This window comes from Lutra lutra, chromosome 12, assembly GCF_902655055.1.
Source record: "Lutra lutra chromosome 12, mLutLut1.2, whole genome shotgun sequence".
Classification (NCBI taxonomy): domain Eukaryota; kingdom Metazoa; phylum Chordata; class Mammalia; order Carnivora; family Mustelidae; genus Lutra; species Lutra lutra.
In genome coordinates this window covers 27,927,176-27,986,125 of record NC_062289.1, presented here as the reverse complement: position 1 = coordinate 27,986,125, position 58,950 = coordinate 27,927,176, and the positions used below count along the sequence as shown (strand labels likewise).

Genomic DNA, 58,950 nt, shown 5'->3' with positions numbered 1-58,950 from the left:
TAAGTATCTTCTAAAGTCATTAAATGCACTTTTCCTAACAAAAACTTTGATAGCACCCAGTGTTGGCTAAATGGACACTCTTGCATGTAGAACTTGAAAATCTCTAGGAAGAGAAATTTGGTCATGTCACCAAAATTTAAAATGCGCTTATATTTTGACCCAACAATTCCATGTCAAAGACATAATTCCAAATATATTCTCACATGGGCAAAGTGAAGTATGTATAGTTATTCATAGCAGCATGGTTATTCCAGCAAAAGATATGAAACAGCTAAATGTCTATCAATGGAGAATCAGCTCAATAAATTGTGATATATCTTCATAATGAAATAATAGTCAAGCATTAAAAAATGAAGAAGTTCTTTGTGTATTGATATTGGATAATCATCAGATATATTAAGTGGGAAAAAAAAGGATGTAAAACAAGCTACTATTTGAGTAAGGCCAGAAAAATTCACACAGGTGCGTGCACAGACACACACACATACACACACACATATTTTATTTTTATTTTAGTTTTTTAAAGATTTTATTTATTTATTTGACAGACAGAGATCACAAGTAGGCAGAGAGGCAGGCAGAGTGGGGGAAGCAGGCTCCCTGCTGAGCAGATAGCCCTATTCGGGGCTCAATCCCAGGACCCTGAGATCATGACCTGAGCTGAAGGCAGAGGCTTAACCCACTGAGCCACCCAGGTGCCCCTTATTTTTATTTTTTTAAAGATTGTTTATTTATTCATTTGAGAGAGAGCACAAGCAGGGAGAGAGACAGAAGGAGAGGGAGAAGCAGACTCCCGAAGGAGCTGGGAGCCCAAGGTGGGGCTGGATTCCAGGACCTGGAGATCATGACCTGAGCCAAACGTAGACGCTTAACCCACTGAGCCACCCAGACACCTGCCTCCACACACGTTTTAAAATGGTTCCCTCTAAGGAGGAGATGGGGCTGAGGGAACATAGGAGGGGGGGGAGAACTACTTTTCATTTCATGCCCTTTGGACTTCTGAATTTGTGAGTTTATTACAAATGCCCCCAAAATTAAAAAAAAAAAAAAAACCCTCTTCAATATTATTTTTAACTTTTGCAAAATTTCCCATTGAGTGGATATACCAATACTTCCTTACCATTTCCCTAATGCATTTAGAAACATTACTGTGACAAATAGCTTTTTACATGAATCTTTGTTAAAATTCCTCATAGTCAAATTACAGTTCAAAAAATATAAACATTTTTAAGGTTCTTGGAATATAGTGCCAAATGCTTTTCCAGAAAAGTTGTATCGTCTGTACTCTTAGCAGTGGAGGAAGGGGAAGCTTTCCCCAGAGGCTTCAGTGGAAAGATTCCTCCAGGGAAATGGGTGGGATAAATGATGATGAGTTGCCAAAATAACAAATACCCACTGTCATCACCAATTCTCCTTCACACTCTCACGCAGTCTGATGTCTACATCCCTCTTCCTCCTTTTCCTCCCACCAACCCTTTCTAATCATTCTTCCTTAAAACTTAACTGCTTTCTTTGCATGTCTCCCCTCCTCACAAAGCTACCAAGTTCCCTGTTGTCCACTGGAGTGAAGTCCCAAACATTTCTGCCTGACTTTCAAGACTTTCCTGGGTTTGGCTCTCCCCTGACCTTTCTGATCTCATTGCCCAGGTTCCTGCCCTCCCCCAATCCGAGCCAGTCAGGTTCCCTGTTCTGCCTCCCCATCTTTGCCCACGCTTGGCGGGCTACCTGGGTCACTCTTCCTCCTGCTCAAGTTCCACCCGTCACCACTTCCTCAACTTCTCCAGCCCTGGGTGTCTTCTCACTTCTCAAATCTCTGGAACTTGTCATCTATATCACACAAACTAGCCCTTAATAATGTATTATTTATATCCTAATGTTCTCTCATCTCTTACCTCCTCAAGAAGACTTCAAAGGACCCAAGGTGAGACTGACATTCTCTCATGTTGTCTCATGGATTGGACAATGATAGATCCCGCCAGGGAATTCAATAAACTCTCTCTGATCATCAACAGTTCTACCAATTTTTCTTTCAGTCCCCATAGTAGGAGTCAGCTGTGTCAGTAGGTCTGTCAAGTCAATGTCAAAATGAGAGGCTGGATTTTGTCAGTAAGGTTGGAAGCTGAGTAGATGGAGGAATGGATCAGAGGCTCAGGACAGACAGGATTGGAATACAAGGGACAAACATCCAGGAGGTGGCTGAAGGGCCCAGGGTCTCATGGCATGGTAGGTGAGGAGCTCTGGACTGCATCGAAGCAAGGGTTAAGGGTATATACCATCAAGATTTGAATTTTCATAAGTTAATGAGTAAGGTAAGGGACTCAGAGTGTCTATTCTTGGTCAAAGAAGTGTAAAGATGGGATAAGTTTGATACCTACTGTCCCTGAAGGTAACTTACTACACACAGGCTTGTTTTTCTGTCAAAAGCCACCATTAAGGCAAGCCACAGAACAAAACAAATTTATAGTACATTTTCCAGAAAGGATTCATAGCCAATATTTATATAAGGAACTTGTAAAACTCAAAAGAAACAAACAAAACCAGACAACTTCAGTTTATTTTTTTATTTTTTAAGATTTTATTTATTTATTTGACAGAGAGAGATCACAAGTAGACGGAGAGGCAGGCAGAGAGAGAGAGAGGGAAGCAGGCTCCCTGCTGAGCAGAGAGCCCGATGCGGGACTTGATCCCAGGACCCTGAGATCATGACCTGAGCCGAAGGCAGCGGCTTAACCCACTGAGCCACCCAGGCGCCCAGACAACTTCATTTTAAAAAGCCGAACAGTCATAAGAATTGTTTCTAGAGGGAAGCCTGGGTAGCGCAGTTGATTAAGTGTCTGACTCTCGATTTCGGCTCAGGTCATGATCTCAGGGTTGTGAGATGAAGCCCCATGTCGAGCTCCACACTGGGCATGGAGCCTACTTAAGATTCTCTCTCTCCCTCTCTCGCTATAAAAAAATTAATTAATTTATTAAAAAGAACTCTTTCTAGGGCTGGGGCAGGAAATACAAGCCGAGAGCATCTTGTAGTGTCAGAAAGTGACACACACGCAAAACAATTAGGGGCATAGCAAAGGAATACAGGAGCCAGATGAAACCTCCCAGTGGGGTCGCCTGGGTGGCTTAGTTGGTTAAGCAGCCGCCTTCTGCTCAGGTCATGATCCTGGGGCCCTGGGATCAAGCCCCACCTCAGGCTCCCTGCTCAGCACAGAGCCTGCTTCTCCCTCTCCCTTTGCTGCTCCCTACCACCCTTAGCTTGTACTAGCTCACTCTCACTCTCAAATAAATAAAATAGAAAGAAAGAAAGAAAGAAAGGGCGAGGGAGGGAGGAATGGAGGAAGGGAGGGAAAGAGTTAGAGAAAGAAACCTCCTAATGGCCAAAGCTGGAACTGATATCAACAACAAAAATATTGGATTATGAGATTATAACCCAAAGTAGGAAACAACTAACCACAAGCCCATAATGACAGAATTGGGTACTTTGATACATAAATAAATGGAGAAATACAGATCTATAGGGCAGAAGAATTCCAAATAATCTATGTAAACAGTTCTGCCCTCACAGGGATGGAGCATAACTGCTCACCCTTTAGTGGAAACTGGAAATAGTGACTCTCTTTCAAAGAATGCCGTGTGGAAGGGTTCGGGGAGAGAGGAATCTTACCGTGAAGAAGCTGACAAACCATACATCAGGCAATATCATTCACAAAGGAAAGGAGAAAGAAAAAAACCCAACAACAATGACAATTCACGTTGGTGGTACATACCTTTGATGTCATGTGACAAGAATGGTGCTGTCTGTGGTCTTCCAGCCAAAACCCATACCTTCGGTCTAAGCATGAAGAAAATGCCAAACTGAAACTGGGAAGACATTTTATAAAATACCTGATTAATACCCCTTAGAACTCTTGCAGTCACCACAAACCAAGAAAGTCTAAGAAACTGTCAGAGCCCAGAGGAGCCTAAGGAGACATGATGAATAATGTGGTATCCTGGATGAGATCTAAGGCGGGGGGGGAGGACAATAGGTAAAAGTTAGGGAAATCCAATGGGGTAAAGGAGATAGAAAATAAAAACAAAACAAAAGAAGTCTCAATAAAATAAAGACCGTAGTCCATAGTGCATCAGTGTTGGTTCACTGGTTACGTCAGATATACCATACGGATGTCCTGACGTGATACTGACTCAGCCCAGGGAGGCATCAGGTCAGCTTCAGTTTACTGGTCAGAGTTGTACCAGGTCTCAGTTGGTACCTTTGGCCAAATCAAAAGGTTCATATAGAAACTTGAGGATGGGGGGCGCCTGGGTGGCTCAGTGGGTTAAAGCCTCTGCCTTCGGCTCAGGTCATGATCCCAGGTTCCTGGGATTGAGCCCCACATTGGGCTTTCTGCTCAGTGGGGAGCCTGCTTCCTCCTCTCTCTCTGCCTACTTGTGATTTCTGTCAAATAAATAAATAAATAAAATCTTTAAAAAAAAAAAAAAAAGACACTTGAGGATGCCAGTGTTCTAAAACAGACCTCTGTGGTGTATTATGCTAAGCGAAATAAGTCAATCAGAGAAAGACAATTATCATAGTCACTTATTTGTAGAATATAAGGAATAGTGCAGAGGATCATGGGGGAAGGGAGAGAAAACCGATTGGGAAGAAATCAGAGAGGGAGACAAACCATTAGAGACTCTTGAGTCCGGGAAACAAACTGAGGGTTGCTGGAGGGGAGGTGGCTAGGGGGATGGGTAGCTGGGGGATGGGCATGAAGGAGGGCACGTGATGGGATGAGCACTGGGTGTTATATGCAACTGATGAATCATTGACCACTACATCAAAAACTAATGATGTGCTATATGTTGGCTAACTGAATTTAAATAAAATAAATAAATTTAATTTAAATTTAAATGAAAAAAAATATGATGGACCTCCACAGCTAATAGGATTTGCCAGCTAAGTTCGGGGCTCCTGGAGAACATGACTGAGACGGGTACTGCAGTTTGGTCTTCCTCTGCCTCAGAGCCATATCCATGCAGAACTAACACAGCAGGCCGGGAACTGCTGTCCTGAGAGAAGTCTGCTTGCAAAGTTAGCCTGCGGCTGGTGTCCAGGAACTTTCCTGGTAAACAGTTCCCAACACGGATATAAAACTGTCCCCAGGGGCACCTGGGTGACTCAGTTAAGCATCTGCCTTCGGCTCAGGTCATGATCCCAGGGTCCTGGGATCAAGTCCCACATCGGGCTCCCTGCTCTGCAGGGAGCCTGCTTCTCCCTCTGCTTCTGCCTCTCTCTCTGTCTCTCATGAATAAATAGATAAATAAATAAATAAATAAATAAATCAAATCTTTAAAAAAAAAAAAAAAGCTGTCCCTAAAGGCTCAGAGTGGCTCACTGTGCCTAAACTATTTGTATAGTGTGTTTTATGCTGAACACCTGCTTCCTTCTGGGAGTCTGGGATTTGGCTATGTGTCTAGGCAGAGTATGCCTACATGACCAACCCTAGTAACCTTGGCTACTGAGTTTCTAATGAGCTTCCCTGGTAGACACATCACATATAGTCACAATTCATTGCTGGAGGAATTAAGTGTATCCTGCTTGATTCCACTGGGTGGGGATTCTTGAAAGTTTGGGCCTGGTTTCCTCCAGACATCACTCCCTGAGCACCTACCCATTGCTGATTTTGCTTTGTAGCCTCTCACTGTAATAAATCATGGCCATTCGGTGACAAGTTGTTAGCCATTCTGTGAAGAGATATTCACATAGTTAAAAAAAAATAATCATACGGAATGCACCTGTTGTCATGAGCACTGGGTGCCGTATGTAACTGTTGTACCACTCAACTGTACATCTGAAACTAGTATTACACTGTATGCTAACTAACTGGAATATAAATAAAAACTTAAAAAGATGCTGGGGAGGGGCACCTGGGTGGCTCAGTTGGTTAGGCGGCTGCTTTTGGCTCGAGTCATGTTTCCAGAGTCCTGGGATTGAGCCCCACATCAGGCTCCCTGCTCAGCAGATAGCTTGCTTCTCTCTTTCCCTCTGCCTGCCACTCCACTTACTTGTGCTGTCAAATAAATTAAAAAAAGAGAGAGAGAGAGAGAGAGAGGGCACCTGGGTGGCTCAGTGGGTTAAGCCGCTGCCTTCGGCTCAGGTCATGATCCCGGGGTCCTGGGATCGAGCTCCGCATCGGGCTCTCTGCTCAGCAGGGAGCCTGCTTCCCTTCCTCTCTCTCTGCCTGCCTCTCTGCCTGCTTGTGATCTCTGTCAAATAAATAAATAAATAAATAAATCTTTAAAAAAAAAAGAGAGAGAGAGAAATAGGGGAGACAAATAGGAAGATTTTAACTTGCACTGCCTCTTATTCAATCAGTTTTTTTTTTTTTTTTAAAGATTTTATTTATTTGACAGAGATCACAAGTCGGCAGAGAGGCAGGCAGAGAGGGAGAGGAAGGGAAGCATGCTCCCTGCTGAGCAGAGAGCCCGATGCGGGGCTCGATCACAGGACCCTGAGATCATGACCTGAGCCGAAGGCAGAGGCTTAACCCACTGAGCCACCCAGACGCCCCTGAATCAGTTTTCTTAGGTATAATGTTACTGTGGCTATATAGATGGTCCCTTTTTCTTTAAAAAAAACAAAACAAAACAAAAAAAACAAAAAACAGGAGAAAATCAAATGTAATAGGCATATGTACGGGAATCCACACTGAACTGAATTCTGAAGACAGGCAACAGGAAGCTCCATATAAGCTACGGAGAAGGGTAGGAGTCCTTGGACACAAGGGGGAGAAAACTCACTAGGAAGAAGGTGAAAGTAGATGTTTGCAAAAACAACATTGTTCTATTATGCAGATGAGTTGAAGGTCTTTATTCTTAGGGCACAGATGATAAATTTTCTTTAAAAGAGAAAGAGACTGGGGTGGGCTGGGGGAAGTGCACAGGGAGAGAGAAATCCCAAGAGGACTCCATGCTGAGTGGAGAGCCTGATGCAGGGCTCAACCCCATGACCCTGAGATCATGACCTGAACAAAATCAAGAATTGGGACACTTAACCAAACTGAGCCACCCAGGCAGCCCCAGATGCTGAAATTTTTTAGATGAAGTATCACAAGTGTCAGGATGCTTGCAACTTACTCTCAAAGGGCTCCCCAGAAAAATAAAGCAAATACATCAAAATATTAACAAGTGGCTATATTGATGAGTATATCAACCTTCTTCCAACCTTTCCTTAGACCTGAGTATTTCCTAAGTCTACCTCTTGCCAAAGGCCAATTCCTCCATGAACTCTTTTCCAGGTCTATAAATACGGATACATTTTTAAATCCAAACAGCATTTCATACTGGTCACTTACAGCATCTTATGTATACTCTGATAATTACACAGCAGTTACAGTTACTACAATACGTTGTCTCTTGTCCTCCTCCCTACCCACTAAGGAAGAGGGTTCCGTGTTACTCACTTTGTATCCTCTATAGTACTCCTGTCATATTAAACACGTGAAGTAAGCACTACATAAAATAAGCCTATCTTAATATTCTTACACAGATTATAGAGCTGAGACATTGGAGGCCTTCTCCAGAGCTGGACTTCATAACCATCAAATGGATTTCAAAATACTTATCTGAAAGCTGTAAAACCTCCCATTTCAAAGGTCAAGTGCCTTTCTCAGATAAGCTGTGCAAAAACACATTTTCAACAGCCTTTCGGCTGCCCCACAGCAGGGCCATTGGGCAGAGTTCTCACCCATCTGGTGAGAACAGCTGAGTGCCTTGCGAGGTCTCCCAACTTGCTGGTCTCTGAGTAATAAAAAATAAGATTTGAGGGGCGCCCAGGTGGCTCAGTGGGTTGGGTCTCTGCCTTCAGCTTGGGTCATGATTTCGGGGTCCTGGGATCAAGCCCCACGTTGCTCTCTGCTTGGCAGGAAGCCTGCTTCTCTCTCTCTCTCTCTGCCTACTTGTGATCTCTGTCAAATAGATAGATAAAATCTAAGAAAAAAAAAATTCAATTTCAATGTTTCTCCTGGTTCACCGTTGTAATGACTATTTTGGGCTCCAGCTCAGCAAAACTGTTGGGGGCGCGGGGCTTTACTGATTTAGGGAAACTCTTGACATCTTTTAGCATGCTCCCCCCCCGCCAAAAAAAAACCACTGCCTCTTAATTTTTAATCTCTAAACCTAACATGCGCCTCAGACTCAAGACCCAAATATCAAATTGTATGTTCCACTGACTCACCCAGCCAGGCGCCTCTTCTACAATTCTTAATCTTGATGAATAAATGACTTCAAGAACTTAACGAATTACTATAGCTAATAGACAGTAGAAACTAAAATCCAGAGGACCATTCACAAAAATTCTTCTCCTAGAGTATATTTGCTCTTAGACATCGTTTGTCCTACTTTTATTAGACCAAATAAACCAGACCTACTTTAAAATATTTGATACAAAGACTCGACCAAGGCTCAGACAGGTGAAAATGAGCATTTCAGCTTCATCAGATCATAAAGAAGTCATACGAGCAGAATTTATCCCAAATCGTCATCTTCTCATATTGTGATGATATAGTTAAGAGAATTGTGGAATGTGTAGGATAGGTGCGCACATGCAAAGTTCTTATCCGTTGGGTGAAATCAACAAATTACACATATAACATAAATGCAAGTGGCGTAATTACAATATGGAGCTAACAAAATAACTGAATAGAAATGAGCTGCTTTTGGGAAGTAGGAAGAGTCTGGAGGTTAGGAAAGCAAAAGGGATTTCCATTTTTCGTACAGTCCTGTCTTGATTTTTTCTTTCTTTAAATTATATGCCTACTTAACAATTTAAAAAGGAAGAGCCCAGAAAGACCCAGGCACGTGACTTAAATGCCACACAGGTGTCATGGCAGGTTACATGGAGGAGGAGTTTGATAAATGGAGTTAAAAAACCAGATATGAATACATAAAAGATTCCTAACCTCTACACAAAAAATGTTAACTCCAGATGGATTGGGACAATCTTGTTTTAAGCAAGCTCTATACCCAGTGTGGGGCTCAAACTCCCAATCCAAGATTAAATCTCTACAGACTGAGCCAGTCAGGGCCCCAGTGACAGTCAATCTTCTAAACTATGGTATCCAGTTTTTGGTCAACCACCAGTCTAATTGCTGTGAAAGTATGTTTAGACATGACTAACACTTAAAATACTATGGATAAACTATTACTTTCCATAACATGGGTGGGTCTCATCCAGCTGTAGGCCTTTAGAGAACCCGAGGTCCACCAAGGAAGGAATTCCACCTCCAGACACAACTCTTCACCCTGGGTCTCCAGCCTGTCCACCTGCCTTTTGAAACTTGCCAGCCCTTACCATCTCTGTACACATCCTATTTGGTTTTTTTCTCTCAGAAACTCTAATACCTGGATTAAGCTCTTAGGTAACAAGAGCAAACCTTTAAAACTCTTAGTAGAAAATAGAGTTATCTTTGTATATTATAAGGCGAAGGTTTCCCAAATAAGACCAAAAATACTAATCATAAAAACTGACCAGTTTGATTATAAACTGCCGCTTATAAAAGATATGTTGAAGAATACTGCACAGGGACGCCTGGGTGGCTCAGTTGGTTAAGCAGCTGCCTTTGGCTCAGGTCATGATCCCAGCGCCCTGGGATCGAGTCCCACATCGGGCTCCTTGCTCGGCGGGGAGCCTGCCTCTCCTCTCTCTCTGCCTCTGCCTACCACTGTCTTTCTGTGCTCACGCTCTAACAAATAAGTAAAATCTTTAAAAAAAAAAAAAAAAAAAAGAATACTGAACAAGAGAAGATACTGATAAATGTTCATATTTCTACTATGTCCTTTCTCAATCTGTACCTTTCAGACTTCACTTAGCATTTTTTTTTTCATTTCCTTGATAATTTTAGTTGTCTTATCCTTTTCTTGCCTGCAGTACTTCTTTATATAGATCAGCCTTCTTGGCAGAGAAGCCAGTGGGTCTCTTCAACATTACCAAGTGTAAACTCTGCTACATATCCAGTTACCTAGTTCATGAATTCTTCTTTAGTCAATCACAAAGCATTCTAGAATCTTACGAAGAGCTCAGCCTTGAATCATCTAAAAAGCATGCTTATTAATTCCTCAAATTAATTTTAGCTCTTTTAAAAGAATTACTCAGACTACAGAAAACCACCAACTGATATGGAACCTTTATTTTTTTTTAAGGTAATTTCTGTACACGTGAAGTATGGGAGTAATCCTTTTACAAATGGAACTGATTACCAGAATAAACAACAACAAAACCGAACTGGTATTTCATGTGAATCCACAGGAGTTTAAGCTTCAAATCCAGCCAAGAAGTTTGTTACGATTTCTTTCAGCTTAGCATCTGACTGCTCTGAAATCTTTCCATCAGTCCTATTTGAAATAAAAAGCAGTTCATCAGTACTGACCTAATCAAAAATTCAATGACCAGCTACAAAATTCAAAAGAACTAACAAGACTTTGTATCTTAAAATTTACAGAAAAGAGGCCATGAATTGTGTTCATACCTAATATTTCCCAACAGGGCCTGGTGCTGGCTGATAACATGAGCCAGGAAAGCGTGCTCAAACTTTGTGATCTTGCTGGGCTCCAATTTATCAAGATACCCTCTTACACCAGCATAAATAACAGCCACTTGTTCTTCAATTGCCATGGGAGCTGAAAACAAAAGAACGCCAAGTTGCTCAAATAAACGCCACGTTAACAAAGTCAGAAAAACTTACCTTTTCTTCTAATTATATCATGTCTCTACATATTACCTACTCTGACTTTCTCTGTGACAACTCCACATTAATATCTTTCCCACCTCTCTCCCCCAGGAAAGTGTTTTCTCCTTGTTAATTGCAAGCCTGAAAGTGTAATCTTCAGGGATATTCCATAACCACTATTTATCATCTGGCAGCATTTAAACTGTTTAAGATATAAATAATTTGCTGAGGGGCACCTGGGTGGCTCAGTCGTTAAGCATCTACCTTCGGCTCAGATCACGATTCCAGGGTCCTGGGATCAAGCCCTGCATCTGTCTCCCTGCTCAGCGGGAAGCCTGCTTGTCCCTCTCCTACTCCCACTCCCCCTGCTTATGTTCCCTCTCTTGCTCTGTCAAATAAATCTTTAAAATAAATAAATAAATAAATAAATTGCTGAAACTACAGCAAGAATAAATGTATACTAACATACTTTTTAAATCTGCCCAATGCCATTCTCTCAAGGACAAGGTGGAAAGGGTAGGAGGAAGAGATCTAATAGGTTTTAAATCTCAAAAGAAAAGTAAAGTATATAGTAAGTTTTCCTGGTTATTCAAATGACAGACTGCACTGGAAGTACAATAGGCATTAATCACATTTAAAACACTGTATCTTTAATGAAAGAACACCAGGTATTCTAGCTTATAAGGAGCTATGGGATTCCCAGGCCCTTACACACAGTACACATGCTGATGAAATGAGAGAACTCACAATACTGTCCTTGCTTCAGCAACTCAGTCAATCGCACACCGCGACTCAAGAGCTGCTGAGTGGCAGCATCAAGGTCAGAACCGAACTGGGCAAAAGCAGCAACCTCACGATACTGAGCCAATTCCAGCTTCATGGTACCTGCCACCTGAAATACAGAAACGGTCAGCTCATGAAACTCAGAAATACTTAACCCACTCACTGACAAAGAGCACTATCCAAGTACACTATGATTTTAACCTAATGATACCCCTTCTCCCTGACAAAGTGATGCAAATTACCTGCTTCATGGCCCTGGTTTGGGCAGCAGATCCAACACGGGACACAGACAAACCAACGTTAATGGCAGGGCGGATACCTTTGTAGAACAATTCTGTTTCCAAGAAGATCTACAACATACAGAGAACACACATGTTAACAAGCTTTAAAAGAAAAAAAAAAAAAAAAAAAACTATTTTCAAAATTAAGTAAAAAACCTGAAGCCCAACATCTCCAAGGAAAAATGTTAAGTGTCTTCTCATCATAAAGAGCCCCTCCAATCTTCCCCAGCACCTATTAACTTACATATTCTATTGCTAAGATTAAGAGAGGAGAAGAGAAAAAACAGGTGATGAGGGGTGCCTGGGTGGCTCAGTGGGTTAAAGCCTCTGTCTTTGGCTCAGGTCATGATCCCAGGGTCCTGGGATCGAGCCCTGCATCGGGCTCTCTGCTCGGCAGGGAGCCTGCTTCCCTTCCTCTCTCTGCCTGCCTCTCTGCCTACTTGTGATCTCTGTCAAATAAAATAAATAAATAAATAAATCTTTTTTTTTTTTTTTTTTTAATGCAGAGGAAGTGATCTGACCTCTGAGATTTGCTTCAAAATAATCAGGGGTAGAGAACAGCAATGGCTATAAATGAAGCAAAAATGAAGTTCGCTATACCACTAACTGAAATGGGTGTGAGAAATGTGGGGTTCGTTACACTGTTCTCCTTTTCTAAACATTTTAAATTCACCGCAATAAAGAGTGAAAAGCATTTAATGAATCAGTTCATCAACACTAGTTTCAATCAATGCCTTGGAATCATCCAAAGCTTTTATATTTATTTTAATCATAAAATAATACCTGTCCATCAGTGATGGAAATGACATTTGTTGGAATGTAAGCAGACACATCACCAGCTTGTGTTTCTATGACTGGTAAAGCAGTCAAGGAGCCACCACCAAAAGAATCGTTCATTTTGGCTGCTCTCTCTAGGAGACGGGAGTGTAGGTAGAACACATCACCAGGATAGGCCTCACGACCAGGAGGCCGGCGGAGCAGCAGAGACATCTGACGATAGGCAACAGCCTACAGTACAGAGAGAGGGTTATAAAGTTCAGTTACTAGAAGCTAAATTTGTCACCTTCAATTGTGGTGCAAACACAGAAACAGGTTCTAAAAATATATTATCCTTTGACCTGTTTGGATAAGTCATCGTAGATGATCAAAGCATGTTTGCCGTTATCTCGAAAATATTCTCCCATAGAACAGCCAGAATAAGGAGCCAGGTACTGAAGTGGAGCAGCATCAGAAGCAGTAGCCGAAACCACAATGGTGTACTTCATGGCATCTGGGTAATAGTTTTTAAGTTTCACAAGGTTATCAACATTTTGGTTTTAAAGACTACTGTAATTTAAAAACTAAGTGCTTTACTACATAATTTACCAAAGTCAGATTAACCAGAGTCAAACAGCACGGATTTTAAAGAAACTGACAAAAACCTTAACATTGTTTTATACTACTTTTACTTTTACTTATTCAATTATATTAGAAGAAATTTCAGTTCATTAGGGAATAATTAAAACCAGCCTTCATTAAGTAGAAGCTATCCTAAGATTAGCAATATTAGGACTCCCAGAGAACAATGATAGTAAAGTTCTTTCCTTTCCTTTCACGTACACCCTACCCTCAAGGCGGGGCTTGAAGTCGTGACTTGCAACACCAAGAGCTGCATGCTCTATCAACTGAGCCAGCCAGGCATCCCTGGACTGACGCTCTTTAATACCTGCATCTGTGAGTCTCTTCACCAACTGGGCAACAGTGGATCTCTTCTGACCAATAGCAACATAGATACAGTATAGCTTCTTCTTTTCATCAGTTCCATCATTGAAACGTTTCTGGTTAATGATGGTGTCAATAGCAATTGATGTTTTACTTTAAAAAGAGAATGTAAACTTAAATTTTAGTAAATACTTCAAAGGATTTCTCAAATTTCAGTCTTACATCTAATTCTCATCAGATTCTACTCTCCCCATTATATCCAAAACGTTTACCATTCCAACCCTAATAAGTAATCTTTCCACAATTAAATTTTACTTAAAATGTTTAACAAGCTTTACCCAGTCTGTCGGTCACCAATAATCAGCTCACGCTGACCACGACCAATTGGCACCAAGCTATCCACAGCCTTAATGCCAGTCTGCATGGGTTCACGCACAGAGATTCGAGGAATGATCCCAGGGGCTTTCAGGCCAACTCGCCTACGGGTCTTAGAACCAATTGGACCCTGTTAAACAATAAAAAGGAGCCCCAGAACAATCAGTTTTGACGTCTATTAGAAGCTACAAACACATCTAATAACCGTTAAACGTACCTTTCCATCAATGGCATTACCAAGGGCATCCACAACACGGCCCAATAGCTCCTCACCAACTGGAACATCCACGATGGCTCCTGTTCTCTTCACAATATCTCCTTCCTTAATTAGTTTATCATTTCCAAACACGACAACACCAACATTGTCAGGTTCCAAGTTCAGAGACATACCCTACAAAACATACAATTGAACCCCCATGAAGCCTGAGTAGTACTTCTTCCCAAATGTCAACACTACATGAAATGAAAATAGCTAGTTAAAAAAAAAAATAAAAAGGCAGTATTGGACTTTTGATCTGATTTACTCAAGTATTTTTATGACAAAAAACCTTCTTTTATCAAGACTTAAAACAGCAACACGTACCCTTGAATCCTCTTAGGATAGCATTATAAGCCTAACATGCTCATTTATTTACTACATCATCAAAGAACTAGAAGAAACAAAGAAACTAGGTCAAGCTTTTTTCACTATACTTCTTTTGTCTATGGATTTTGAACCAGGTGATCAGTATGAAATAAAGTGATCAACTGGAAATTTTAAGACACAGTTGATTTACATCTTTTTATCTGTGAGTAGTGTCATAAACAGCTAAAAAAATTACAGTGAGAACTCATCAGGTTAGTAGAAAAGCAAATTAAAACCTACCCAAACAAGGACAAAATGCTATAATGTAACAGTGCTGGGTCATCTCTCATCATTACAACTTTAATTCAAAATGTAAGATTTTTAGGTCCCTATTCATTACTAAGGATAAAGGCTATTCATGAACTGAGTCTGGTCAGTTATTAAAGCTCTGCAGAAATACTCAGAACAAATAGAGAGTATCACTGCAGTTAATGTTCAATACAGTTGTCACTAACCACATGTGGCTATTTAAAATTTGAATTAACACCATCTTACCGAAGTCAGAGAAACTCAATTTTCTCTCCAATTAACAAATCTCTACACATCACCCACTCGCTCTGTGAGAAACTCCACATTGTACATTCTCAATAGCCTCACATGTAAAATAGTTACTATACTTAAACAGTGCAGACATAAAGTATTTCCATCATTGCAGGAAGTTCTATTAGACTATACTAGACTTTTACATCTTAAAAGCTAAAAAAGAAACTCAGAATTTATTTATATCAGCCTCACCTTTCAAAGTTATGTAATGTATATGCTGAAGATATGAGAGGCTAAATTTTTAGCCAAGGTCTAACAGCTATGGAGAAAACTTTTGGCTGTGTAATTATTCTTCCATATCAAGGTTTTTTTTTTTTTTACCATACTGGTCAGTAGTCAGAGGACCAAGTCTGTCTCTACCCACGCTGAGTGGGTAATCCTACTCCCCCTGGTCTACCCAGATATCATGCTCTGCTTTCCTCAGAAAACCCATAACTGCTACCATTTGTTTTCATCCCACTGGCCAACTAAGCTCAACCTAATAGAAAGAAGTAGACTTCTATCATCAGAGAGCTTCTGATAACTATACCGCTAGCTTAATAATAGGTCTACTCTTAGAAGATATACAAAGTCAATGACTTCCAACTTTCCACCAGAAATGAATTTAGTTGGAAGTTATCTAAGGCTCTTACATAAGACAATCTTAATAGGTATAAAGCAGACTTCTTAGAATTTGGCTGAAGGTTTAGTCAATTTTTTATTTCAGCACTAGTGCCCACAATTTATATACTATCAGTCCCTAGAATAAAAACTTTGGTAACCAAAACCCTAAAGTTTATTTTTTTTTTCACAATCAATGATAATGATTAAATACTGAAGAAGTTGAGATTGAAAGTTAAAATAAACAAAACACTAGCACAATCTCTAAACTATTAAGTGAGTAATTCAGAGACCAATCCTAAAACACCAAAATCTCATTTTTTGTAATTTACCTTTAAACCTGAAGAAAACTCTACCATTTCTTCTGCCTGAACATTTCTTAGCCCATGTACACGAGCAATACCATCACCAATGCTCAGGACACGTCCAGTCTCTTCAAGGTCAACAGAGGTATCAGCTCCAAGAATACGTTCTTCAAGGATAGAGGACACTTCAGCGGTGCCTATTGAGAGAAAAAATCCATTGCAAAAATAGCCTAGTCTCCAGATCTTTTTAAAACCCACTTCCCTAACAACATAAAAACTATAATTTTGTAATCACAATAACCAAATTAATTTTTTTAACATTTTATTTATTTGCTTGACAGAGATCACAAGGAGGCAGAGAGGCAGGCAGAGCAGAGACAGAGGAGGAAGCAGGCTCCCTGCTGAGCAGAGCCCAATGCGGGGCTCGATCCCAGGACCCTGGGATCATGACCTAAGCCAAAGGCAGAGGCTTTAACCCACTAAGCCACCCAGGTGCCCCTAACCAAATTATTCTAAAATGTAATATGCATGGTTCTATTCAAAAAAAGCTTGATATCCACCACTGCTATAAAAAAACAAATCCAAGGGGCTCCTGGGTGGCTCAGTTGTTAGGCATCTGCCTTCGGCTCAGGTCATGCTCCCAGGGTCCTTGGATTGAGCCCTACACTGGGCTCCCTGCTCAGTGGGTAGCCTGCTTCTCCCTCCCCGACTCCCCCTGTTTGTTTCCCTATCTAGCTGTGTCTCTGTCAGTAAAATAAAATCTTAAAAAAAAAAAAAAAAAAACCACACAAATCCAAGTGATGGAAAGAAAATTTCACAAGACAAATGTAAACCAGATAAGCAGCTAATAAAATTAAGCAACATCATTATAATAAGAATTTTCATCTTTTACTCCTTTTATTTAATTTCTCAGGAATTTCTATGTTGAAACCTGACTTTTTTTTTTTTTAAAGATTTTATTTATTTATTTGACAGACAGAGATCACAAGTAGGCAGAGAGGCAGACAGAGAGAGAGAGGGAAGCAGACTCCCCGCTGAGCAGAGAGCCCGATGCGGGGCTCGATCCCAGGACCCTGAGATCACGACCCGAGCCGAAGGCAGCGGCTTAACCCACTGAGCCACCCAGGCGCCCCGAAACCTGACTTTTTTGCTAAACTTTGCAGGAAGCTTAAAAATGCAATCTAATTTTTTTGTTTTTAAAGTAGGCTTTATGCCCAGCATGGAGCCCAATGCAGGGCTTAAACTCATGACTCTGACATGGAGACCGAGCTGAAATCAAGAGTGGGACACTTGGGTGACTGGGTGACTCAGTAGTTAAGTGTCTGCCTTCGGTTCAGGTCATGATCTCAGGGTCCTTTGATGGAGCACCACATCAGACTCCCTGCTTGGTGGAAAGCCTGATTCTCCCTCTGCTTGTGTTCCCTCTCTCTCTCAAAGAAATAAATCAGGGGCGCCTGGGTGGCTCAGTGGGTTAAGCCGCTGCCTTCGGCTCAGGTCATGATCGCAGGGTCCTGGGATCGAGCCCCACATCGGGCTCTCTGCTCGGCGGGGAGCCTGCTTCCTCCTCTCTCTCTACCTGCCTCTCTGCCTGCTTGTGATCTCTCTCTCTCTCTGTCAAATAAATAAATAAATAAATAAAAAGAAATAAATCAAATATTAAAAAAACAAAAACAAAAAACAAAAAACAAAAACGAGTGGGACACTTAACCAACTTAGCCATCCAGGCACCCCAAAAATGCAATCCATTTTTAAAAGCAACTGTTAACAAAGTATAAATCTTTCCCCTTAAAGACATGCAAATACTTAATATTCTTCATCTTAGCATGTGTTTACTTGTTTAATCTTTAGTTCAAAAGCCCCACTCACATATCCCCAAAAGAATTCCCTAACCTACGCATCTTCCCTACTCACCTCCACCATTCTCTATTTGCAATGTGCAAATCTGTAGGTTGCCAAGTACAGATTAGCAGCTATTACCATCTAAAATCATAAAGGTAAAAGTTGTTTACTTTTTTCTAATTTTTGAAGATTTTTTACTTATTTTGACAGAGACACACAGCAAGAGAAGGAACACAAGCAAGAGGAATGGGAGATGGAGAACAGGCTTCCCGTGAGGCAGGGAGCCCCATGCAGGGATTGGGATCCATCCCAGGACCCTGGGATCATTACCAGACCACAAGGTAAACACTTAACAACTGAGCCACCCAGGCGCCCCTCTAATTAAAAGAAATCTTTTACAGTTCAGAAAGGATACCCACCACCTGATATGTGTACTTCCTATTTCCATCCAAAGATACTGTATCAGGGGGCGCCTGGGTGGCTCAGTGGATTAAGCCACTGCCTTCGACTCAGGTCATGATCTCAGTGTCCTAGGATGGAGCCCCGCATCGGGCTCTCTGCTCAGCAGGGAGCCTGCTTCCCCTTCTCTTCTGCCTGACTCTCTGCCTATTTGTGATCTCTCTGTCTGTCAAATAAATAAATAAAATCTTTAAAAAGAAAAAAGAAAAAAAGAAAAAAAAGAAAAAAAAAGCTGCAGTATCATGAAAAAATATGTATTTCACTAGAACAAGAGAACCTACCAAGACAGGGCTAAATGGCACATTACAGGCAAAGAATCTGAGATTTGTAGTAACTAAAATTAAGAGGGAAAAACAATTAACAAATGAAAATTTAAAAGTTATGCAACCAATGTAACTTATTTTTTCCCTTATTGACAAGGCAGTAAGTGTGTTGTATATAGACTTAGAAATAATGACTTACCAGTCTTCTGAAGACGAGTGTTAGAGGCATGGAGGTTCCTTGCAGCAATGAAGGAGGATCCCAAAGCATTTTTGGAGACCTAGTGCATAAACATTTTTAAAAAGTTTGTTTAAAAAAAAAAAGACCTTATAGGGCGCCTGGGTGGCTCAGTGGGTTAAGCCTCTGCCTTCTGCTCAGGTCATGATCTCAGGGTTCTGGGATAGAGCCCCACATCGAGCTCTCTGCTCCGCAGGGAGCCCGCTTCCTCCTCTCTCTCTCTGCCTGCCTCTCTGCCTACTTGTGATCTCTGTCTGTCAAATAAATAGATAAAATCTTTAAAAAAAAAAAAAAAAAGACCTTATAAAACTGGCAAGCTTGAACAAATGCAGGCTTAGTTTGATCAAATTGGTTTGATCAGTTTGACCAAGTTATCAGTAAAAATATTATTTATATTCAAAATATTCTGCTTAAAATTGGAAGGCTATTAATCACATGACAAAGCAGATTTTGATATATGCAAAAATGTATTAAGCAGCTCCTGGGAACATGGTTAAGTATTTTATAAAAAGCTTATTTTAGGGGTGTCTGGGTGGCTCAGTGGGTTAGGCCTCTGCCTTAAGCTCTGGTCATGATCTCAGGGTCCTGGGATCAAGCCCGGCATTGGACTGTCTCCCCAGCAGGGAGCCCGCTTCCCCCTTTCTCTCTCTGCCTGCTGCTCTGCTTACTTGTGACCTGTCAAATAAATAAATAAAATCTTAAAAAAAAAATAAATAATTTTTAAAGTGTTTTTTAAAAACCAAGAGTTACCAAATTATCCTTTCCTTTAAGAGGATCAGGTACTATTATTTCATCTTCAAGTACATTTGAGTTGAACTGTGGAAATTCTCAGTAAGATAAACTTCCTAAGAAGGGGAAATATCCATATATATCCTATTTTACTTAAAAAAACAAAACAAAACAAAACAAAAAAAACACATAAAAAATTCCTGGGCGCCTGGGTGGTTCAGTGGGTTGGGGGCTCAGGTCATGGTCTCAGGGTCCTGGGAATCTCTGCTCAGCGGGGAGCCTGCTCCCCCTCTCCCTTTTCTCTGCCTACTTGTGATCTGTCAAATAAATAAATAAAATCTTTTTTAAAAAATTAAATTCCTAAATGTTAAAGAGAGTTTGATTAGAAATTAAGAATGGCTGTGGAGTCCCGTGTCCCCCCCCCCGCCCCCGGACAAAGCCTACAACAATCTGGACCGCCTCCTTCAAGTTGTAACGATGCTATTAGTCACGGTCAATTCTGAACCTACTATCTTCTACAGAACCGGATGAAAACCATTAAAAATGTTTTTCTTGCAACTTAGTTGTATTAGAACAGTAAATTAGCCAGTGTTTATTTTACCTCTGAAACTGAGACTACGTTTAACAAGAGTAAGTAAATGTAAGCCTTCAAGGGCGATAAGTTACGAAGGGCATTGACCTTTACAGGCATTTTCCAACCTATGCTCTATCTTGAGCTCTCAATCACGGTCTAACTTTTCCTCAAGGACGAAATCTTAAAAACACGTCAAAGTACCACGACACAAAGCAAAGCCTTCTTTCTCCCTGAGACAATTTAGGTTTCACTGCTGTCACGGTATCGGCCGCAGGAAATGCACATTTACACTGTATGCCGTTTCACAGACACCTCAGTATTCAGCACTGAGATAGTCTACTTAAGTATTCAGAAAAGCACCTTCATTTATTGCTTTCCCCCGAACCGACCTCCGAGCACAGGTGAAATGCCGGGGCGTACTGACCTTCATACAATGTCAGGCTTACCCAGGTCGCTTCAACTAGAGCTACCAATAGTCCTCGGACCTTCGGCGGGGCAATCCCGGAGAACCGGCGGGCGACAAGCCTCGCCGTTTCAGAGCAGGTGTCGGAGAGCTAGCGACCCAGCCCTGACCTTCACCCAAAGCCCCCTCTCGGACAGCTCTCAATTGAAGTCCTGGACACCCCCCTGAGGTCCCTCTCTAGACAACATCGAAGTCGCCACCTCCCCTGCAGCGCTTAACACCATCCCGCACCGATGGCGAGCATCTGGGCCCTTGCGCCGTCGCCCAGCCCAAGGCCGAGCAGCCAGCTATGCAAGATGGCGGCGCCCGCCAGCCCCTCGCCCTCCATGCAGCAAGAGCTCGCGAATCAGCACAGCACCAGCCACCCGCTGGGCCACCTCCCTCCCGCCGGTACCCCGCACTCACCAGCCCGGCCCGTCGAGGAAGGGCGCGGGCCACGGCCGCGGCGACGCGCACGGACAGCATCTTTGCAGATTCTCCTCGGGTGGCTCCTCCGCAGCCGCAGCCTCCGGACTGACTGGGACAAAATGGCTGAGCGACGAGGAAGGTCAAGGCAGCCGGCGCACCTGACCCGGAAGTACCGCCCCTCGTGCTCACCCCCGGACGCGAATCTGCCTTTTGCGGGAGGGTTGGGGGTGGAGTTACTTTTTTAAAGTATTGTTTTTAGAGTTAAACATAAAAATTAGCGATTAGATCTTTGTTAACTTCGGCCCAGGCTTTCGTTACACATTTGTTTTGGCCTATTGAGTTGACCTTGTGGTTGCCCCTGGCGACCATGTGGGTAGCGGAACCCTTTACGTTGCGGCTTTCAGGCCCAGTCCGGGCTGGGGACCGTGTAGGCGTCACCCGGCGGTGGGACGCAGCTGGTTTCAAGGTGACGGGAGGTTGATGTTGTGGGGTCCGAGACTACAGCTTTAAAAGCATAGTAGCAAAATAAACAGTTATCACCAGGGGCGTGCGGAACTAAACTGTAGATCGCTGGCCCCACCCCCCAGACCTTCTTAAAGTTGAAAATTTGGAGTAATCTGAATTTTTGAGAGGCGCCCACACCATTCTAGGTGATCCGTTACGCACTCAAGTTCGAAAATCGCAGTTCTTTTATATTCTATCTAAATGAAATCTGTATATTAGAACAAATTGTTTAAAAATGGTAACAAGCGCAAGTTCAAAATGAGTGGTTGCCAATTCACTGAGGGTGGTGCGGAATCAGAAGTCTCATCCCAGACTGGACTAGGGGTCAAGGTTTCCTCTACCAACTAGTTTCAGGACAACAGGGACTATACTTTTACATTTGGAATAAAATTAGGGCGTCTGAGTGTCTCAGTCAGAGACAAGCCTCCGCCTTGGGCTCAGGTCATGGTCGGGAGGTCCTGGGGTAGAGTCCCCGATTGGGCTCCCTGATCAGTGGGGAGTCTGCTTCTCCCTCTACCGTATGCCCCTGATGGCCTGCTCTTGATTTCTCTCTCTCTCACTCTCTCTCAAATAAATAAATGAGACCTTTAAAAAAAATAAATTTGGAATAAGATGGAAATGATAGGGATGCCTCGGTGGCTTAGTCGGTTAAGTATTTGCCTTCCGCTGAGGTCATGATCCCAGATTCCTAGAATCTAGCCCTGTGTCCCCCTCCTTGTTCAGCAGGGAGGCTGCTTTTCCCTCTCCCTCTGCTGCTCCTCCTGCTTATGTTCTCTCTTCGTACCCACGCGCATGCTCTCTCTCTGCCAGTAAATAAAATCTTTAAAAAACAAAATAAAACGGAAAGGATGAAATAAAAAAACACCTTCTATACCGACACACTAACATTGGAACATTACTTCCCCACCCATACACACACAGAATTTTTGCCATACTGAGATTTTTATGATATGCACAGAATTGTTGTCAGGGGAGGGTATATTGGGTGTCTTATCTAGTTTACAGACAAAACCTTAATTTGGGTGGAGCATATGAATATCGGGATTAAAAGGATCATGTCCTAAAATACAGATTGTGAATGTATTGTCAGCAGTCCCTTTTCTAATATTCTATTCCATTTTTAAGGTAAGTATCCTTCTCCTTATGGATAAGAGGAAGCTAACAGAAAAAAATATTGGCTTCTAAAAACAGAAAGGTTGGAAGGGTATTTTGTGAAATTAGTAGTGATGAAAGTGGACAAAGGACATAAAGATAACTTTTCCCCCCATACTCAGGGGCTGTACCAACTTAATTGAAATTTGGTTACTGAGCAGAGACACATTTGACTAAAAAAAATAAGGAAGCCATACAATATGGTATTGGCTAGTTAGTAAAATTCTTTTTTTTTTTTTAGTAAAATTCTTTTGAAAAAAAATTTCATCATAAAGAAATTTCTGACTTAGAAGAAAGATATTTAGTGCTAAGAGTGATCCACAATTTGATATTAGACCACATATATCACACCATTGAGTACATGGGCTACCTTTCCTGATGTTTCACAGTATACTACAGGAGAGCAGTGTGATCTAACTGGCCTTCAAAGATAAAACAATCAGAGCCAGAACATTATGATCAGACTCTAGCTCTACTACTTAGTCTTGGTCAAGTCATTTAATCCGTGTGTGCATGGTTTTTAATGTGAAAATAGGTAGAATAATGTGTTCATCTATTTTTCCAGGGTACTTGTAAGAATGAAACTAAAACAGGAAAACAAAGAGAACTATACATTGCAGTCTACAGAGAACCTCTTGTAGTTAACAACTACAGTGATGGAGGGAGAACTTTAGGGAAGGCAAGAAATGAATGAAGAATGGTTGAGTGTCAGTGACAGGGCCAGCAGCTGGATGCCATCAACTGTTTTTTTTTTTCTTTAAGTTTTATTTATTTAAGTAATCTCTACACCCCAAAAGGGACTTGAACTCACAACCCTGATCATAAGTCACACTCTTCTGATTGAGCTAGTCAGGCACTCCAACTGTCAACTATTTTAAAACAGTCTCCAGCACATGTAGCTCTTTCATAGTGGAAACTAAAGGATAAGGTAAGACTGCTGCAGCTCATCTTGCTAGGGTAAAAATAAAAATTTTAAGTCAACGCACTCCTTGTGGAAGAAACAAATATCTGCTATCCAAAAAACAAGTTTAAGGTATTTTTTTTAAGACAAGTTGTTCAAGTCAGAAATAAAAATATAAGAAAGAAAGAAAAAAAAAAACAGCCTGGTTCTGGACGGTTGTTCTTCTCATCTAGGAAAAGATACCAAGGAGAGCAGAGAGACCCGCGAGGCAGCAAGCTCACGGTCTTGGAGCCTTGGTCCCTCCTTGCCCAAGGACTCAGAGACCCACGGTCCTAGTAAAAACTACAACTCCCAGAAATCCCGGGCCCAGAAGGGGGAGGAACCAACGGTGTGTGGGCGAGGCCTTCAGGGCGAGCTGTGAACTTCTCTCGCGAGGAACTCCTCGAGAAGTGGCGGGATCGGCGGCTATGGAAGCACAGGAAGAGAAAGAGGCGCAGGTGATGGGGCGGGATCGGGGATTTGTGGTCTTCTGGAGACGGCATCTTTAACACACTCTCCCCGTCCGCGGATTTCCTAGGCGCACCTTGTTTACTTTTTTCCTTCCCCTACTCTGCCGGTCCATCTTTTAGACCCAAGTTCACGATCTGCGAGCCCTACAATGCTTAGACCCACGGGAAAGGGCGTTTCCCTTCCTTTCCCGGGCTCTCCTTCCTTGGACTCAGACTTGGAGAGCGTTGAGGAGCCCCTGGGTACGAGATGCCTCTCAGCAGACTGGAGTGGGACTTGGGAATCCAAACCCACTTTCCAGCCAAGCTTCGCCGTTCACCGCTGCTTCCTAGCAGGATTTTCACACCTGACCTGCTTCCTTATTCTGCATCCCTACTCTCGGTGCCTCTGGGTACCGCGGGGCTTTTGGCGTGTTGAGAGCAACTCTTTTTTCAAACTTTGCGCGTATAATAGTGCTTTGGCACCTTCATACTGAGCTTAAAATCATCCGAGTGATGCAAATTAGTATCCTTATATTGCTTTGTAGCTTTAGGAAAGGGTGGATCGTTTTCTGATTTTGTTCATTGGGCTTGCTCACTTGTTTCCTGACATCTGGTATCTATCTCCGTAGAGACAATTATAATGCGAAGTCAGTGCGTTGCAAGAGTATTTCCAGAGAACGTTTTGTTTGCTACTCATCACTTCTTTCTCATATTTGCTTCATGCTAGTACAACAAACGAGGCTTATGATATTTATTTTTATTTTTATGGTTAGGTTGCTGCATGGTTGAAAAAAATATTTGGAGACCACCCCATTCCACAGTATGAGGTGAATGCTCGGACCACGGAGATTTTACATCACCTTTCAGAGCGCAACAGGGTTCGGGACAGGGATGTCTCCTTGGTAATAGAGGACTTGAAACAGAAAGCAAGTGAATATGAATCCGAAGGTGAGATTAATTACAGAATTTTGAATGAGATAACTCGAGGTAACTACATTTTATAACACTCAAGAATACAAAATTAATTTAGTGTAGACTGTTTTTTGTTTTGCTTTGGCTCCCACTCCGTTATTATAGCAACTTAATAAGCCATTATTTCATTATAATGTAAATTTTACTTGTACTCTGATACCAAATAGTAACCCCCAAAACATGTGTCTAAACTTAGGCTGACATACAGGCTTTTGGATTTTCACTTACATATCTTCTTGATCTGTTTCCTGTCTCCATGCTTTAGTTTAATGAGCCATCAGGACATGCGAGGTGGCAGCCATGAACTCCGTGAACAAATCATGTCATCACTATGTGTTCATGGGATTGCACTAGAATTTTTTGCTGTGCATATGTGTCTTGAGAAAGTGCATTCAAGACACCTGTTGTTTTTGTAATACAAACTACACACGAAAGAATTGACAAAAACCTTTCTATGTGTTAGAATATACAAAAGAGGAAAAAAGTGAGACCTACAGTTGCCCTGTATTTAATGTGTGTGGCCTGTGCTACATGCAATGTTTTGAATATAGTACAGTTTGTATTGTAATTCTGATATGGGCTTTTTTTCCAATTCCCTTTTAAAAATTAATATACAGCAAAATTGACTTTTTGTTTTGGTTCACTACTTTTAGCATATAATATTTCTACAATGCAGCAATATTTTATTTACATGTTATTTTATGCAATTGCTTTTTTTTAAGTTTTGTTTATTTATTTGACAGAGATCACAAGTGGGCAGAGAGGCAGGCAGGGGGCGGGGGAAGCAGGCTCCCCGCTGAGCAGAGAGCCAGATGGATCCCAGGACCTGAGATCATGACCTGAGCCGAAGGCAGAGGCTTAACCCACTGAGCCACCCAGGCACCCCGTAATTGCTTTTTAAATCAGGAGAAAAAATATGCATGTATGCTCTTTACAATTCTGTAGCCACCTTTCCTGGTAGTCATTGTTTTTTGTGTGTACATTTGAATTATTTGGTGTCACTTGCTTTTAGCCCACAGAACTTCCTTTAGAATTTCTTCTAAGTCAGGACTGCTAACAAATTCTCTGCTTTTGTCTATCTGGGAGTCTTTCCTTTGCATTCACTTTTGAAAGATAGTTTTGCTAAATGTAGGATTCTTCATTGATAGTTTTTCTCTTGAACACTTTGAATATACTACCCGATTGCTTTCTGGCCTCCATTGTTTCTGCCGAGAAGTCAACTATTAATCTTATTGGGATTTTCTTGTAAATAACAAATCCTTTTTCTTTTGCTGTTCTCAAGATTGTCTCCTTATCTTTTCCTTCAACATTTTTATTTTGATATGTGTGTTTGTGGATCTCTTTGCATTTATTTCACTTGGGTTTGTTGAGTTGTTGAGTTTTTTTGTTGAGTTATTTCTTGGATGTATCGATTATTGTTTTTCAACAAATATGGTAAGTTTTCAGGCATTATTTCTTTGACTATTCTTTTTCTGTTTCTTTCTTCTGGACTCCCATTGTACATATGTTGGTGTGCCTAATGGTGTTCCTCATTTTTCTGAGGTGCTCTCTCTCTCTCTCTCTCTTTTTTTTTTTTTTACTTTTTTCCTCTCTGTTCTTCAGCTTCCATAGTTTCTATTGCTTTAATTTTTTTTTTTAATTTATTTGACAGACAGAGATCACAAGTAGGCAGAGAGGCAGACAGAGTGGGGGAAGCAGGCTCCCCACTGAGCAGAGAGCCCGATGCGGGGCTCGATCCCAGGACCCTGGGATCATGACCTGAGCTGAAGGCAGAGGCTTTAACCCACTGAGCCACCCAGGTGCCCCTCTATTGCTTTAATTTTAAGTTCACTTATGTATTCTGCTACTTCAAATCTATTGTTCAGGGACGCCTGGGTGGCTCAGTTGGTTAAGCAGCTGCCTTCGGCTCGGGTCGTGATCCCAGCGTCCTGGGATCGAGTCCCACATCGGGCTCCTTGTTCTGTGGGGAGCCTGCTTCTCCCTCTGCCTCTGCCTGCCACTCTGTCTGCCTGTGCTCGCTCTCTCTCTCTCTGACAAATAAATAAATAAAATCTTTAAAAAAAAAAAAATCTATTGTTCATTTTCTTTAGTCAACCTCTCAGTTTAGTCATTGTACTCTTCAACTCTAGAATTTCCTTTTAATGTTTTTTTTTTTTTAGCAATTTCTGTTTCTTCTTGATATTCTCTATTTGATGCAACATTGTCCTCATACCTTTTGTTACTTCTTTCCTCATGGTTTCTTTGGTACTGTGAACTTGTTCGCATGGCTATTTTGAAGTCTTTTCTGATAAATCCAACATATGATCATTCTAACAGGCAATTTCTTTTGCTTGCTTTTTACCATGGTCATGCTTTCTTGTTTTGCATTCCTATGTATTTTTTATGGAAACAGGACATTTCAGATAATGTATTGTAGCAACTCTGAGTACAAGTCTCCCAACACCCCAGCCCCTCAAAACTTGTTGTCGGTGTTTTCTTGTTTGCTGACTTTCCTTTCCTGGTGTGGAATCACTACCTCATGAGCTGGTAAAAGGGCCTGTGGGATAGGGTAGAAGCTCACCAAAGGCAGAACTTCCATTCCAAAAACAGTGGCTGGGTGGAGGAAGAGAGCCCACACCTTTGAGCCATATTCACCTAGGACTCAGTCTCAGCAAATAGCTGATGGCAGGATGAGAAACACTGAAATTCAGTTCCTCCTGGACAGAAAGCCCTCTGGCTGGGAGCGGGGCATGGAGATTCCTGTGTTCTTAACTACAATAGTCTGGAGTGGAGTCTCCACCTCACTGAACTGGGAGGGAGAAAGAGGGGGTGGTCTTGGTTTAAATACCACAACTCTCACCTTCCTCACGGGATTTTCACAGATTTTCTAGAATAGATGTTTCTTTATTTGCTGTTTGTCCTTAGAACCAGTTTCCCAGGCTTTAAATCATTGTGTTTTGCTTCTGGTTTTTGTTGTTGTTGTTATTTTTACGTGGTTGGGTTTCTTGTTTTGTTTTTTACAATTTTCACCTGTTTCACAGTGGGGGCTGGTATGTAGCTCTCATTGCCCTGTTAGGCTAGAAGTCTTAATCCTGGTCTCCTGATTTTTGACAAGGGTAACAAGACAATTCAGTGGAGGAGAAAATAGGCTTTTCAATGACTAGTGCTGGGATAACTGGATAGTCACATGTATAAGAATGAAATTGGACCCTGCTTAATTAATTAATTCTATGCAAGAATTAATTCCAAATGAATTAAAAATCTAAGGATGGGAGCTGAACCTAAAACTCAGAAGACAACATCAGTGTATATCTTTTATGACCTTGAATTTAGCAATGGTTTCTTAACTATCATTCCCCTAAACAAAAGCAATAAAAGAAAAAGTAAATAAATTGGACATCATCAAAGTTAAAAACTTTTGTTCTCAAAGGACACCATCAAGTAAATGAAAAGACAGCCCACAGAATGGGAGAAAACATTTTCAAGTCATATCTGATAAGGGTTTGTGTTTATAACATATAAAGAACTCCTACAACTCAATAATAAAGAGATCAATAACCCAAAAAAAAAAATAGGAATGTGAATATACATTTCTCCCAAACAGTTATAAAAATGGCCAAGAAGGGGCGCCTGGGTGGCTCAGTTGGTTAAGCAACTACCTTCTGCTCAGGTCATGATCCTGGAGTCCCGGGATCGAGTCCCACATCGGGCTCCCAGCTCCATGGGCAGTCCGCTTCTCCCTCTGGGACCTCTCCTCTCATGCTCTCTCACTCTGTCTCTCTCTCTCTCAAATAAATAAAATCTTTAAAAAAAAAAAAAAAAAAGGCCAAGAAGCCAGCATTATTAGACATCAGGGAAATGCAAATGAAAACCACAATTCCATTTCACACCTACAAGGAGGTCTATAGTCAAAAAGATCTTGGGTTATCATTTTATTGATCATTACTAAGTTCTGCGAGTGACCTTGATACAAAATAATAATAATAATAATAATAATCTTAATAATAACTGTTGGTGAAAATATGGAGAAATTGAAAGTGGGATTATAAAATCATATGGTTGCTTTGGAAAACAGTCTGGTAATTCCTCAAATGGTTAAACATAGTTACCATATGACTAGCAGTTCTACTCCTAGGTATATTCCCAAACATTAAATGAGTAAAGACAGAATGTAGGTTAGTGGTTGCTAGGGCTTCATGGGTTAGGGAATTGGAATACGATGATTAAGAAATGTGGGACGCCTGGGTGGCTCAGTTGGTTGAGCAGCTGCCTTCGGCTCAGGTCGTGATCCCAGTGTCCTGGGATCGAGTCCCACATCGGGCTCCTTGCTTGGCAGCGAGCCTGCTTCTCCCTCTGCCTCTGCCTGCCACTCTGTCTGCCTGTGCTCACTCTCGCTTCTCTCTCTATGACAAATAAATAAATAAAATCTTTAAAAGAAAAAAAAAAAAAGAAATGTGGGGTATGTTTGGGGGTGATGAAAATGCTCTCAAATTGTATTGGTGGGTGTACAACACTGTGAATGTACTAAAAATCATCAAATTGTATACTTTAGGTGGGTGGATTATATGATATGTGAAAAGATTTCAATAAAGCTATTAAAAATTAAAATAAAAGAAACATCTTAGTCACCATAGAACTCTCCTTTCTTTTCAGCCAAGCATCTTCAGAGCCTTCTCATGGAGAGTGTGAATTTTTCCCCTGCCAATCTGTCTAGCACTGGTTCTAGGTACCTGAATGCTTTGGCTGACAGTGCAGTGGCCCTTGAAATAAAGGATACCTCACTAGCTAGGTAATTCTCGTGACAATTTTAATTTCTGTAATCATATACTTTAATGTCTTGACCTAAGGATTTTTTGTTGTTGTTGTTTCTCTGGGTAATTCTGTAGAGGAAATTAACAATAAATGCAAAAACATTGAATTTACTTACTACCTACTTATCATTGCCAGTGAACATGTTTAATTAATTCAGATAAACTTGGTGTTGTTTAAATTTTCTTCTTCTAAGATTAGGTTTGTGAAGGTTGGTACACATATATATTTGGAAAAGGATTAGGTATCACTTACATTGCTCCCTGTGAACAATAAGAAAGACAGTAGGCTAAATTATCTGATTGAGCATAGTGAATTTTGGTCATGTCCCCTATACTGGGTAGAGTAGGTTAAGGACCTTTATTCTTTGTGATAGGCATCCCACCTATATAATGATATTCTTTCCAACAACCCTAGTAGGAAGCTAAAGCCAAGGAGAGGTGTGTTAAATAACTTGTCCAAGCTGGTAAATGGCAGAACTGGGATTCCAACCCAGCTTGACACCAAAGTCTGTATGATTACCATTGGTGGCCATGTCTTAGCTAGGACGACCACTCTAAGTTGTAATCAGAGAGCTGTTTAGCTATTCTACTTAATTGCCCATATGAGGACTTGGAATTAATATATATGCTCAGAGAGTAGTGTTTCAAGTATAAGAATATAAGACTGTATTACAGCAGAAATTTAAACTTGAATTAAGTCAATTCAGCAGACACCAAATACCAGTTATATGCTAGGCATATAAATATAGCGATACACACACACTCATATAGACAGATGGATAGATATAGATAGATGTGTATACACACACACACACACACACACACACACACACAGAGGCACTGGGGAAGCATAGGCTAATAACTGTCAGCAAGGACAGCCTCTGCTCATGGTCAAATAAGGGAGATGGGTATGTAAAACTATAGCATAGTTTGACATCTGTAACAATACAAGAATGTACCAGCTGTAGCTAAGTAGCACAGAGAAAGGAGTACTGAGTTCCAGAATGGGAGTAAATCTTGTTTGAGTTTTGAAAAACAAACGGAAATTCGCCTGAAGAAAGGCTTTTCAGGCAATGGGAACAGCATATTAAAAAAAAAATGCATAGAGAAAAAAAAATGCATGGAGGTATGAAAAAGTGTGATGACAGAAAAATCCACATAGAGATAAAGTCATCGTTAGAAATGAGGAATAATTGTCATTATTGTCCTTAATGTCCATTTATGTGATCACATTCTTTTTTTTAGTTTTATCCCTGCAGTGAACGACTTGACCTCTGATCTTTTCCGTACCAAATCCAAAAATGAAGAAATCAAGCTTGAACTGGCAAAACTTGAAAAAAATCTAACTGCAACTTTAGTGTTAGAAAAATGTCTACGAGAGTAAGTAATTGGGTTGGAAGCTGTGACAATGTTTATTATAAAAGCCGTGACAGGGTATTATCAGATATAGTTTGGGCGGCAGATATGATTTAAAACAACACATTAGGAACTGGGGTCCATAAATGGTTTTCTAAGTAAAAAATGACTTGGATGTAGATAGGAGTTGGTTGGATACAGACTTTGACCTTTTACTTCATACAATTTTTTACCTCTTTTACAAATGGCCTAGTTTTTGTTTGTTTGTTTTGAGATTTATTTACTTGAGAGTGAGAGAGTGTCTGCGAGAGTGGGACAGAGGGAGAGGGAGAAAGAATCTTAAGCAGACACCCCACTGAGCACGGAGCCCCATGCAGGGCTCGAACCATCCATCCAGAGATCATGACCTGAGCGGAAGTGAAAGGTCGGATGCCTAACTGACTACACCCCCCAGGTGCCCCAACAAATAGCCTAGGTTTTATAATTTGGGGAATTTTACATGAATTTTTTTTTTTTTTTTTTTTTTACTTATAAGCTATGTTGCAACGTAAAGTCACATTATAATTTGTTGCCCATTCTTATTAGACCTCTGGTATCCCTCCTTTTTTTTTTTTTTTTTTAAATATTTATTTATTTATTTATTTTAGAGAGAAAATGTGTGTGTGTGTGTGCGCGCGCGCGCACAAGTAGGGGGTGGGGGCAGGGAGAGTTACAGAGGGAATCTCAAGCAGACTCCCCGCTGAGCACAGAGCCTGTCTCAGAGCTTGATCTCAGAACCCTAAGATCATGACCCCAGCCAAAATCAAGAGTCAGACACCCCTAGAGCTCTGATATCCCTTTTGATGCCCTGGACCTTCTTTAGATCCCTGTTGCCCCAGAGATTACATGCTCTAGATCAGGAATGTGGATATGCACAAGTAATTTGGTGGTGTGTAAATTTCCTTAACAAATATTGAGTATGTAGGTACAAGGCACTCTATCATGTCACATTTAGAAAAGAGGACTTTGGGACCTCCATAATTCAAGTTGGCTTGGATATATTAAATCATTTCTTCAAACAGCAGGTTTACTTTCTCCAAGAATAATTGGCCAGATTAATCTTAAAATTACTTAGTATTCCTTGAGAAAAATTCCAGGTGGCAGCATGGCGGAGATGACCTGGAAGAAAAAACGGTAGCTAGTCTGCAATATAAAGTATATGGTAGAGGGGTTCCTGGGTGGTTCAGTCATTAAGCGCCTGCATTCGGCTCAGGTTGTGATCCCAGAGTCCTGGGATCGAGCCCCACATCGGGCTCCGTGCTCAGCGGGAAGCCTACTTCTCCCTCTCTCATTCCGCCACTCCTCCTACTTGTGTTCCTTCTCTTACTGTCTCTCTGTCAAGTAAATAAATAAAATCTTTAAAAATAAATAAATAAATAAAGTATATAGTAGAAAATCTAGCAAGTTTATTACCAACTTTTGGCTAATCCAGAGTCAAATCCCAAAAGTAGTAGCTTCTTTTTTATAATTCCATCGAAGAGAAGAGAATGTTTTCAACCTTACTTTTTAAAGGGATCTAAAAAAGGCTGAGTTTCATCTGTCTACGGAAAGGGCCAAAGTTGACAATCGTCTTCAGAACATGGACTTCCTCAAAGCAAAGTCAGAGGAGTTCAGATTTGGAATCAGAACTGCAGAGGTTTGTACAAAGGACTAAATATATTTAGTTCTTTTTTTTTTTTTTTTTTAATTTTACTTAACCATTTGAGAGAGAGAGAGCATGAGAAGGGGGAAGGTCAGAGGGAGAAGCAGACTTCCTGCTGAGTTCGGAGCCCAATGGGAGGCTCAATCCTGGGACCCTGGGATCATGACCTGAGCTGAAGGCAGATGCTTAACCAACTGAGCCACCCAGGTGCCCCTATTTAATTCTTTTCAAACTTCTTGTTGACCTTCACCCTCACATCTAGGCAATATTATTCCTACCTTTTCCAGATAAGGGAACTATGGAGAAGATGGGTAACTTGCCCAAAGTCACGTAGCTGCTTAGCCGCGGATCCAGATTCAAGTGCAGGCAGCCAGGCCCCGGAGCCCAGACTCTTAGCAGTGCACCCATCTTGTGGCAGCTCTATGACTGTTTGAAGTGATCCACACGCTGCATAAAAGTGCTTAGATGCATGTGTGGTTTTCCATCTATGACTTGTAGCTTCTTGTTACTGTGTTGTATGTTTAAATTATGTTCATGATGGTCACTTTCAAAATACTGGTTTTTTTTTGGTTTGTTTGTTTGTTTTAAAGATTTTATTTATTTATTTGACAGACAGAGATCACAAGTAGGCAGAGAGAGAGGAAGGGAAGCAGGCTCCCTGCTCAGCAGAGAGCCTGTTGTGGGGCTCGATCCCAGGACCCTGAGATCATGACCTGAGCCGAAGGCAGAGGTCTAACCCACTGAGCCACCCAGTCACCCCTCAAAATACTGTTTTTAACTGAACTCCCTTTTTTGGAATTATAGGAGCAACTTTCATCCAGAGGCATGGATGCTTCTCTGTCTCATCAGTCCCTAGTAGCACTTTCAGAGGTGAGCTCATTGTAACCCACTTTAGCTCTCTTTAAAATCTTAGTGCACAGTCTGCTTTTTCATTTGTTTCTTGGTACAGAGCTTTGTTCACTATTGACCTGTTTTTCTTCACTTCTGTAGTTTACATTCACCAGCATTTATACCTTCATTCCTTGGTTAGCTGTAACTATCCTCACATTTGTTTGGTTTCCTTTATATATTACTATATGCTAGAAACTCTTTGCTAGAGTTGGTTATATGTTATTGATTTGTTTATAAAATATATTTATTGAGGGATTATATACTAACCATCTAGGTCCTCTTCTTCTCTTTCCATTTACAGTAAAAGTAAAAATGCAGGCCTGAAAACTCCTATTGGATGCAATCCTAGGTTTTTAGGTTGTATAAGTGTCTCATTTATTTTTGTGGGAAGAGGGAGAAAGAGGAGGTTTTATTTTGTTATTATTCTTTTATTCTTTTTTTTTAAGATTTATTTATTTATTTGTCAGGGGAGGGGGAAGAGAGAGCATGAACAGAGGGAGTAGCAGGCAGAGGGAGAAGCAGCTTCCCTCTGAGCAAAGGAGCCTGATGTGGGACTCGATCCCAGGACCCTGGGATCACGACCTGAGCCAAAGGCAGACGATTAACAGACTGAGCCACCCACGCATCCCAATTATTATTTTATTCTTATGATTTTTTACTCTTTGATTTTTGGAATCTAAGGTTGACAGTTCATCAGTACACATTTAAGATCCTAACTGCTCCCTTACATTATGATTCCTGTTCTCCTAGACAGCATACTTAGATCCTATTCTCTTTTTTTAAAGATTGTATTTATTTATTTGAGGGAGAGAGAGAAGAGAGAGCGGGACCAGTACAGAGAGAGAAAGAGAGAGAGAGGACAAGCAGAGTGCACTGAGCGTGGAGCCTGGTGTGGGCTCCATCCCAGGACCCTGAGATCATGACCTGAGCCAAAACTAAGAGTTTACGCTTATCCAATTGAGCCACCCAGGTGCCCCTGTTCTCTTTTTTTTTTTTTCCTATTCTCTCTCTCTCTTTTTTTTTTTTTAAGATTATTTATTTATTTATTTGGCAGACAGAGATTGCAGGCAGGCAGAGAGGCAGGCAGAGAGAGAGGAAGGGAAGCAGGCACCCCGCTGAACAGAGAGCCCGACTCGGGGTTCTATCCCGGGACCCCGGGACCATGATCCAAGCCAAAGGCAGAGGTTTAACCCACTGAGCCACCCAGGCACCCCTTCTATTCTCTTTTTTAAAAGATTCTATTTTTAAGTAGTCCCTACATCCAATGTAGGACTTGAACTTACAACCCTGAAATAAAGAGTCACGTGCTCCATGGACCAAGCCAGCCAGACACCCCACTTAAATCCTATTTTTAGTAAATGGGAATATAACTTTTCTCTTTTAAGCATCTTAGAAGGATTGATTCCATTGGAAGTAAGTTTGTTATTCATATATCTTTGAACCTCATTTGGCCTGTAGGTACAATTTGATACATTATTTAAAATAACTTAATATTAATGCTTTATTATGTTTTATTTCAGAAATGAGTGGTGTTTAGTTGCATTATGAATATCTCTATCACTCTGTGACTCTTGTGTTTTTTCCACCCCCAGAAATTGGCAGAACTAAAACGACAGACTATACCTTTGAAGAAAAAATTAGAGTCCTATTTGGATTTAATGCCGGTAATTATTTTTATGAATTTTTTAAAAAGTAATCTCCAACTTTCCCCAAGGGTACTAAATGATCATGAAAATACTAGGTCCATGTTTAAGGATTTAAAGTCTGCTAAATTTCAATATCGTATGTAAACTGGATACACTTCTGTAAGGTTTTTGCCTTTTGAAAAAGACTGTTGCACTTTTTCTCCTTGAGTTCTGGGTGATGCAATATAACGTCTTCTTGTTTTATTTTTCTTTAAAAGAACCCGTCCCTTGCTCAGGTGAAAATTGAAGAAGCAAAGCGGGAATTAGTAAGTAGTTCCATTTTTCTGCTTCTGATTTTCTAAAAAGAAAGAAAAAACTGCTGATAGAACTAAAGCTCCCTTCATCCTTCTTTTTTCCTTCCCACTCAGTGGTAAACGACAGTTCCAAAGTTGCTATGTGTCATTACCATGCTTTTTTAATTTATTTTTTTAAAAGATTTTCTTAATTTATTTGATAGAGAGATCACAGTAGGCAGAGAGGCAGGCAGAGAGAGAGGGGGAAGTGGCTCCCCACCGAGCAGAGAGCCCAATGCGGAACTCAATCCCAGGACCCTGAGATCATGACCTGAGCTGAAGGCAGAAGCTTAAACCACTGAGCCACCCAGATGCCCCATTACCATGCTTTTTTAAAAAAAATTTTTTTGGTGTTTTTTTTTTTTTTTTTGAGTCAGCTCAGCACCCAGTATGGGCCTTGAACTCATGACCCCAAGATCAATAGTCACATACTCTCCCAAATGAGCCAGCCACATGGTCCATCATGTATTTTTTAAATACTTTTTTGGATATGTATATATATTTCTTTCCATAAAAAATACATAGTGATTTTTTATCTCTTTTAAATTTTTGCATAGATTTTCCTGGCTGGAAAAGGGATGTCGAGAGACATAGAATATTCTAGGCAAAAGAATTAACAAAGGTATAAGAGCTAAAAAAAAAAAAAATGGAGGACTTGTCTAAGCTTTGGCAAGTGATGCAGTCCAGATGCTTAGGGGTATACAAGGATGGTAGGGCTAAAGAAGATTGATTGGTTTATGATGTAAAAGATCATAAATATAAAGAGGATGAACTTGGAGGCTCTAGAGGACCACTGAACATTGCTATGTATTTCTTTATTTTCTAAGCTAAAGAGAAATGTGATCAAAGCTATGTGGGTTTTTTTTTTTTTTTTTAAAGATTTATTTATTTATTTATTTATTTATTTATTTATTTATTTATTTGTCAGGGAGAGAGAGATACAGTAAGAGAGGAAACACAAGCAGGGGGAGTTGGAGAGGGAGAAGGAGGCTTCTTGCTAAGCAGGGAGCCCGATGCAGGGCTTGATCCCAGGACCCTATGATTATGACTTGAGCTGAAGGCAGACGCTTAATGACTGAGCCATCCAGGTGCCCAAAGCCATGCTTTTTGATTAGGACAGTTCTTTAGAAAGATTATTCTGGGGAAAAAAAAGAAAAAAAGAAAAATTATTCTGGAATCAGTGTATAAGTGTAGATTAGAGGAGAGAGAGAGAAAATTGCAGAAACTGGTTGGCCTATTTTGACTGGGGAGAAGTAATGAGAAAGTGGCAATGAGAGTAGGAAAGAGGTGATGTGAGAGAAGTTGTGGAAGTACTTTGTTCAAACAGTAGATGTCAGAAAAATGGGTCCATATATCTTTACATTGAGACAGCAACTCATCTCTCTCAAGAGTTTTTCCCCTCAAGATGTTTATTAGAATCAGGAGTCTGAAAACTTTCAGGGGTATGGAGGAGAGGACGGAGATATAAAAGCAAAAAATGTCTAAAAGCATATTTAATATTTATAATGGTATTTAAAAAAAATTTTTTTTAAGATTTACTTATTTATTTTAGAGAGAGAGCATGCCAGTTGGGAGAGGGAGAGGGAGTCTTATACAGACTCCATGCTGATCATGGAACCCAATGTGGGGCTTGATCCCACAAGGCTGATATCATGACCTGAGTCAAAATTAAGTGTCAGACAACATAACTGATTGTGCCACCCAGGCACCCTTGAAATTCTGTTTTAATGTTTTTCTTTTTTGCTTCCTTACTTTAAATTACACTAGGAATTCGAGCACCTGTTTTATGTTCTTATTTATAGAATTTATGGTGTTTCTTTCTTCCTGTAGGATACCATTGAAGCTGAACTTACAAAGAAAGTAGACATGATGGAACTGTGACCAGAGTCAAGTAAGCTTCGTCTTCCCTCACAGAATACATTGACTAGGACTTGAAAGAATGTTTTCTCTTGGCCTTCCTTAATAAGTCAACTCTTGTGTTCTTAGATGAGATAATAACGTCACTGTTGATGAACAGTGGTTTCTGGTTATGTATTGCATTTCTGTACCCAAATACATAGTTTTCATATTAAAAAGCATTGTGGGTTCTCTATGTTGCTGGCAGTTAAGTGTCCCTCGCTGGGTCTCTTTGGTGAACATTACCACATTTGTCATGTCGTCGCTCATGAGGTTAGTTAGTGAAGAGAAAAGTTCTGCAACTCAGTTATGTTTCTCCCACTCCTCCCTCCAGGGTTCTGCTGTCATTTCCTTCTGATCAGCTCACCTGCCTACCTCCAAATGTTAATATATGCAGGAATTTAGTTTATGAAAGGGATGACCTTTTAAATCAGTAGCGGAGAGATGGATAATTCAACACATGGTGCTAGATCCTTACTTCACACCTTATGTCAGGATAATCCCAAAGATCAAAGATTTAAATGTTAAAAAAAAAAAAAAGATAGTGAGAGGAACCATGAAGAAGCTTTAATGTTTTGACTCTTAAATAATCATAGAGTCAGTAAAATGGGTCCCCAACCCAGGAGCCGTAAATGAAATAATAGAAATATTTGAAAATTTGGAAATATCAAAAATTCCTGTGTGGTAAAATCTTTAAGAAGTAAAAATCAAAGGACTTCACAAATGTGGTGTAGGGAAAATTCACTATCTTCACTGTGTTTCACCATGTTCACTACGTTCCTTTTTGTACTTTTTTTTCCTTTTTGTACTTTTAAAAATTTTGAACCATGTGATTAAGGAGCAATCAGTTAAAAAGAAGAAAAAAGAAGCTATTAGTTTTGCTTCGTTTTATTTTTTTGCCATCGGTTTTTTAAAGATTATCTAAATGGCCTTAAAAATTTCCCTCTCCTTTCCCACAAATATATGGAGATACAAAATACAAGAGACATTTGTATTTCCCTTTTTGGAAATTGTCCATACCATTTAGCCATTTAGGTATTACAATTTGGTCTTTAGTTTAACAATATATAGAAGCTCCTTGTGTATTAGCTAAATTAATCTTTTGTGATTTGCACTGTAAATATTTTTTCAAGTTTGTCATTTGTCTTTGGACGTAATTCCAGTGTTTTTGGTAAGGCAGCTTCTTAGGCTGATTGTGGAAACGACCACAGTAATTCCTCTTGTCCCTGTATACTCATCCTTTATATTGTGATTTTGCCACTTCTATCAAGAGACAAAGTCTGGGGGTGCTTGGGTGGCTCAGTGGGTTAAGCCTCTGCCTTCAGCTCAAGTCATGATTCCAGAGTCCTGGGATCGAGCCCCGAATTGGGCTCTCTGCTCAGCAGGGAGCCTTCTTCCCCCCTCTCTCTGCCTGCTTCTGCCTACTTGTGATCTCCCTCTCTGTCAAATAAATAAATAAAATCTTAAAAAAAAAAGAGAGAGAGAGAGAGAGAGAAAGTTTGTATCTCGATCTCTTCTTTCTGACTTGGCCTTATGATTTGTTTTGGCCAATGAGACAATAGCAAATGTAACAAAAGCAGAGGATTAAAAGCTGTGCATCAGAGCTTGCCCTGTCTTATTGCTCTGGAATTCTGAAACGTCTATGTATAGAAACTTGGACTGTTGAGGATGAGAAACTACATGGAGCAGAAACAAATAATTCCAGCTGAGCCCTGCCTCCAGCCAAGACCAAGAAGGCTGCCAATTGCCAGCAATGTGAACAAAGCCTTCTTAGATGATCCGGCCCTGGCCAAGCCACCAGCAACTGCAGAGATCAAACTAGCTGGCCGAGGCCAGAAGCCCACAAAGTCAACCCATAATATCATGAGAAATAAGTGATTGTTTGAAGCTTATTTTAAGTTTAGGACTGGTTATTAGCTGTAGTAGCTGATTGATAAAAGTAGCTTGTGAAATTAATGTCCAAAATAAGAGAGAGCAAAAAATGTGCACTGTAAGAACCAAAGAAACTTGGTACCAGCATAATTTTATAGAAAGTAATTATATTAAATGTAAGTGAGAAAATGTTTTAGTTAAAAGGTAAAGATAGAAAAAATAGGTTTTTTTTAAAAAAAAAAACCTCTAAGTGTATGCCATACATGGGAGAAATATCTTAAAAGTAAGGATAGATGGATCCACAAATATGATACATTACATACTTCTGTTAGTAATTGGTAGAACAGGCAGGAAAAAATTAGCAAGGATACGGAATATTGAAACAACACAATTAGCAAACTTGATCCAATGGACATATAAAGAAGCTTATACCCAGCTGCCCCTGGATACATGTTCTTTTTAGGTGCATCCAGAACATTTACAAAAATTGCCCAGGGGTGCCTGGTTGACTCAGTCAGTAGAGCATGTGACTCCTTATCTCAGGGTGATGAGTTCAAGCCCCACACTGGGCATCGAGCTTACCTAGGGGAAAAAAAAATGTCCAAATAGTGGGCAGGAAAAGAAATCTGAACTACTACAAGAGTTCTCAAATCATATACAGCATATTCTCTCATCACAATGCAATTAGATAAAAATAAATAACTAAAAAGTTTTATGTTTGGTATTTAAGAAATATACTCTCCATAGCCTATAAATCAAATAATAATATAAATTAGAAAATATTTAGAAGCAGGCAGGGGCCCCTGGGTGGCTCAGTGGGTTAAAGCCTCTGCCTTCAGCTCATGTCATGATCTCCAGGTCCTGGGATCAAGCCCCACATCTGGCTCCCAACTCAGTGGGGAGCCTGCTTCTCCCTTTCCCTCTGCCTCTCCCCCTGCTTGTGGTCTCTCTGTCTCTCTCTCAAATGAATTAAAAAAAAAAAAAAAAACTTAAAGAAAAAGGAAACTATAGTCTTCAGACATTGAATAACAAAGAAACACAGACATTAATTCATGAGAGAAAAAAACAAGGTGAGCCCTCTGTCTGACCCAGCTTACTGCATGAAGACAGATAAACGGGACTTTATGAAAATGAAAATCTTTTGTGTTTCCAAAGACACCATTAAGGAAATGAATAGGGGGTGCCCAGCTGGCACAGTAGATGGAGCATGCAACTCTTGATCTCGCAATTGTAGGTTCGAGCCCCACCTTGGGTGTAGAGATTACTTTCAAATAAAATCTTTAAAAAAAAATGAACAGACAATCCGCAGAATGGGGGGAAATACTTGAATCACATATCTGATAAGGGACTTATACCCAGAATCTGTAAAAATTCTTCCAACTTAATAAAAGCAAACAACCCAATTAACAAATGAGTAAGTGATTTGAATAGACATTTCTCCAGTGAAAATGTACAGATGTCCAAATAAGCAATGAAAAGATGCTTGACATCATCAGTTATCAGGGAAATGAAAATTGAAACCACAATGAGATGCTGTCTCATCCTCACTAAGGTGGCTAAAATAAAAAAGAAATAGTAAAAAGTGCTGGTGAAGATGTGGACAAATTGGAATCCTCATACACTAACGGTAGGAATACAATGGTATGGTTGTTTCAAAAACCAGTTTGTCAAGATCTCAAATAATTAATAGAAAGTTACTTTATGACCCAATAGTTCAACTCCCAGGTATGTACCCAAGAGAAATGAAAACACGCATCCACACAAGAACTTGCATGTGACTGTTTACATTAGGATTATTCAGATGCCCACCACCAGATGAGTGGACAAACAAAATGGGGTATATCCCTACAATGGAGTAGTACTCATCCATAAAAAGGAGGGAACTACTGATCCATGCTACACCATGGATGAACCCTGTAATCATTATGCTAAGTGAAAGAAGCCAGTGGGAAAGACCATATGTTATAGGATTCCATTCACATGAACTTCCAGAAATAAACAGAGACAGAAAGCAAATTGATGCTGCTTAGGGCTGGGAGGTTGAGAGATATGGAGTGATAGCTAAACGGTACAGAGCTCCTCTTAAGGTAATGGTTGCACATGTCTGAATATATCAAAAGCCAGTGAATTATATATATATATTTTAAGTGGGCTCCACGCTCAGTGTGGAGGCATTCAGTGTGGGGCTTGAACTCATGACCCTGAGATCAAGACTGAGCTGTTATCAAGAGTAGGACGCTTAACCAACTGAGCCACCCAAGCACCCCAAATTATATACTTGAAATGGGTGAACTGTATGGTAAATAAAGCTGTTGGAAGGAAAGGTATGCAGATTTAAAAAGACGTACAGCTGTTTCTATTTGCAGATGAAGTTAGTGACGTGAGCATCGATCCCTGGAAGTGGATGTGGGATGTGGGCAAGCAAATACAGAATTAAACCTTTTGTTCTAATTCCATTTCTAGGTCTCTAACCTGCATATTTTCTGGAAACATCAAATATACCCATATGGATAGGGCTTGGGGGGTAGTGTGTGAGAAGGAGCCTCTGGGGGTTTTTTTGTGTCTAATTCTGACTCCTGGACTGCATGTTTATCTGTAGAGAACCACTGCTTTACCCCAAAATTGTAGTGCATTGATCTCTTAAGTATGGAGACATTCTTAGGTAATCACAGCAAAATGGTCAAATTCAGGAAATTTAACATTGATAAAATATTACTACCTAATATATAGTCCCTACTCAAATTTCTCCAGTTGTCTGAATAATGTGCTTCATGGGTGGGGGGATGGGTGAAGAAGATACAGGGAATTAAAGAGATACAAACTTCCAGTTATGAAATAAGTAAGCCGCAGAGGTGGAAAGTGCAGCATAAGGAATATAGTCAATAAGATTGTAAAAATGTTGGGATGCCTGGGTGGCTCAGTCGGTTAAATGTCTGCCTTCGGCTCAGGTCATGCATGATTCCAGGGTCTCGGGATCAAGTCCCACGTCAGGCTCCTTGCTCAGTGGGGAGTCTGCTTGTCCCTCTCCCTCTGCCTCTACCCTCTGCTCGCGCTCTCTCTCTTTCTCTCTCTCTCACTCTGTGCATCTCAAATAAATAAATAAAATCTTCTTAACAATTTAAAAAAAAAAAAGATTGTAAAAATGTTGTTTGGTGACAAATGATGACTGACTGCACTTACCGTGGTGAGCACTGAGTAATGTATAGAATTGTTGAATCATTATGTTGTGCACCTGAAATTAATAGAACACCATATGTTTTTTTCTTTTTTAAAAATTATTTATTTTTTTCATTTCTTTTCAGTGTTCCAGAATTCATTGTTTATGCACCACACCCAGTGCTCCACGAAATACGTGTCCTCCATGACACCCACCACTAGGCTCCCCCAACCCCCCAACCCCTCCCTTCCAAAACCCTCAGATTGTTTTTCAGAGTCCACAGTCTCTCGTGGTTCGTCTCCCCCTCTAATTTCCCCCAACTCCCTTCTCCACTATATGTTAACTGTGCTTCGGTTTTTAAAAATGTGGGCTGCTCAGGGGCACCTGGCTGGCTCAGTTCATGGAGTATATGATTCTTGATCTCGGGGTTGTAAGTTTAACCCCCATACTGGGTGTAAAAATGTGGGATGCCCAGGTGGATAAAAGGTTTATATATAAAAAAATAATAATGTTCTTCCTAACAATTGTTTTTCCAATCCAGGACCATATTGTGCATCGTTGTTTCTATCTGAAGTCAGCTTTTAATAGCTGCTTTTGACCATTTTGCTTTTACTGTTTCATTAGACCCCCATTTCTAGACCAATGAAACATTGCCCCTCCACATCCAGCTGTCTGAGCGAGGCCAGCCAGGATGGCACAATCCCAGGGACCCTGCATGTTGAGATCCAAGCCCTGAAGAATCCCTGTGCTTTGCCCCATGTTCTGTCCTGTGGGAAGGGCAGATTTGCCTTGGCCTCTACTAAATTAAGAATTGTGACCTAGGCAGGGGCTTGAGTTTCTAGCAGAATGGGATTAGCTATTACAGCTTCCGCTACTTGGGAGACTTGCAAAGCTCGATATTGAGTGAGAAGTGTAGCATGAATGGAAAAGATGTTCATCAAAATGTGTCTGAAGCTATTTTGGGAGTAGACTGAGGACTGTCTGTGTGGATGTCCTTGGAGCCTGTTTGGTTGCCAGGGGATCTTTTCCTTGTGATTGATCACGGGAGCACGTGACAGCTGGCGCGCCACAGTCTGGCTAGGACCCCGTGCCTACATGTCCCAGCTTTGATGAGACACCACCCAAGGAGGCCACTCTGCCAGCTATATTTAGTACCATGATGCACGCATGTCCTTCTGACCTTAGCTTCCTCTCACGTCGTACAGATGTATATTTTTAGGTTTATCTTACAGCACCCAGCTCTCACATTTAGTTTTCTTTGGATTCTGCAGCAGCGGTCGTGGGCTGACAGCCTGCCTCCACTGCGTGGGGAAAAAGAATTGCTCTCTCTGCCTTCTCAGGATCCGGATTTCTACAGCATATTCAGACGCTGAGCGTGAAATCTCGTTCTTACGTGTCCTGGAAATGTGACCTTAAAGACGTCATGTAAACTCTCAGGTGTCCTAAGGGCATAATAGGTGCCTCCCTCACTCATCACTCATTCCATTCATTCACCTGTTCAGCAACTAGCTTTATTAAATACTGTGTGTTAGGTTTTGGGGCCTCAAAGATCAATAAGAACTAACCCCCTCACAGAGGCAGTTTATAAATTTCACAGATCATCAGACTGGAAGGGACGGTCCAGTCTAAATTTTAGTCTTATGGACCAGGAAACGGAGGCCCAAAGAAGTATAATAACCGCCCGGATGTCACACCCAATCACTGACCAAATTGGGATTAGAACCCAGATTGCTTAAAAAGAACAAAAAGAATGCAAATCACCTTATTTCCCAGCCCAAGGATCTTTGCTCTGTATCACCTACTTTTAGCTAAACTGTAGTGAGCTTCAATTTTCCTTACATGACCTTAACATTAACATTATAAAATTAATATCCAGTGATTGAGAAAATATACAGTAACTAAGACCTAACATGAAATCAGAAATCAGTACCATTTTGAGGGTGCCTGTGTGGCGCAGTCTGTTAAGCGTTCAACCCTTTGTTTCAGCTCAGGTCGTGATTTCAGGGCTGTGCAATAGAACCCCACGTGGGCTCCACACTCAGCATGGAATTTGCTTGAATTCTCTCTCCATCTCCCTGTGATCCTCCCCGCTTCTCTCATTCTCTCTCTAAAATAGATAAATGGTTTTTTTTTTAAAGAAACTAAAACCAGGGGCACCTGGGTGGCTCAGTGGATTAAAGCCTCTGCCTTCGGCTCAGGTCATGGTCCCAGGGTCCTGGGATCGAGCCCCACATCGGGCTCTCTGCTTGATGGGGAGCCTGCTTCCTCCTCTCTCTCTGCCTATCTCCTCTGCCTACTTGTAATCTCTGTCTGTCAAATAAATAAATAAAAATCTTAAAAAAAAAAAAACTAAAACCATTTATAAATCAATTGGAGTTTATTCATTAAATAAGCATGAACAGATATTTGAAAAATAGTTGTCATGTATGTGTGAGACGTGGTATATGTTCAGCCTACAGGTTTTCCTGTAAATTGTATTTAACTGCATATAACAGAAAACACAAAACCATGGCTCAAACAAAAGAGTGGTTTATCTTTCGTATGTAGCATACCAGAAGCAGGTAGTTCAGGGTGGAGATGGAGCCCTCTGGGGCCATCAGGGACTTCAGTTCCTCTGTGTGATTAACTATCTTTTAGCACTGGTTTCCATCCTTATGTCATAAAATGTCTGCTGCGTTATGTCACCTCACAGTCATATAATGGCAGCTGCAGCATCAGCTTTCATGTCCATGTCACTTTGGAAAACCCCAGCTGCAAGGGGGGCTAGAAAATGTAGTATGTTCATGGGCACATTGTTACATAGAATAAATTTGGGCTTCTTCAGTTAAAGAAGAGTGAGAAGAATTAACAAGGGGTTGACTAGAAGTCCCTGCCACAGAAGAAACTATTTTACCTTCTCTTGTACCTTCACTCTGTGGAAATCAGATTTGCAGAGATTAGATTTCCTTTCTTTTTATTCAGTTTTGCCACTTCTCTTTCTGCCACTTTTTGTTCTAACAAAGTTTAGTTTTCTCTTCCAATTTGAGATGTCAGACTCCCTCCGTTTGGATTTTAAAGCAGCTCTACTTAACATTTGCCTCATATTCTAGAGTTATGTCTCTGTCTCTAGGTTTATAAGTGTATATGGTTTTTTAAAAATAATTATTTATTAGAGAGGGAGAGCACACACACAAGTAAGCATGAGTGGGGAGAAGGGTAGAAGGAGAGGATCTTCAAGCAGACTCTGCTGATCACAGAGCCCACCACCATCCCATGACCCATGAGACAGGACCTGAGCCAAAACCAACAATCGGATGCTCAACCGACTGAGTCACCCAGGTTCCCCCCACAAATGTATAGTCTTAAGTAACTTTCTTTTTGAGGCAGAACATGTATAGCAAAATCATAAGTGTATAGTTTGATGAATTTTCACGAAGTCAATATACCCATGTGCACATCGCTCAGATTAGGCTCCACAGACTATCACCTAGAGACCACCTTCCATACGCACCTCCCAGTTTTCACTCTCACAAAAGTAATAAAAATCCCCATTTCTCCCACGTACGTTACTTTACTCTGTTTTAGAACTTTCTTTAAGTGAAATCATACAGCAGTTACCTATTTTGTGTCTAGCTGTTTTCATGCATTATATATTTGACAAATGTTGCATATAGCACAAATGTGTTTATTTTGACTGCCTTAAAAGCAGTGATTCTCAATGGGTGGGGAGCAGGTGACATTTGGCAGTATCCGGAGACATTTTCGGTTGTCACAACCAAGGAGGTGCTACTGTCACCTGGGGGAAAGGCCTGGGGTGCTGTTAAATGGCTACAATGCACAGGTCGACCCCTCATGCTTGATTAGCTCTGGGTACCCTCTTTTGTGAGTTGCTTGTTGAGTCTTTTGCCCACTTTTCTACTAGGCTGTTTGCCTTTTTCTTATTGATTTGTAAGAGTTCTTTATATATTCTGGTTATGAGATCTTTATCAGCTGTTAAGTATTGCAAATACCTCCTGTCATTTTGTGGCTTGCCATTTTACTTTTTTATTCTTTTTAATTTTTTAAAATTTTTTCTAAACCATAATATTTATTCTGCTACCAATTGTCGAAATCCTTAAGGTAAACTAATGCTGCCACGCTGCCCTCTAGGGTTTAGGTGTTGTGTCTCCATGGACTCATGCCTGCATCTGCCATATGCAATTTTCAGGTGCCTCATTTGACCCCACCCAGTGGTATTTCATCTTTTAGCCTCGGCACTCCAGTTACGCTCTTCAGCTTGGCAGGGCAGCCACATCTGCCACAGGTCGACTTCTGTACGTGGCAGTCCTGACAGCCACAGTGGCGGCACAAAATGTGCCTCTTCTTAAGACGTCACCTCGTTCCTGTAGCCAAGACTGGAGGAGAGGACCGCCATTTTGTTTGTTTAATGGCATCTTTTTGACAAACAGAATTAATGTTGATACCCACCTTATCAATCTTTTCCTCTTTCATGTGTGCACTTTGCCTTCATTTTTAAAGCTATTTTCACTGGGTTTACACCCATAGGTTGTCAGTTTTTTTCTTTTAGCACTTTGAATATATAATTCAAATATTTTCTTCCTTCCCTATGGCTTAGTTATCTGGGGCCATTCAGTATTACCACAACTTAACATCTTAAAACAAAACACATTTATCATCTCACAGTTTCTGTGGGTCAGGTGTCTGGACACAACTTATGTGGGTCCTGGACAAGGCTGCAGTGAAGGTGTTAGTCAGTCCTGGGTTCTCCTCTGGGGCTTGACTGGAAAAGACTCTCCTTCCATGTTCACTCAGTTTGTTGGCTGAATTCATTTCCTTGAAGTTGTAGGCATAAGGGCTTCAATTTCTTGCTAGCTATCAGCTGAGGTTGCTCTGAGTAGCTAGCTCCCCAAAATCCCTTGCCAAGCGAGATCCTCCAATACGGCCACTTACTTCTGGAAGCCAGCAAGGGAGGTGGGACTCCAGTGGACAGCAGCAGACAGGCTCCATGATGTGATCTTTTTTTTTTTTTTTTAAGATTTATCAATTTGTTTATATGAGAGAGAGAGAAAGTGAGAAAGTGCAGCAGGAGGGGGCAGAGGGAGAGGGAGAGAGAATCTCAAGCAGACTCCTTATGGAGCAAGGAGCCCAATGCAGGGCTCAGTCCCACCACCTGAGATCATGACCTGAGCCAAAATCAACAGTTGGACGCTCAACCAACGCTCAACCGAGTCCCACCATGGCTCAACCAACTGAGCACCCAGGTGCCCCACCATGATCTTATATAACATTGTCGTGTAATCTCATCATTCACGTATTCACGTAATCATGTACTTCTCATTACCTTTACTTATTCCCTTGATTAGAAGGAAGCCACAGGCCCTGTCCATCCTCAAGGGCGGATCATACAGGTCACGAGCACCGGGAGGCAGGAATCACGGGCCACCGCAAGAGTCTATCCACACAGCATCAGAAGCGGCCTATTCATCTTAACATTGTAAATGTGAAAGTAATGTATATTTTCTTCTGTGGCTGCTTTTAAAACTTTCTCTTTGGTTTTCAACAACCCCATGATACTCTAGGTGTGTTTTTCTTTGAATTTCTCTTAAGTTTCATAGAACTTCTTGTATTAGTGGCTTGATAGTTTTCATCTATTTGAGAAAATTCAGCCATCATGTCTTCAAATATTGCTTCTGCTTTATTCTCTCTTCCCTTTCTGGTATTCCCAATTACCCACACATTAGACTTTGTCAGTGTATCTCATATGTTTCTTATACTCTTTGCTGTATTTTCCAACCTTTTTTTCTTTCAAAATTTTCTGTCTTTTTTCCTCTCTTGAGTCTGGATACTTGTACCAACCTATCTTCTAGATTACTAATCTTGTTAATCTGCTGCTGGTAGGCACTTCCTCCTCCCATCACATCAAATCAAGACACAGGTTTTATCGTATCTTTAAAATATCACAGATAAGTCTGAAGAAGCAACTGGCACCTTGCTGTTTCCATAGCTGGGCAACTTAGCTCTTTATTCTCAGCCTGCTGAACTGCATTCCTTTCTCAGAAACATAGATACAATCCAAAAATTCTCTGATATCCTTGTTTGGAACTTTTGTGGCTTACTGAATCAAAGCAGCTGAATTCGGTACAAGTTCAATGTCGTTTCCTTCAAGAATTAACTCACCTTTCTGGGCTCAAGATACTGAATAAGCAAATGCTAGACCTCATCTGAGCCCCATGGGTGTATTTTTCGCCCAGAAATTTTGGATTTCGATAAGAGAACCATTCTCCTGAATAACAACATTGACAGGGAGGTGAGCGTACGCAGACCACATCTTGTAACAGAAGCCCAGGGTAACACCCTTGATCATGTTCTCTAAGTGACTACACATAGTGAGAATGGTAGCCAATTCCTTTCTGTTTCTCTGCCATTTGTCAACTTGGAGCCTCTTCTTTTTCTTTCCAAGGAGACAGATCCACACTGGTGCATTTGAAAGTCCTCCACAGGGTTCCTCTAGGGCCCTTCACAGCAACAGTGCATCCCTTCAAAGTGATGTTCGCATTTTCTGGAATGTCAGCCATCTGATTGCGGAAAACAGTCCTCACTGTCACAGTAGATGCGGCAAAAAGAGAACCTTGTGGGACACATCTGTCGTATCACTGCCCAGCTTTTCGGCATTTCTCTCCCATGCCATTTATGATACAGCACATTTCTCAAAGGGGGAAAGATATGATCAGGTAGCAAGAATTTCCTGTCCCCTATGGAAAGGAAGAATCAGCCAGACTAAGAGTCCAATTGATATGAGACAGATTAACGGGAGAAAATACAATTATCCTGCATCCGTGGAATCCACACAGGCATGGAAATTGCCAAAGACAGGCAAAATGGGGTACATATGTCAATTTGAACCAAGGAAAAGGGGGGTTGGGGCCTAGGACTTCAAAGGGAAGGAATGCAATTTACAGGACAATGAAGAAAAGTAAATGTTTGGTGAATGTTTGCTGGGTCACTAGAAAACAAAGGCACATAGAGAGGAGTTAGATCAAACAGGCCTTGCTATGTTCCTCCCTGTTCTCCATAACTAGTTTATATCATAATGTAGTTACAGGGATAGCTTTTTTCCTGGAGAAGGTCCTCTATGAATTCTTTTTTTTTTTTTTTCTTTAAGGTTTTATTTATTTATTTGACAGACAGAGATCACAAGTAGGCAGAGAGGCAGGGCAAAGAGAGAGAGAGGGGGAAGCGGGCTCCAGGACTCCGGGATCATGACCTGAGCCAAAGGCAGAGGCCTTAACCCACTGAACCACCCAGGTGCCCCTCCTCTATGAATTCTTTTAGGCAGTTGTGGGGGAGGTAAAGAGCTTTCCCTGATTTTTTGGGGTTTTGATTGCTTTTTAACTCAATAATTTTCATGCCAAAATGACCCATTTTGGTGGGGGGGGCCTGCTCTTGGACCCTAAAACACTATGTTCTTAGAATTTTCCTTCTCTCTGGAATCTTGGCTCCTTGAGTGCTGGCTGTCTGGGCAGCTCTCCGATGTCTTCAAACAGAATTTTCCTTTTCCATTTGTCTAGGCTTTCCAGTTGTTCTCAGCAAAAGGATTAATGTACCCACTTAGACCCACTTTTATACTTTAATGCAGATTTCTCTATACCATACCATCTGGTCTGCAATGTATACTTCAGTTCATATATCTTTTTATAGGAAGCAACTATCTCACCAACCTGCTCTCAGTCAGACATAGGTTTATAACTGGCTTACAGACCTCTGAAACACTGTGGACATATGAAGTGTGAACATTGTAGGGGTGCCTGGCTAGAGCATCATAGAGCAATGCAACTCTTGGTTTTGGGGTTGTGAGTTCAAGTCCCACCCTGGGTGTAGAGCTTACTTAAAATAAATAAATAAAACTTTTTTGAAAGTGCAAACATTGTAATTCATGTTTCTTCTCTCCGTTTATTTATTCACATGGGACAGAAGTACCAACACACCCATTCAGTTCAACACCAGGTAGATGCAAATGTTGAGGGAAAAACTCTGAGCCCTTGGTTCATCTAATTAAGTCATTGACCAAGGAATAAATTTCAGAAGGAAGGTGTCTAGGCTTGCTCGCGGAGCAACACTATCTGTTCGGAATAAAATGGATTTCTTAGAAAAATGTATAAAGCCGATATGGTTTTCTTTGCTGTTTATCAGAAATTCAGACTTAACTGGGACTTGCATTTTTATTTGCTAAACTGGCCACCAGTGTGTATTCTTCCCTGATGGTGTCTCTAAAAGAGAATTGATTCCAGTGTTATAGGAATCTCGACAATGGGAATCATAACTTTCATTGGTCATTAATGCAAGTAAAAAATGGAAGTAAATTTCGTTTTGAACCCAGCCCCTGACCAAATTAGCTTATCATTCTAATACTTTTTCTGTTGGTTTTCTTGGCCTTTCCAGTTATGTAATTATTTCACCAGCAAATAATGGTAAATTAACTTCCTCAACAATTTTGATTCTTCTCATTTTATCTCAGGAGGTACTCTCATGTATGGTAATACCAAAGTGGTGTTTGTGGTAATAGTTAGTGTTTTAGTCATTATTGCTGTGTAACAAATGATCCCACACTGACATAAAACAACCACGGATTCTGTAGATGGGGAATCTGGACAGGGCACTTTTTTTGAAAATTTTATTTGTTTATTTGACAGACAGAGATCACAAGTAGGCAGAGAGGCAGGCAGAGAGAGAGGGGAAAGCAGGCTCCCTGCTGAGCAGAGAGCCCGGTGTGGGACTCGATCCCAGGACCCCGGGATCATCACCTGAGCAGAAGGCAGAGGCTTTAACCCACTGAGCCACCCAGGCACCCCTAGACAGGGCATTTTTTAAGAGTGACCATCTTGAGACACTTAGATGGCTCAGTGTGTTAAGTATCTGCCTCTGGCTCAGGTCATGATTCCAGAATCCTGGGATCAAATCCCACATCGGGCTCCCTGCTCCGTGGGGAGCCTGCTTCTCCCTCTGCCTCTGCCTCTCCCCCTGCTTGTGTGCTCTCTCGCTCTCTCTTGCTCTCTCTGACAAATAAATAAATAAAATCTTAAAAAGAAAAAAGAGTGGGGGTGCCTATGTGGCCCAGTTGTTGGGCATCTGCCTTCAGCTCAGGTCATGATCCCAGAGTCCTGAGATCAAGCCCCACATTGGGCTCTCTGCTCAGTGGAAAGCTGGCTTCTCCCTTCCCTCTCCCCCTGCTCATGTTTCCTCTCTCACTGTGTCTCTGTCAAATAAATAAATAAAATCTTTTAAAAAAAAAAAGTGACTATCTCAACTGAGCAAGGCAGAAGTGTACTGCATTGTTATGATCTAACCTTAAAAGTCACAAAGCACTGGGAAGACTGGGTGGTTCAGTCAGTTAAACGGCAGTCTTCGACTCAGGTCACATCCCACCGCATGGAGCCCCACATTCAGCTCCTTTCTATACGGGGAATCTGCTTCTCCCTCTGCCTGCTGCTCCCCCTGCTTGTGCTTGCTCTCTGTCTCTCTCTTTCTCTCTGACAAATAAATAAATACAATCTTTAAAACAAAACAAACAAAGTCACAAAGCATCACTTACACTGTACTATATCCACCGAAGAAGATTCACAAAAGACCACCACAGAGTCAAGGGCAAGGAGGAAACACAGACTCCCACCCAGTGGTTGGTTTGTTGGTCTTGCACTCTAAGAAAAGTATGGGATAAGATATCCTTGAGGCCAGCTTTGCAACATACAATCTACCAAAAGGAATGGCCTTACTGTGTTCCAGAGTTGAATAACAATTCTTCTACTAAAGGTATTTCACCTTTAAGCCTCAGTTCCAATTTATTTATTTATCATGGCAAGGAAGTTTCCCTATTCTGATTTTATTAAGTTTTTTTTTTTTTAAGATTTTATTTATTTATTTGACAGAGAGTTCACAAGTAGGCAGAGAGGCAGGCAGAGAGAGAGGAGGAAGCAGGCTCCCTGCTGAGCGGAGAGCCCAACGCGGGGCTCGATCCCAGGACTCCGAGATCATGACCCGAGCTGAAGGCAGCGGCTTAACCCACTGAGCCACCCAGGCGCCCCTGATTTTATTAAGTTTTTAAAGAATAAATAATAGGGGGCACCTGGGTGGCTCAGTTGGTAGAATGTCTGACTCTTGATCCCAGGGTTGTGAGTCCAAACCCTGAGTTGGATGTGGAGTTTACTTTAAAAAATATATAAATTTAAAAGTAAAATAAATAAGTAAAAAGAGATGGTGAATTTTCTCAAATGCCTTTCTGCATCTATGAAGCATCTATTGAAGAGGCATTTAATAAGACAAGAATGAATGAGGTTGTTTTTGCCCTCTTTGAGCCAAGTCTGCAGCTGATCCCGTCATTCAGTGAGCATTTCTGAGCACTCGTGTGCCAGACCTCTGCTGGGTACTCAGACACAACACTGAACCAAAACAGAAGGGGTTCCAGCCCTCAGGAAGCTTACAGCCAAAATGATCCAGATCCAGTTCAGTGCCTGAAATCTGGCTTTTGTGCCCCCCAAAATGCAGGAAGGGGAGTAATTCCCACCCTCCCACCTAAATCCCAAACTCAGTAACTTGGTCCTGCAAAGACTCTCCCTTTCGGTGACATCCAATCACTGGTCTGGATGTCGTTTGAAGGCGAGGGGCATTTACATGTATAATTTTAGCCACCAGAGGGCAGTCACATTTAAAAAACATGTTCAAAGGGGAAGAAATGACAAACCCAATTCCTTGAAAGGCTATCCCCCCAGGTTCCTGGACTAGAGTCAATCCCCACGATGGGATTCTCTCCAGTGGAGAAATGGCCCAGCACCCAAACCACTCTCCCACTTCAGGCCTGGGGATCTCACCAATTTATCACAATGCTCTGGTCCCCTGACTGGAGGATGATATCATGGAAACTGACATGGACCATAATGAAGTAGATCAGAGGGTCTCCCAAACCAAACACTTTAGAAGAAGTTAACTGCATAAGAACCACCACAGAGAGGGGCCAGGGCACCCACACACCCACCTCCCTTCAAGTCCTCACTTAGGAGAGTCGGTCAGTGAGCATTTATTGAGCCGTATCTCCTCAACAACCAGCCCTGTATGGGCAGGGGTAAAATAGATTTGTTCTGGCTACGGAGAGGGGCCTTGCTTGCACAACCTTATGAGAAAGCAGTAAGGACAGCCCCAAGGCAAAAGAGCGTCCAGTTAAGGCGTCCCTTCCCTCTGTTCCAGGGGAAGCGCACAGGAGGCCACCCAAGACGACAGCTTCTTCAGATGCAGCTTGAAGCCCTGACCTTGGTACTGTCAGGGAAGGTGGTACTTCCAGAAAGCTCAGTCCTTCTCTTTCTTAGCCTAGAATGAAGGATCTATTTCCAGTTTGGTTTGTTTTGCTTTCTGCTTGTCCAATGTGTTTTATCAGAGCCCCACATCCCCTTCCCCATCTGGGGCTTGAGTAGCATTGGGAACACATAAGCAACAGAGAATTTCAGGCTCTTTCTTACCCAGACTCCTTCCCCCTCTACATCAACAACTCCAGAGCCCACCTGAATGAGAAGAGGGAAAGGGAGAAAAATGGTTCATATCCCAAAAATATTCTCCTTCCACGGGGTTGTGACTGCATAAGACCTAGCCCAAGAGTGGCATAGGACAAGAACCGGATGAGTGTTAGTTATTCTATGTCCACAATCCCTTTCTGGAATTTCCCAAGCTCTCAAAACCCAAGGGTCTTTCAGAATTCATTTGGCAAAAGTAATCTGACCTGAATTCATCTGGCAGCAAAACCTCACCTGAACCGTGATGGCGCTGATTTTGGTCCATGTGTACCCCTTGGTGAGAGTACTCACGGATTCCATCACGGAAATCCACAGTGCTCCATCACAGAGCGTAGTCCCGGACTCCACTGCGTGCATCACGGAGTCTATGGTGTAAGCATCTGATTGTCTTTCTCAAACTGAATATTCTGAATTCTGAAACGTAACTGGCCTCTAGGACCTGTTTCTATATGAAATCTAGGTTCTATAGCTTATCTCTCCTATTATCTAGCTATGTGACTTTCAATAGGGTGGACAGACCCCAGGGTGGCCCTAAGATTCATGTCTCCTGCATTATGCAGGCCCCATATAATCCCCTTAAGTGTGGGCAGAACCTGTGACTTGCTTCTAAGTAATAAAATATGGCAAAGGTGAAGAAATTTTGAAGATATAATTAAAATCTCAAATCAACTGATTTTTATTTAGTCAAAGGGAAAATTATCCTGACGGAGCCTGAGTTAATCAGGTAAAAACCTTTATTTTTTTTTATTTTTTTTTTTAAAGATTTTATTTATTTATTTGACAGACAGAGATCACAAGGAGGCAGAGAGGCAGGCAGAGAGAGAGGAGGAAGCAGGCTCCCCCCTTGAGCAGAGAGGCTAATGCAGGGCTCGATCCCAGGATCCTGGGACCATGACCTGAACCCAAGGCAGAGGCGTTAACCCACTGAGCCCTCCAGGCACCCCAGGTAAAAAGCTTTAAAAGAGGGACTAAGTTAGGACATCTGGATGGCTCAGTGGGTTAAGTGTCTGGTTTGATTTTGGCCTCCGTCATAATCTCAGGGTCATGAGATCGAGCCCCAGTTTGGGCTCCTGGTTCAGTGGAGGGGGGGTGTCTGCTTGAGATTCTCTCCCTCTGTCCTGCCCTCTACACTCTCTCTAAAGTAAATAAATAAATAAATAATTTTTAAAGAAAGGGACTAGGCCCTCCCTGAGGTCAGAAGGTCTCAGATGTTTGCTTTGAAGAAGCTGTCAAGCTCTAAGTGGGTCTCTGGAGAGGGCCATGGGGCAAGGAACTGTGGGCAGCCTTTAGTCATGGAAAGCATCCAGCTGACCACCAGCAAGAAACCCGGGACCTCAGTCCTGCAAACGTGAGAAGATGAATTCTGCCCTTGAGGAAATTCTGCCCACAGCCTGAGGGGGCTTGGAAACAGATCTCTCCCCACTTGAGACTCTGATGAGACAGCAACCCCAAACTGATACCTGGATTCCTGGATAGCAAAACTGGGAAGTGGTGGACCCAGCTAAGCCAAACCCAGAACCCTGATCCATGAAAACTGAGCTTATAAGTGTGTGCTGTTTTAGTCCAGTCAGTTGTGGTCATTGGTTACGCAATACAGAGAACTAACACAATGGAGACATCCCTTAACGTCCTTGGGCTGCGGTTCTTTATCTGCAAACTGGGGAAGTGTTTTGTCACACCTAGCAGCATTTCCAGCTCTAGCTTTGGAGACTTGATGTATGGGGTAGATGCTGGGGGCTTTAGTGTTGGGGGGAGGAAGAATGGTTTTCTTCCTGGGTGAGCAGATGCGGGGAAGGGGCTGTGGGTGCCAAGGCGGTGTGCTGTTGAGGCTTCTGATGCACAAGCAGAGAAAAATACAGGCAGCTGAGGACTCAGCGAGTCCCCAGTGACCCGGCTGCCAGGCTGGACACTGACCACAGCTGGCATCGCTCCGGGCTGCAGGAGCGATCATCTTTCCGAAGCAGGAAAAACAAGCATCCTCTTTCCCCTGCTCTGTAAGGGAAGCTTCACCACACTGGGCACCCGCCCCCATCTCTCTCAGTTTAGGAAGGGGCAGAAGATTCCCTCTCACCCTCTTCATCTCCAGGTACCTGAAGTTCTTGGGCTGGCAGCCTCAGGAGCTGACCTGGGGAGCTTATGGGGAGCTGAGTCAGGGAGGGCATCGGGTTTCCTGTGAGCTCTTGGCAAAGCCCAGACGGAGGTGAGGTTGTGCTTCTGAGCTCTCCCACCAGACCAGTCCATCATGTCTCCTTGCCTTCTATACTCCTGCTGCCTGTCACAGGGGCCCCAGACCACTAACAAGCCCCAGAGGTGGTGCATGAACCGTCTGTCTTGCCTCCCCCAAATCCTCCCTCAGACACAGCTGACAGGCTCCTTTGACTGGCTGAAGCAATTGTCCCTTATTAAATTCTTTAGGGGATGATCTCATTAAGCCTTGTTATGGGTCACTTCTATTTCAGGGAGAATAAATTTGCTGGACTCTTTCTGTGTGCAGCTAGTTAATTGAAACCTGAAGTAGGGGGTGAGGGGAGGGGGAGGGACAGGCAAGGTGGTGAGCTGGCAGGGGGCGGGGGGGGGGGAGGTGTAGGGGAGCAGTACGACTGTCTGGGTGAGGAGCTAGGAGCTGGTGGAAGGAAGAGGCAGGGGGTCCATGTGAGGGGGACCGATAAGACAGAAGACACAGGCCCTGGAGGGGGAGGGGCGATAAAAACAAGCGCACCCTGCAGCCTGATCTGCAAGATAGCCTCCTAACTGCCTCCCAGGCCTCTGTGCTCAACCCTGCCTGACACATGAGTCCAGACCAGCATGAAGCGATAAGGGTCTAGGCCAAGATGTGACAACAGAGATGGAAAAGAAGGAGATGTGAGAGGACTTGGAAACCAATTTAATATGAGGACAGAGGAGAGGAAAGTGCCCAAGATGACCTTGAAAGATCTCTGGAGAATGGGGAGGAGTGCCAGCAAACAAGACCAGCGGAGTCCTCAGATCAATACCATGCTCACGGCTCTATCGTGTGAAGAATCCCTCTTCACCCAGTATGAAAAAATGACTGTGTCCAGTCTTCTGGCTCTTCTGCCATGATGCATGTGGGCAGGAAACATGAACTGAGTACCCACCGTGGACAGGCCCCCTGCCAGCACTGGGGAGGCAAATACAAACAAGCACACTGTCCAGGACAAGAGACTCCAGCCCTTTCCAAGCAATTGGCCCTTCTCAGAGTGTTTTACTTCAATTCCCTTTTCAAACAGTTGTGCTGATCCTCAGCCTGGGCTCTTGGCAGGAGAGGGCATAAAGACAGAGGAGAGTTTTGTGTTGGGGACCTTAACATCAAGTGAACTTGGTATGACTGAAAGATAGGTGGCTGCTGAAAGACAAGTGGCCCCAGGCTGGTGCCTTGAACTTGTGGACCTGGCTTCCTTCACCTGTAAAGGAGGGAGGGGGGTTACGTGATTCCTGGAAACTCTCCTATCTTTCCTTCTTTTGCTTTGTTTCATGGATAGGCAAGTGCTGTGACTAGTCTGATTTCTACAGAAGTGTAGGGTCGTCCTTTATTCCAGAAAACGATAGTAATATGAGCACCCACAGAGTGGGTGTGGGGTGTGACATGGAACCTCTATTCCCTACTCCTTGTGTTTCCATGTAGAGGTGGCTGCATTGAGTGTGTTCTTGGAGTCTCCCTGGTCTCTCTCTCTCTCTCTCTCTGGAAGAAAGACATCTGACTGGAAAACTCGAGGGAAGGAGCTGAGCATGCTGCACTAAGACCAGCTTCCCAAGTTCACATGTTGAAGCCCTAATCCCCCAGTACCTCAGAACATGGCTGTATTTGGAGATCGGGCCCTTAAAGAGGGGATTAAGTTAAAATGGAGTCATTAGGGTGCATCCGGGTCCTCAACCGCCCGGGTCCTTAGGAGCTTAGGACACAGACCACACATACTGACGAGAGGCTATGTGAAGATACAGTAGGAGGGAGGTCATCTGCAAACCAAGGAGACCTTAGAAGAAACTAACCTTGCTGATGCCTTGATCTTGGCCTTCCAGCCTCTGGCACATAAGGAAGTAACTCCCCACTGGTTAAGCCCCCCGTGTGTGATACTCTACTATGGTAGCCCTTGTGAACTAATACAATACTCTCTTTAGGACGTGCCTGCCTACAGGGATGTATACTCAGAGCTGTTCATGACCAAACCTGCCTTCTGGGGGAGGGCTGAGTCTGTCCAGGTCTGTCTGCTGCCAGGTGAATGTCTGCCTGCAGTGCCTGGGGCATATCAGAAAGCCCTTAGGGATGGCACGTGTGTACCGCGTCCTCCAATCTAGTTTGTATCTACCATAAAGTTTACCATAAAGTTGACATTTAAATGTTCCTCTGCTTCCCGTGTCTTATTTCCCAGTTGATCCCAAACTAGAGGAGAAGGGGCAAGGTTATTCATTGTGCCTACAGCCCCACCCCAGAAGGAGAAGGCAAAAGCACCATAGCCCATGTTACACGTTAAAGCCCTCTCTCACTGGTGCCCTCACCACTCCCACATGGGCACTCTATATCCAGGCCCACTCGTTCCCAGCATGGCCTGGCTCTTAGATTCCATTAGGACACCCACCTATTACACCTTTCCTCTTCTCTGTGCTGCAGAATTCTCTTCATTCTTCCAGTCTTGGCTCAGAGGTCTCCTCCTAGCTGAGTCCTCCTTGGGGCCCAGGTCATGCCTTCATCTTTCTCATGTCAGCGCCTATGACCTGGTACATATTTCTATTATTTTGTCATACTGTCCTAATGTTAGGTGGCCGCATGTCTGTGTTCTCCACTAGGACAGACTAGGCTGAGCACTGCACCTGGAAGGACTTCCTGGTCACACTTGTGTCCCCAGTGCTAGCTTGGTGCTTGGCTCCAGAGC

General features: G+C 41.9%; 2 protein-coding genes and 1 pseudogene across 3 annotated transcripts; 1 reads left to right on the top strand and 2 right to left on the bottom strand.

The window, feature by feature from the left end:
• Nucleotides 1-10,141: 10,141 nt before the first annotated feature.
• Nucleotides 10,142-21,065, bottom strand: ATP5F1A (ATP synthase F1 subunit alpha). The gene is made up of 12 exons (XM_047697936.1): nt 20,887-21,065; nt 18,680-18,758; nt 15,947-16,116; nt 14,064-14,237; nt 13,810-13,976; nt 13,476-13,624; nt 12,889-13,040; nt 12,554-12,778; nt 11,732-11,839; nt 11,454-11,598; nt 10,506-10,656; nt 10,142-10,371 (listed from the first exon to the last, which is right to left on the bottom strand). Exons 1-12 carry the CDS (start codon nt 20,944-20,946, stop codon nt 10,290-10,292), a joined length of 1,662 nt encoding a protein of 553 aa, XP_047553892.1. The 5' UTR covers nt 20,947-21,065; the 3' UTR covers nt 10,142-10,289.
• Nucleotides 21,066-23,852: 2,787 nt separating this feature from the next.
• Nucleotides 23,853-42,728, top strand: HAUS1 (HAUS augmin like complex subunit 1). Of its 2 annotated transcripts, XM_047698305.1 has the most exons (10): nt 23,853-23,943; nt 24,708-24,882; nt 29,539-29,674; nt 30,942-31,076; nt 32,604-32,727; nt 33,538-33,603; nt 35,217-35,288; nt 35,528-35,575; nt 37,433-37,493; nt 42,673-42,728. In XM_047698305.1, the coding sequence occupies exons 1-9, from the start codon at nt 23,914-23,916 to the stop codon at nt 37,481-37,483; spliced, it is 837 nt and encodes a 278-aa protein (XP_047554261.1). In that variant the 5' UTR covers nt 23,853-23,913; the 3' UTR covers nt 37,484-37,493; nt 42,673-42,728. The 2 variants fall into 2 exon arrangements, with proteins under 2 accessions (XP_047554261.1, XP_047554260.1); XM_047698304.1 differs by lacking the exon at nt 42,673-42,728 and having other exon boundaries at nt 37,433-37,677.
• A 5,791-nt stretch (nt 42,729-48,519) lies between these two features.
• On the bottom strand, nt 48,520-54,418 carry LOC125081736 (60S ribosomal protein L9-like; annotated as a pseudogene).
• Nucleotides 54,419-58,950: the final 4,532 nt, after the last annotated feature.

Coding starts and splice junctions, on each gene's coding strand:
- ATP5F1A (XM_047697936.1), bottom strand. CDS start 20,946: ATGCTGTCCGTGCGCGTCGCCGCGGCCGTGGCCCGCGCCCTTCCTCGA. Junction 18,759..20,886: donor TTCCTCGACGGGCCGGGCTG/GTGAGTGCGGGG, acceptor TTTATGCACTAG/GTCTCCAAAAATGCTTTGGG. Junction 13,625..13,809: donor ATTGGTGACCGACAGACTGG/GTAAAGCTTGTT, acceptor CTCTTTTTAAAG/TAAAACATCAATTGCTATTG.
- HAUS1 (XM_047698305.1), top strand. CDS start 23,914: ATGGAAGCACAGGAAGAGAAAGAGGCGCAG. Junction 31,077..32,603: donor TTAGAAAAATGTCTACGAGA/GTAAGTAATTGG, acceptor TACTTTTTAAAG/GGATCTAAAAAAGGCTGAGT. Junction 32,728..33,537: donor TTGGAATCAGAACTGCAGAG/GTTTGTACAAAG, acceptor TTGGAATTATAG/GAGCAACTTTCATCCAGAGG.